This window comes from Nomascus leucogenys, chromosome 14 (genome assembly GCF_006542625.1).
Source record: "Nomascus leucogenys isolate Asia chromosome 14, Asia_NLE_v1, whole genome shotgun sequence".
Taxonomy (NCBI): Eukaryota; Metazoa; Chordata; class Mammalia; order Primates; family Hylobatidae; genus Nomascus; species Nomascus leucogenys.
Window position 1 is genome coordinate 42,492,983 of NC_044394.1, and position 72,089 is coordinate 42,565,071.

General features: G+C 41.2%; 1 pseudogene; it reads left to right on the top strand.

The window, feature by feature from the left end:
- The first annotated feature begins 2,284 nt into the window (after window positions 1–2,284).
- LOC100602385 lies at window positions 2,285–21,411 on the top strand (annotated as a pseudogene).
- The last annotated feature ends 50,678 nt before the right edge of the window (window positions 21,412–72,089 follow it).

Here is a 72,089-nt window from a genome sequence, read left to right on the forward strand (position 1 = left end):
AGTTTACATATATAAAATACATTTTAAAAGATAGGCTTGTATTTTTTTATTCCTTAAATAAAAGGAATGGATATTTAAATCCCATACCTTTCATTTTAAAATTTAGGAAATGCTTACAGCTTCCTGCACTGAAATCTATACTAACACAGCTAATCTAATCAGTGGATAACAAAATCAAAACAAACGGAATTCTCTTGACCGATCTATTTTCTTGATTTTTGAAAGTCTAAATGTATACTCAAAGAAAGAAAACTATTAATAATTGATTCTATTATTTGAAAATATTTACTGATCATTTATCTTACACTAAGTGATCTCCAGCTCATGAAGATAGATTAGTGGAAAAGTATGTAAAGTTACCCAGGTTTGTTAAGCTTAAATTCTAATGAGGGAGGAAAGAAGTAATCGAGCAGGTACTTTAAAACAGGAGTGTTGGCCGGGCACGGTGGCTCATGCCTGTAATCCCAGCACTTTTGGGAGGCTGAGGCAGGTGAATCACCTGAAGTTGGGAGTTCAAGGCCAGTCTGGCCAACATGGAGAAACCCCGTCTCTACTAAAAATACAAAAAATTAGCCGGGTGTGGTGGCGCATGCCTATAATCCAGCCACTCGTGAGGCCGAGGCAGGAGAATTGCTTGAACCCGGGATGCGGAGGTTGTGGTGAGCCAAGATTGCGCCACTGCACTCCAGCCTGGGTAACAAGAACCAAACTCCGTCTCAAAAAATAAAAATAAAATAAAAGTGTGTTATGATATGGCTTGGAATTCTAAAAAATTGCATACTGTGGTTGCTATGTAGAGACTGGAATGAAAAAAAGGGCAATGATAAAAGCTTAAATTCATATAAGATATGGCTAGCCTGTAATTTTGAGGGTCCCTCAAATAAGAATGTATAATAGTTCTCATTATTTCCCCCAAGAAATCGCTGCAGTAGAGCCCTGACTGCGTGAGGGAAGCAGTGTAGTTACCAAGTGGTGAGGGTGGGAAAGTGAAATTTGAAAACACCATTTGGAGTTACTGCACTTTAAAGGCAAAGCTGGCAGGTTTTCCATACACGACAGATCTGAAAATGTGTGTGTGTGTGTGTGTGTGTGGGAGATGGAGAGATAGAGAGAGAAAGAGAATGAGAACCAGACAGATACAGAGAGAACTAAAAGGGGACATCAAGAATATTGAGCTGAGAAACTATAAAATGGGAGTTGCCATTAAACAGATAGGGGAAGAGCAAGTCTGCGGAGTATCACAGGCTCCATGTGGACCTTCATTTTGAGATTCCTGACTGACAGCCAAGTGAAGAAGTCAGACACCTGGGTGTAGTCTAGTGTTGAGGTGTAATATGAAATATCAGGAAATTAATGACACAAAAATTTGTAAGAAAGCAAAGAAAAGAAAGATAAGTCCAGGTCCTGAGCCTAGTGCTTCTCTAACATTTAAAAAGTAGTAAAGGTGAGAAAAAAACAGCAAAAAAAGACTAGGGATAATTATCAAAAATGTCGGCGGGAAAGTGGGTTAAGTGTTCTGGAATTCTATCAAAGAAAGTTTTGCAAAAAGGAGAGATCGCCTGTGTCAAATGCTGCTGATACATAAATTAAGCCAAAGGCTGAGGAATTATGCTTTAATTCATAATTTAATAATATGGCTATCGTTTATGCTTTGAGAAGAGCAATTTTGTTGGAGTGAGTAGGTGAGAAACCATATTGGAGTCCTTGCTAAAAGGAATGTCTGACCTCTGGATTCTCTTTTTGTTTTGTTTTGAGACAGAGTCTTGCTCTGTCACGCAGGCTGGAGTGCAGTGGCTCCATCTCAGCTCACTGCAACCTCTGCCTCCTGAGCTCAAGCAATTCTCCAGCCTCCTGCTTCTACTCATAGAAGCAGAGAGTAGAATGCAGGTTACCAGGGGTGGGAGGCAGGGGTTTGGGGAGACGGTGAAATCATTCAAAAGTGTAGTTAGACCAGAGGAATAAGTTTAAGAGATACATTGCACAACATGGTGACTGCAGTTAATGTATTGTATTCTTGAAAATCAAGAAGTTCTCACCACAAAAAGTAAGTATGTATATGTTCCTGGGCGCAATGTAATGATTCCACCATCTACCTATTTCTAAACAGGTTTTACACAACACATATACAATTTTATTTGTCATTTAAGAAACGAATGAATTGTAAAAAGAATTAAGTACTGGAAAATTGTCACAGTTTAGGACAACTCTCTTTGTAAAATTAGTGGTTCCTTGGGAGTCGAAATGCTTCCCGGTGCTGGGAGTGAGCGATGAGCTGGAGGCCGTGCCCTGCCGCCGTGGCTCTCGCGGGATGTTCTATGCCTTGAGGAGGGGCCGCAAGACCGGGGTCTTTCTGACCTGGAATGAGTGCAAAGCACAGGTGCACCGGTTTCCTGCTGCCAGATTTAAGAAGTTTGCCACAGAGGATGAGGCCTGGGCCTTTGTCAGGAAATTTGCAAGCCCGGAAGTTTCAGAAGGGCAGGAAAATCAACATGGACAAGAATCGGAGACGAAAGCCAGCCAAGCGACTCCGTGAGCCACTGGATGGAGATGGAGATGAAAGCGCAGAGCCGTATGCAAAGCACATGAAGCCGAGCGTGGAGCCAACGCCTCCAGTTAGCAGAGAAACGTATTCCTACATGAGAGACTTCGTCGTCGTCTACACTGATGGCTGCTGCTCCAGTAATGGGCGTAGAAGGCCACGAGCAGGAATCGGCGTTTACTGGGGGCCGGGCCGTCCTTTAAATGTAGGCATTAGATTTCCTGGGCGGCAGACAAACCAAAGAGTGGAAATTCATGCAGCCTGCAAAGCCATTGAACAAGCAAAGCCTCAGAACATCAATAAACTGGTTCTGTATACAGACAGTATGTTTATGATAAATGGTATAACTAACTGCGTTCAAGGTTGGAAGAAAAATGGGTGGAAGACAAGTGCAGGGAAAGAGGTGATCAACAAAGAGGACTTCGTGGCACTGGAGAGGCTGACCCAGGGGATGGACATTCAGTGGGCGAGTATCTTAAATGTTCATGTCCTATGACTATTATGACCAAATAAGCTAAGTTTACTAGAGATTAATGGTTTATGTAAGTGGTTTAATGACATAACAATTTCCATGAAGTTAATATCATAATGTATATTAAAACATATTTGAGGCTGGGCGCGGTGGCTCAGGCCTGTAGTCCCAGCACTTTGGGAGGCTGAGATGGGTGGATCACTGGGTCAGGAGTTCAAGACCAGCCTGGCCAGTATGGTGAAACCCCATCTCTATTAAAGAGTACAAAAATTAGCCAGGCATGGTGTTGTGCGCCTGTGGTCCCAGCTACTCAGGAGGCTGAGGCAGGAGAATCACTTGACCCGGGAGGTGGAAGTTGCAGTGAACTGAGATCGCGCCACTGCACTCCAGCCTGAGCAACCATATGAGACTCCCAAGACTCCGTCTCAAAAAAAAAAAAAAAAAAACCATTTGAGCCTGGGCTCAGTGGTTCACATCTGTAACCCAGCACTTTAGGAGGCCCAAATGTGCTGACTGCTTGAGCTGAGAAGTTTGAGACCAGCCTGGATAACATGGTGAGACTCTGTTTCTAGAAAAAATAAAAAATTAGCCAGGTGTAGTGGCACATGCCTGTAGTCTAGTTACTCAGGACGCTGAGGTGGGAGGGTAACTTGAGCTGGGGAGGTCGAGGTTGCAATGAGCCAAGATTGTACCACTGCACTCTAGCCTGGGTGACAGAGCGAGACCCTGTCACAAAAAAACAAAACAAACCCACCCATGTACACACATTTGATTCTTTTCCTTATCATACAAGTAATACAGTTTTTTGGTTTGGTTTGGTTTGATTTTTGAGACAGGTCTCACTCTGTCACCCCAGGCTATCGCGTGATCTCATTGCAACCTCTGCCTTCTGGGTTCAAGTGATTCTCGTGCCTCAGCCTCCCAAGTATCTGGGATTGTGGGCATATGCCACCACGCCTGGCTGGTTTTTGTGTTTTTGGTAGCGATGGGGTTTTGTCATGTTACCCAGGCTGGTCTTGAACTCTTGACCTCAAACAATCCACCTGCCTTGGCCTCTCAAAGTGCTGGGATTACATTTGTTTTGTGTCACTTCCTATATGTTTTTGTTTTATGATAAAAAGGTTTAAAACTAAATAAATAATCATGTCAAATTTTATTTATTGTTTTGAGACAGAGTCTTGCCCTGTTGCCCAGGCTGGAGTGCAGTGGCACAATCTTAGCTCACTGCAACCACAAGTAATACAATTTTAGTGAGAGTTATCACTAGGCATAGAATACACAGGCAGTGTGGTTTGAGGGATGTTCTGCAATCCTTATATTTTGTTAAGAACACAAAGTAACACCCAACCTGGGCGTATGACATTACTATGACAGCTGTATGTCACCCTGTTCATTTCTTTGGAGTGCATCATAATGTTAAATAAAACAATCAGTGTAAAAAAAAATTAGTGGTTCCTTTCTTAACCAAGCTGTTGGTCTATATTAGTTAATGAAATGAGACTTGGTTTATACTCTAAATCTGAACACAAAATTGTAGTCATCTTCTACGTATTAAGTGATCTGAAAGTAACAGCAGAATCAGAATGAAAGCAAGCCATCTTAAAAGAAAGTTATCCCAAATGAAACATTTTATTAGCTTTGATTTATCTCTTTTACTTAGAAATAAAATGAATACGTATTATTTTAATAGACCCAATTGCTTCAGGCTATAAACTTGATTACTCAATTTCAACTTCAATTTTTTTTTTTTTTTTTTTTGAGACAGGGTCTCTCTCTGTCGCCCAGTCTGGAGTGCAGTGGCACGATCTCGGCTCACTGCAAGCTCCGCCTCCCGGGTTCACGCCATTCTCCTGCCTCAGCCTCTCCGAGTAGCTGGGACTACAGGCGCCCGCCACCACGCCCGGCTAATTTTTTTTGTATTTTTAGTAGAGACGGGGTTTCACCGTGGTCTGGATCTCCTGACCTCGTGATCCGCCTGCCTCGGTCTCCCAAAGTGCTGGGATTACAAGCGTGAGCCACCGCGCCCGGCCATCAACTTCAATTTTTATAGCCTGAGAGACATGCTTTTGAAAATATTCTTGGCTGGGTGTGGTGGCTCGGCACCTATAATCCCACCTACTCAGGACGCTGAGGCATGAGGATCTTTTGAACCTAGGAGGTGAACGTTGCAGTGAGCCAAATCATGCCACTGCACTCCAGCCTGGGCAACAGAGGGAGATTCTGTTTCAAAAAAAAAAAAAAAAAAGTCATTTTTGAATAAAAACACAACGCCTTTAATTCCATGCTATTGTCCTTTATATATTAACTTGTAGAAAAAGAAAAAAGTTATATGATGAAATTTATTATGTTCCCCTTTATTATTATTATGTTTATTGTTATGTTTCTCTTTATATCATGCAGTTTACTTCATCAACTCCATAATCAACTGCATATTTCTTTACAGATATGAAATTTGAAGCAATTGTCTTTTAAGATATCTTTTTGTCAGTTTCACTTACTGATGGCAACTTTATACTTTGAGTAACATGATTCATCTCTGCTGTCAGGCATTGGGGTCGCTGAGGGAGGAAGTTGTGTGTGTGTGTGTGTGTGTCTGTGTTTGTTTTGTTGACTGACTGCATCTGTCCTACTGGCTGGGAGAAGAACACACACCGACATCTGTCCTGGCAGTGAAGGAGGGAGCAGCCCTCTGGGCACAGAGAGAAACCATCACTGCACCCAGACCGCACCTGCTCTAGTCAGGAACAAGTCTGAGAGCTTGCACACTAGTGAGGTGATCAGTTCGTCACTCTGCTCACACTAAGGACAAGGCTGTGACTATCAGCTGGGGCAGAGAGTACACAGCTCAACAGCAGGTTTTTAAAAAGAGAGCAAAGTCTTCTTCCTTCCATGTTAAAAACAATTATACTATGGTTCAGCTGACCACCAAGGACTGGGTTATATCCCGCTATTCTCTGAAACTCAATACTGTCTTTGAACTTTTTGGAATCTCATAGCCTTTTCTATCTAAATGTATACTGCTATCTCATGGCTAAAAGTTGCAGGGAGCAGTCTCTTCCATTTGTGTTTCCAGTTGTTTCTGCTTTCCTATACTATGACACTGTTTTAAACAGAATTTAAAAATCTTTCAGTCAGGCTGCACTCTCTGGTACACATTGGTTTTTAGTGCACTAAAATTCATAGCATTTCCTGTTTGAAAAATAAGTCACAATTTTATTAATCATCATCTGTTTGAAAGCTATGCTAGTTTTAATAGTTACTGTGCTTCTCAACATATTTTAAATGCCCATTCATGTGTCTTCTCTAATATTCCCAGGTTTGTGCTCTTATACACAGGGGTAAAAGAAATGACCAGGGCCAGGCGCGGTGGCTCACACTTGTAATCCCAGCACTTTGGGAGGCCGAGGCGGGCGGATCAGGAGGCCAGGAGATCGAGACCACGATGAAACCCCGTCTCTACGAAAAATACAAAAAATTAGCTGGGCATGGTGGCGGGCGCCTGTAGTCCCAGCTACTCGGAGAGGCTGAGGCAGGAGAATGGCGTGAACCCGGGAGGCAGAGCTTGTAGTGGGCCGAGATTGCGCCACTGCACTCCAGCCTGGGCGACAGAGCGAAACTCCGTCTCAAAAAAAAAAAAAAAAAAAAAAAAAGGGCCAGGTGCGGTGGCTCACGCTTGTAATCCTAGCACTTTGGGAGGCCGAGGCGGGCGGATCACGAGGTCAGGAGATCGAGACCACGGTGAAACCCCGTCTCTACTAAAAATACAAAAAAATTAGCCGGGCGTGGTGGCGGGCGCCTGTAGTCCCAGCTACTGGGAGAGGCTGAGGTAGGAGAATGGCGTGAACCCAGGAGGCGGAGCTTGCAGTGAGCCGAGATCGCGCCACTGCACTCCAGCCTAGGTGACAGAGCAAGACTCCGTCTCAAAAAAAAAAAAAAAAAAAAAAAAAAAAAGAAATGACCGGGAGAATCAACGTACAAATGGCTGAAAAAAACAATAAAGATCCCAGCAGTTGTTTAGAACAAAACAGCTGGGTGAGTCTCAAGTACCAAAGCAGGAATCACAAACATGTCACAAGGAGATTTGCTCCAAATGATATTTAAATATTTAAAAATGTGCAATTTATATATGAGCGAAAAGAGAAGAATTAACTATTTTTTTGAGACAGGGTCTCACTCTGTCGCCCAGGCTGGAGTGCAGTGATGCAATCATGGCTCACTGCAGCCTCGAACTCTCAGGCTCAATGGATCCTCCCACCTCAGCCTCCTGAATAGCTGGGACTGTCTGAATGCACACCTGAAAAGAAGGTGAAAACTTATTTATATTTCAACGTAATTCTTTGTGAAGAAGAAAACATAATAAAGGCGTTAGGAATGTAATGCCTAAATAGTAAAGTATGTTTTTATGGAAAATGACCGGCAGCCGGAAAGAATGTCCGTCTGCAGAATATTTAGGTCCTGTTTTGCAAGAGTAGCAGGGAGCACTGGACACACCTCACTTCAACCCACAGGCAAGGCAGGACCCAAGCCATAGCCTTAAATGTATTCGTTTGCTAAAAGAAAATGAACAGTTCTTTCTCTTCTTCCCATAAACTTAAATCTAGTTTTATCATTAAATAATTCCTGGCTGGGCACGGTGACTCAAGCTTGTAATCCCAGCACTTTGGGAGGCTGAGGCAGGCAGGTCACAAGGTCAGGAGTTTGAGACCAGCCTGACCAGCATGGTGAAACCCCGTCTTGACTAAAAATACAAAAATTAGCCAGGTATGGTGGCAGGAGCCTGTAATCCCAGCTACTCCAGAAGCTGAGGCAGGAGAATTGCTTGAACCCAGGAGGGGGAGGTTGCAGTGAGTGGAAATCACACCATTGCACTCCAGCCTGAGTGACAGAGCTCAAATAATAATTTCCATATTTGAGCCCTGATTAATATGTCATTTGTGAAGTTGATGTCTGCTTTGATTTCAGCTTTCCTGAATTTTTAGAAAAATGCCAAGTTTGTTACATTACGCCTGATTGCCAAGTGAGGGAGTCAGGGTGGAAGCATCTTTCGTGGAAGGTCCTGCTGGTCTCACACGTAGCATTTAGGATGACATGTGTGCTCAGACAGCAGCAGTTTCTACCTTGTCTCTCACTGGGAAATTATGAATATGACGAGGAGCTTCTTTCAGCATAGCCAATGCTTCCTGCATTTGCAATACAGGGCCTTGGATCCATGTCAGGGGGGAAACACTCTTTCTTCTGCTTTCCTAAAATTGTCTCCAACATGAGATTCGACAGCATTGAATCACTGAATTTTGTTTCTGATGAAAGAGAATCCTGTCTCCTTGTATTCTGGTTAACCTATTAAGTGTTCCTACAAGAAGCAAATGTTGAAATGGTAAAATGGTGAGCGGGTTCTTTTTTTCCAGGGGGACAGGGTCTTGCTCTGTCGCCCAGGCTGGAGTGTGGTGGCAGGATCATAGCTCATTGCAACCTCAGCCTCCTGAGTAGGCGGGACGACAGGCATGTGCCACCACACCCAGCTAATTTTTCAAAACTTTTTTGTAGAGATGGGGACTTACTATGTTGCTTAGGCTGGTCTCAAACTCCTGGCCTCAAGTAATCCTGTCACCTTGGCCTCTCAAAGTGCTGGGATTATAGGCATAAGCCACCGTGCCAGGCCAGTAAGCAATTTTGATAATAGAAGGGGAATCAAATTTGATAACAGAAAAGGAAATTCAAGAAAAATGATAAAAATAAGCCATATAGCATTAGTGCTATCACAAAGGTTAAAGAAACTAACTTCAAACAATAAATGATTTAGAAAGGGAAAACTGTTATATAAAGAATTTCTCCAATACCTCAAATTCCACCCCACCCCACTGTCTATCCCTTTTTCCTCTATGTTTATTCACATTTTAAGTGTCTATAATTGGTATAATCCACAAAGACACATATTTTAAACCTCAAAGCTTTTCTTATATCAACAGGAAATCTGTAATGCAAGCAGAAAGATGTACGATATATACAGATTCAACATATAACAGTGATTATTCAAAACCAAGTGACAATGCATAATTTAAATACTCTGGTGCTATTTATTTATTTATTTATTTTTGAGACAAAGTTTCACTCTTGTGGCCCAGGCTGGAGTGCAAAGGTGTAATCTCAGCTCACTGCAACCTCAGCCTCGCAGGTTCAAGTGATTCTTCTGCCTCAGCCTCCCAAGTAGCCAGGATTATAGGTGTCCACCACCACGTCTGGCTAATTTTTGTATTTTTAGTAGAGACGGGGTTTCACCTTGTTGGTCAGGCTGGTCTTGAACTCCTGACCTCAAGTCATCCACCTGCCTCAGCCTTCCAAAGTGCTGGGATTATAGGCATGAGCTACTGCACCTGGCCTGTGGTGGCTTTTAAATATGTATTCCTATTTAAGCCAAATGTTGATTTTTCCTCCACCTTAATTTGCTGTAGCATTTGTACTTTTGGACCTAACGGGAATGCTTTCCCACTGGCACATCTCAAGTAGTCACTATGATAAATCAGACATTTCCCTGCCAGGTAAAGGAAAACCAGTGAGGAGAGCTTGGTATTTTAAATGGTCAAATATCAATGATAAATTGGCAATCTCATTGCTAAATATTGTTAAACAAAACAAAACACCTTGACTATACGTTATGTCCTAGTAAGATCTATGGAGGAACAGTGCTGAATGTGTATCTCTTCTCTTTAGGATTTACTACAAATTTTTGCTCTACGTCTTACATTCCTGGAGTAACAATTTTAATTAGCCAAAACAGAATTTTATAAAAATTCTCATTGGCATATCCCCATCATCACTATGATAAACTAGACAACATTTGGCTGCCAAGTAAAGTAAAACCAATGAAGTACTAAACTGTGAATGCAGGCTCTAAAGCCCATTTTAATTTATTTAATAACATTTGAATCTATTAAGCATTTACTTGGGTGCACCAATATTTACTTTTCCTGAAATAATGATCATTTATGGCTACTCCAGGACCAAATTTTAAATCCAATTCTAATTATTTCAAAAGTCAAGACCAAATAGGTTATAATATTTTTTCCAAGTTCCCCCATTTTCAGCTGTGTGTGCTGGTGCATCCCTGTAGTCCCAGCTACTCAGGAGGCTGAGGCAAGAGGATTCCTTGAGCCAAGGAGTTGGAGGTGGCAGTGAGCTGTGACTGCACCACTGTACTCCAGCCTGGGTGACAGAGTGAGAACCTAACTCTTAAAAAACACCAACAATCAAGTCCTCCCATTTTCATTCAATAAAGGAAAAGGTTGAAGTTAAGCATATGAAAACTGAGTGAGGCTCTTAGTTATTATTGTGGTATTTATATTATTAAATGGCAAAACCTTAGGCAATACTGCATTACCATTCAGTTTTTATAAGCATTTAACTTCTGTTTTTAAAAAAATATTGGCTGGGTGCAGTGGCTCATGCCTGTAATCTCAGCACTTTGGGAGGCCAAGGTGAGTGGATCACAAGGTCAGGAGATTGAGACAATCCTGGCTAACACAGTGAAACCCCATCTCTACTAAAAATACAAAAAATTAGCTGGGCGTGGTGGTGGGTGCCTGTAGTCCCAGCTACTGGGGAGGCTGAAGCAGGAGAATTGCTTGAACCCAGGAGGTAGAGGTTGCAGTGAGCTGAGATCGCGCCACTGCACTCCAGCCTGGGTGACAGAGCGAGACTCCATCTCAAAACAAACAAACAAAAAATGTTAATAGTAGCTTTAGTCACAACTGTCAAAAGGTGGAAACAATCCAGTAGATGACTGGATTTAAAAACTGTAGTATAGGCTGGGCGCGGTGGCTCACGCCTGTAATCCCAGCACTTTGGGAGGCCAAGACAGGCAGATCACGAGGTCAGGAGATCGAGACCATCCTGGCTAACACGGTGAAACCCCGTCTCTACTAAAAATACAAAAAAAATTAGCCGGGAGTGGTGGGGGGCGCCTGTAGTCCCAGCTACTCGGGAGGCTGAGGCAGAAGAATGGTGTGAACCCAGGAGGTGGAGCTTGCAGTGAGCCGAGATTGTGCCACTGCACTCCAGCCTGCGTGACACAGCGAGACTCCATCTCAAAAAAAAAAAAATGTAGTATATACATACAATAAAATATAATTTAGGCATAAAAAGGAGTGAAGTTCTGATACCCCTTACAACATGGATGAACCTTGAAAACATTTTTTATAACTTCTTTTAATGTGACTTATTTTAATGCATTTTAATGTGTTACTGATATTTGCATAATTTGATTTTCTTTGCACAACCAGGATTTCTTTTCTAATGTTTCTGCCAAAATCAAGGAACAAGGAAAAGACAGAAATAAGTGGTTTACTACAATATCTAAACCCTTTACCCACACAATAGTCTCCTTCACAGTTAGACTCTCTACCTTACAACTCTCTTGATGCCTATGCCAGATCTTATTAGAGTGTGGAGGTCCTTCCAGAAGTTTCTCCTCTTGTGTGCCATGAGGCAAGGTTGAAGGCTGGTTTTGCTCTACAATGTGCACGCCTGAAAAAGCCCTGGTGGGGTACAGGCGGGGTAGCTCCTGCTCCACTTCTCTGTTTCATGCAGTGATGACACGAGCGACTTCCCAGCTACCGATGGATGAAGAGCAACTGCGAGTATCTATGCACGTGGATATCAGCTTTTATATGGGTTAAGTGCTACTTTGTTTAGGAGGAGGAAATAATTTCCATAGATAAGATAGTATCTCTTATTTCAAAGTAAATTGATTAAAAATTTATTCATATAGAGAAGGAAAGGCCACCAGACAAGAAGAAGCAGAGTTTCACATCAAATAAATAAAAATGATCAAAATCTTATGGAAGAAAGGTATCTTAATTTTAATCACCAAAATTTAACTTTTTTGATAAATATTTAGGGCTATAATGAAAAATAAACCAATGCTAATAAAATGACAGTTGCAGGGAATGTTGCTGAGTTTCTTGTTTGTGGCTTGAACACTGAAAGGCCCCACCTTGTTATGGTCGTAATATTTGGCCTCACTCTTTTCTTATGCTGAGGACACTCACCATTTAGGGTGAGAACAACTGAAAGGTATTCCTCATGGAAGGAGCTCTTGTATAGCAGTAAGCTGGGGGATGGTGGTTCGGAAGCTCAGTGTGGCTGTCTGTCTGGTCAGCATGACCTCTTTAGGAAATAAAGCTGCAGAGAAGCTGGAGTTCTTACTGAAGGTGTAAGTGTACTGTTATTGAAAACTGTAGATCACCAAGGTGCCCACTCCAAAGTATGTCAAAATCTCTGGAATGACACAGTTTTGCTATGTTAGGAATATGTATGTGCCAGACTTGCTTTATGTATATTTTTAAAGTGTCTCTAATACTTAAATCTCTCAAGAGAAAATAATCATGGCATGTTTGATGCTTTTTTAAACTTTTAAATTTTAAAGATTTTTAAAGAGGAATATAAAATATAGATAACTAAGCTCTCTCATATTCCCAGGACCCAGAATTGATTAACAATTAACATCCTATTATTGCCCCCAAAACGCTTCATCTTCGATTTGGATGAAGGTGAATCTCCAGTAGAACTGTGTAATTTCTATGCTACTGCTTTCCTCAGGGTGTTGCACAGATGATCCTCTGAGAAATCCGGAAAGGACTGTCACCAGATCCAACAGAAGCAGCCACAGGCATCTCAAGAATGGAATCCTATCTCCTCCTAAAGTAAATGGGTTTGGGACGGAAACAATTCTATTTTAAATAATCAGACAGAATTGCCTTATACTTTCCTAAGAGTGCCAAATACCAGAATGATCTCTGTAGTCTGTGATCTCCCACAGTTTCTCTGTGACTTGCTCCATGGGCACACCCACCTTGTGTGTAGACAGCCCATCATATGTGGCTGCTGCTGCTGTGTCCTGCACACCCTGGCTCTGCTCCTGGCATGGCTGTGGCTCCTTCTTCCAGCTTCTGGGAAGTGATGACAGAGAAGTCCTGGATAGAGCATATTCACAAGAGACAAGATCAAAGCTAGAATACATGTGTTTCATTTTGCCTGTTTTGGGGGAGCTGGGGTCATGGAGGTTTCCATGTGAACATGCAGAGTTACCAGAGGCACTAATAAGCCAACAGGCCTGATGGCTCTGTCCTTGTGTTTTCTCATTCGCTGATCAATTTTAATGATCTTAGCTTTCTGTAAAGTAGGTATAGATAAAACTCTTGCTAACAAGTGATATAATATTTCAGATGATTCTTTACAGCTGTGGTCTTATTTAAACACCATATCAAAGGGACATAACTCAGAGGTAATATAATTTTTATCACTTTTTCCCAATTATAAGATACATTTCTTTTTCAAGTTAATTATTCTTAATGAAATATAGATTCCCAGGGCAGACAATGTTGTTTTTAACCCATGCAGCTTTCCCATAAAACACGGACATATATTGTTAGTGGGCCAAGACAGTTCCTCTTGCCACTACTTACTGTCCCTTTGGCAGAGCAGAGGTCCTAGCAGGTAAGCCACTTCAGAACACGGCCGGTGTGCATCCGTCCTCGCAACCCGAGTGGTCAGCAGGAGCTCCTTATGGGAAAGAACTTCTGTGTCACTGGCCTTAGGAAGCAAATACAACTACCTTAATGTTATTCTGAACAACGTACAGTAAATAATAGCCTTTCATTGCAGTTCAAGAGGTATTGAGTTACATTTGTAAATACATAATGTAAACCAAAAATACAATTCTAAGCCCACTGGCCATCTGAATGGACCCCTCCTCTGGGCAAGGGCATTCCAAGGCTAACCTGAGGGACTGGTTCAGGTCATGATGGCGGGCAGGGGGTGCCTCATTACACCCTCCTTCCTTTTGGAATTCCCAACGGAACAAACTAAGTCTGCTAAGAAACATTTTCAGTCTCCTCTCTGAAGCCTGCTACCTGGACGCTTCACCTGCATGATAAACTTTGGTCTCCACAACCCCTTATCATCATAACCCAGACATTCCTTTCTACCAATTCCAAGTCTTCCAGTTAATAACTTAACTCTTTCAACCAACTGGAAATCAGAAAATTGTTCCATCTACCCATAATCTGGAAGCCTCCCCTTCCCCGCTTAGTGCTGCCTTTCCAGACTGAACTGATGTACACCTTACATGTACCTGACCTCGTCTCATGTCTCCCTAAAATGTATAAACTAGGATGTGCCCCAATAACCTTGGGCACATGCTCCCAGGATCTCCTGAGGGCTGTGTCATGGGCCATTGGTCACTCATATTTGGCTCAGAATAAATCTCCTCAGATATTTTACAGAATTTGACTCTTTTCATCATCCATAATAGCAGGGAAATCAAGCTGCTCATGTGAACACGTACAAACATAGTAATGTATTTAGTGAGGTCATCTGAGGGCCAGTGTTCACTGTTCATGAACCTGACCACAGAAAAGGAAGTGGTCATGGGTGCAGGCGTGAGATTACATTCTCCATGCAATTAAGCAGGTCACTGCTCTTTCCAATGTAGCCACTGCATAAAACTTAAATGCAGTTACCATGCAAGGAATAGCAATCTGCCTTCACCAAAAAAAAACCTGACTGAGAAGATTTAGGATTTGGCCGGGCTTGGTGGCTCACGCCTGTAATCCCAGCACTTTGGGAGGTGGAGGTGGGCGGATCACAAGGTCGGGAGACCGAGACCATCCTGGCTAACACAGTGAAACCCCGTCTCTACTAAAAATACACACACACAAAAAAAATTAGCCGGGTGTGGTGGCGGGCGCCTGTAGTCCCAGCTACTCAGGAGGCTGAGGCAGGAAAATCGCGTGAACCTGGGAGGCGGAGCTTGCAGTGAGCCGAGATCACGCCACCGCACTGCAGTCTGGGCAAGGGCAAGACTCTCTTTCTCAAAAAAATAGAAGATTTAGGATTTCAGTTATCAGAACTTTATTGCTAAAGTCTTGAGAGATTCCTATTATGATTATTAGGCATTTCCTTACTCATTGATGTTACAAATTTAAAAACAAAAAAATACTGATTCAAGAGCAAGATGAAGGTATGATACGATGCACTCTTTTTTTTTTTTTCTTTTTGAGACGGAGACTTGCTCTGTCGCCCACACTGCAGTGCAGTGGCGTGATCTCGGCTCACTGCAAGCTCCGCCTCCTGGGTTCATGTCATTCTCCTGTCTCAGCCTCCTGAGTAGCTGGGACTACAGGCACCTGTCACTACGCCCGGCTAATTTTTTGTATTTTTAGTGGAGATGGGGTTTCACCTTTTTAGGCCCTTTCTTTTGTACCCTTGTATTTCCGTTTTGTGCTTTTATGGAAAAGCAATTTTTGTACCTCGTGTTTAGGGCCTAAAAAGTGCAGCATGCACACAATGATAACATCTAAAGAAAAAAGAGAAAGAAACAGAAAAAAGAATTGAAGCAATAAGGACTGATAATTTTCCCCAAATTAATGAGACACCCAAGCACATATCCAGGAATCTCAGAGCTTGCCAAGCAACATAAATACCCCAAAATTCACACCTGAGCATATTATATTCAAACCAGAAAAAAAATTAGACAAGGAAAAAGCCTTGAAAGGAGTTATAGGAGGAGAAGATCAACACCTAATTATAGAGAAACATTTATATACCTGAAGGCTTCTTCTGCAAATAAGCACTTTGGTCTCCAAAATACTTTATCTTAACCCACATATTTCCTTTCTATTGATCCAGATCTTTAGATAAACTCAACCAATTGTCAACCAGAACAAATTTAAATCTACCTATAGCCTGGAAGCCCCACTTCCAGTTGTCCCACTTGGGACAACTTCAACTAAACCGATGTATTTTTTCATTTCTAAAGCTTTATTATTTTATGTTTTTAAGTTCATACAGTCATACATCACTTGATGGGAATTCATCTGAGAAATGCATCATTAGTAGATTTCTTTATATGGGAACATCTTAGAGTATTTACACAAACCTAGACGGAATAGCCTACCTACCTAGGCTATATGGTATGGCCTATTGCTCCTAGGCTACAACTTTGCACAGCATGCTACTGTACCACATACTGTATGCTACTGTACCACAAAAGTACAATGATATTTGTACACCTAAATGTATCTAAACACAGAAAAGGTACAGTAAAAATACAATGTTATAATCTTACAGTTCTGTAGTCCTATGTGCAGCCTTCATTGACTGAAATGTCATTATGTAGTACATGACTGTACTTAAATTATTTGGCCCCCAAAATGAGAGGGTAAATATTTCCTGCCTGGCCTGTTTTAATGCAAGGTTGTCTCATCTCAGGCTCAGGTATTCCAAAAGACAAGTTTGAATCAATGTACTCCTATTATAAACTCTTCAAATACCATTAGAGTGACCTGAAAAAGAGTTTCATTCACTTTCTGAAGCAATAACTTGGGCACTGACCAATCTCATTTACAAAGTGCAATAAGTTACTACTAGCTACTGAGCCTCCTGCTAATCTGGAACTCACCCTGCACTTCATTTCACCTATAAAGATGCTGCTGATGTGGACCTGGGGTTGCTGAAGATATGGAAGTTTTCACTTTTGAGGGCAGTTGTTAACAGAAGTACAGGTAACCTGGATTTAACAATTCCATTTTGATCCATGCTCTCAATTTAAGTCAACACTTTGAAAAGTTTCTCTTAGCTCCTATCAGTCATAGGTAGAACAAAGTCCCTATTTCCTATTCTTGCAGACATAGCTGTCCAGTCATTCCTCAAAACCTTTCCCAAAGATGGCTTTCCCATGAAGCTAATGAAACTTAAATTCACAGCTTATCACTTGTCCTCACAGGACCCTTCCAAGGCCTGGGAGGGGCCCCCGCAATGTGTTCACCTCATCATTTTATCTTTTCCTTAAAGAGGACCTGTCAAATCACATAAGCACCAAGTCCACCAGAACTGAATCCTCCCCTGCCATTTTCCTCCCCCACTAGTCGCCACCAGGCACTGCCCAAGCAGAAGGTTGGGATGATCTTGTGGGTAATGGTGGTTCTGCTACCCACAGTTCTGGTATTATAAATCAGCCACACTAGAAGATTCAGGTTTTTGCTTCAAAAGGTGAACTTAATATAAAACCCAAATTAGGATATGAGGTCTGAAAAAGGATGTTTATTCTGATTTATAAAATTATTTATATGAAATGTTCTATGATGTTTTTTTTTCTTTTTTTTTTTTTTTTTTTTTGAGACGGAGTCTCACTCTGTCGCCCAGGCTGGAGTGCAGTGGCGCAATCTCGGCTCACTGCAAGCTCTGCCTCCCGGGTTCACGCCATTCTCCTGCCTCAGCCTCTCCAAGTAGCTGGGACTACAGGCGCCCGCCACCGCGCCCGGCTAATTTTTTTGTATTTTTAGTAGAGAGACGGGGTTTCACCGTGGTCTCGATCTCCTGACCTCATGATCCGCCCGCCTCAGCCTCCCAAAGTGCTGGGATTACAAGCGTGAGCCACCGCGCCCGGCCGAAATGTTCTATCATGTTAATTACACATTTATTCCTCTTCATTGAAAAGAATAGAGTTACACTAGATAAAGTCTCTCTTATATGGCATGATACATAATAATCAATATCCCTTAGAACAGTGGTTCTTAACTAGAGGTGATTTTGTTTCCCAGGGGATACTTGGCAATGGCCACACACATTTTCGGCTGTCACGACTTGGGGAGTGGCGTAGTGTGTGGTCCTTCTGGCATCTTGGGGGTGGAGGCCAGGGATGCTGATTAGCATCCTACAATGCACAGGATGGCAGCCCATAATAAAAAATTATCTGGCCCAAAACATCAGTAGTGCCCAGGTTGAGAATCGCTCCTTAAAATAATGGACACGTATAGATAAAGAGGCAAGGATTCTCTCTGCAAACGATAAAGCTTTAAACTTTGGAGTAAAGTGTATGACGGCCAAGCTGACAGGTGGCTTACAGAGAGCCACTGTCTGACTTCAACCACCACATCATGATAAAAAGCAATGAAGCCGGCCGGGCGTGGTGGCTCACGCTTGTAATCCCAGCACTTTGGGAGGCCGAGGCGGGTGGATCACGAGGTCAGGAGATCGAGACCGCGGTGAAACCTCGTCTCTACTAAAAAATACAAAAAAATTAGCCGGGCGTGGTGGCGAGCGCCTGTAGTCCCAGCTACTTGGAGAGGCTGAGGCAGGAGAATGGCGTGATCCCGGGAGGCGGAGCTTGCAGTGAGCCGAGATTGCGCCACTGCACTCCAGCCTGGGCGACAGAGCGAGACTCCGTCTCAAGAAAAAAAAAAAAAAAAAGAGCAATGAAGCCTCTAGACTTTCATGAATCATGGGACTCTAAGGACCCTTGCCAGGACTGGCTAAGTGAGAAGGTGCCGGTTTCAGGAGCACCACTGAAAGCACTTTGCCTCCCCACTTGTCTGTGTCTGATATCCTCTCACGGTGAGCACATCCTTTCATTCCATAATGAGGCTTAAAGTGCAAAGACCCCCAGAAGAGAGGACACAGTGACCTACATTCATATTCAAGAGAAGGTGACTCATGACGGACTGGTTTTCTCGAGACCAGTTTTCATACAGCAAAAGACTCTGAACAGCTGAAAATAATGGAGAGGAAGAGAGGGCAGCAGGCCCTGATGAGGCCAGGAAGGAGTGAAGAAATGGGCAATAGAGGTCACTGAAATAAGTGTCACCTATTCTGCCAAGTCTTTCTCCCTGAGCCTGCAAGGAGGGAAGGATGCAGAGAAAAAAGTCACATTCTTGGCCATGAAGATTATAGTCAAGTTCAGCTCAGGTGAAAATCACCAGAAATGCCTGGAAGAATGGCAGAGACATATTCAGTGCTACCCCATGGCCAGGGCAGGGGACAAGGGCCCTTGCCAGCTGTGGGATCCTGCTAAACCTCAATCGGTTCTGGTGACACCCCCCACCTGACACCTAGCATAGTCCTGGACACACAGTAAAATGTTCAGGCAGTGCTTGTGTGTTGAGTGAATGAAAACTACTCCAGAAGAAGATCTATCAAATCCCTAAAGTGCTCTAAAGACGGTTTGTTTTCCTTGACACCTTTGCTAACACTATTGCCCTCAATCTGGGAGGAAAGTCTTTGTTAGTTTCTTTGCCCATCTGAATCCTATTTCGTCTTGCAAAGCCAGTTTGTTTTCTCTGTAAATTCTAAATGTTGGCCTCCAATGTTTTTTCCCCCTTTTCTTATAAGCACATTCATGTAGTACTTACCATATTTTCTGTGTATCTTTCATAATGGTGTGAACCCAGAAAATCCGAGACAGATCTCAGTTAATTTAGAAAGCTTTTTTTGCCAAGATTGAGGACATGCATCCATGACACAGCCTCAGGAAGTCCTGATGACATGTGCCCAAAGTGGTAGGGGGACAGCTTGGTTTTATACATTTTAGGGAGACATGAGACATCAATGAATGTTTGACTACTGACAATGTTATATAGGCTTTTACCAGGGAAATGTAGCCTATTGTTGTGGGAATCAGGAGACTGGAGAGACCAATCAATCTCTTAGCAGGAAAACCATTTGATTCCACCCCTAGGTCCCCAGCCATGGGCAATGATGGGATTTAAAGACTAACTCCAACGCCACTGGTACCTGTTTGGAGTGAGGGGCTGGAGGGTCAGGCTGGCCCTATCTTCATGCTTCCCCCTCCCTTTCCCTATTGGTTCCTTCCTTGTTTAGGTGATTGTCTTTTTTGTCTTTCTGTCACCAGCAGAGATTCTCTGTCCCTTTGGGCATTAAGGCTTTGCCTTATTGCCCCTTGGTTCCCTGTGATAATTCCATGGTGCTTTGTACAAAGAAATAGACTTTTCTAATGTAAGGAAACTGAATTGGAAAGAGGTTCCAGAGCAGATCTTTTCATCGTCCACCTTGCTCCTGTCTGACAAACCCTCAAGCATAGAAGTGTACCCTCAAGTGTAGACGACCAGCCCTTCCTACACCACACAAGTGGTCCAGAAAGCTTAAAATTCAGGTCAACAAAGGAGCTGGAGACTCAAGAGTCAGAAGATCATTTTCTCTCCCTTGTTTCCACATGTACCCCAAAAGTACCCTGGGCAACACTTCAGCAAAAAAGCCTTTTATACTTAGTAGGTGCTCAGTAAATAACTAAAATAAGATCAAAGCATAGCTGCCTTGAACATAGTAGGTACTCTATAAATAACTGTTAAATTGAGAAAGTCATGGCACATCATCTTTGTATACAATAGGTGTTCAATACATATCTACTCAATATAAAATTTTGTAGTAGATCTGCTTTGCATACAGTAGGTGCTCAATAAATATATTCTACATTAAGGTGATTGTAAGATAGGTGCCTTGCATACAATAAGCTCCCAAGAAATGGCTATTGAATGGAATAGTCGCGGACATTTTCTCTTTAGAGAACCCAGGCAGAGGTGACATTAATCAGCGCAGGCACAGATCCATGAAAGGAAATGCACAACTCCAGGTGGCGCTTTGGAGTGTGCTGGGGAGGTGCGCGACAGTACGTGGCGAGCACCGCGCTCATTCAGGACGCTGCCGACCCACTGCTGGCTCCTAGGTATTGATTAGCAATTGGAATCCATTCTCCATCAGGGGAGGAAAACAGCCACCGCCTCTAGTTGTCACTTTGGGGACTCACTTGGAACTCCCGCCACAGCCCCCTCCCAGGGCATCCGCTCACCTGGGCTTCTCCAATTCTGGAGAGTAGGTGGCAGAACAAAAGCAAAAGCCGGTCGGTTTCCGATTGCTTTCCTGAGCAACAACAACCCGGAGGAGGCTGGGGAGCCGGCCAGGGACCCCGCTGTGCTGTCTTTCACAGTCTGCCCTCCCCACCTGGCTAGGGCTCCCGATTGCAGAGCTGGGGAAAGCAGGGAGACCCCCCACTCCCCGCTCCCCTGGAGCCCCAGACCAGCAGAGTGGGCTCTTCACTGGGTGGGGTGGGGTGAGGGTGCTGTATTAACCCTTGAAGGAGGGAAGCAGGATGGAGGGAAGGATAATAGGGGACCCCACAACCCAGATCTGAATCAAACTCGCAGTGTGAACCACCCCTGGGTGACCCCAAGAGCGGCAGGACTGTCCCGGGGTGGGGTCCCTTGGCGGGGCCCTGCCCATCCGTCCCCCTCCCCTAAACATGGCCGTGGGGGAGGAGGCCACCCATGGTGGTGGGCAGGGCCGTGGGAGACCCCGCCACTCCGACACGCACTATGTTGGCAGTGGCTTGGCCTTGGGGGTTTACTGTTAAGGTGAGGCAAGGCGGCACAGCGAATGAGGAAGTCTCATCTCTTCCTTCCTCTCCGCTTCTTCAGAGTCCGCAGGCCTCCTAGTGCAGCAGGAGAGGAAGCTGGCTGGAGAACCGCTGACTCAGGCGGGGCCCCAGAGCGCCTTCGTCTGCAGCCACGGCCCAGCCAGCGAGCTCCTCAATATATTTCTCCAATGTATTTGATGTCTCGTGTCTCCCTAAAATGTCCAGGCTGCACCTGACCACCTTGGACATATGTTCTCAGGACCTCCTGAGGGCCATGTCATGGGCCATGGTCCCTCATATTTGGCTCCAAATAAATCTCTTCAAATATTTTACAATGTGACTCTTTTCATCAATACAAAGAAGAAAAACGTTGAACATTAGACAAAAGAAAAAAAAGAATGAAGGTAAAATAAAACAGATTTAAATAGGAGAAAGACATTGATCCACTAATATAGTTGGAGATTTCACTACCTCTCTTTATTGGTATAAGGAGAGCCAGCAGGCAGAAAAGCAGGAAGTACATAATGAATTGAACAGCACCATTGAACAACTGGACTTAATTCAAAAACAGAAAATTCAGTCAGCAACTGCAGAATAGACATTTTTCTCAGGTTCACATGGAACATTCACCAAGATGGCCCATATTCTGGAATTTAAATACATTTTAACAAATTTGAAAGAACAGAACTAATACAAAATATGCTCTCAGACTAACATGGCACCAATTCAGAAATCATTAATGGAAAGATAGCTTGAAAACCCACAAACACTTGGAGGTTAAGCAACACGCCTCTATCAAATGTAAGGATCCAAGTTGTTTCAAGATATGTTAAAATTATTTCTAATTAAGTAAAAATATAACATCAAAATTTGTGGAATGCAGCAAAAGACTAAAAGAAAATTTATACTACTGAGTACATATAATACAAAAAATATATATATTCTGTGTCTAAACCTTAGAAAACTAAAAGCTGAAGAGGAAACTGAACCCAAAGAAAGCACAGGACAATAAATAACAAGAGGAGCAATAAATGAAATTATGGTAAACCGATAGAGAAAAATCAACAAAAGCAAAAGCTGGTCTTGTCAAATGAACAATAAAATTGACAAATGTCTACTCAAGGTAACTGAGAAAAAAAGAGAAGACAAAAATTATTAATATGACAAATAAAAGGGGGGAAATGAAAATTAAAAAGCATTTGACCAAATCCAACATCCATTTATGACAGCAAACTAAAAATAGAAGAAACTTCTCTCTTTGAGAAACAACACCTACAAGAAACCTGCAGTTACCATGATGTTGGAAATAAATGCTCGGTGCTGCAAAGTGAAACTAGCACCCAGGCAAAAGTTTTCTCAGCTAGGCAAATTTACTTTTGCAGCAGAAGCGTGCTGCTCGTGTCAATCACAATCACAAGAGCACACTGAACAAAGGAGGAAAACGGTTTTTATTCCTAATGTAGCCCCCACCTCTGTGTCATTCCCCCATGGGCTGGGCTCAGACTGGACATTCTAAGTTGACTCTATTGGCTATTTGTGAATACTTTCCCAAATAAGAAAGGGAAGGTGGATGTGAGTTACAGTGGTGGGACATGAGGTTTTGAAGGGAGGAATGGGTGCAGAGCGGGTAACCAAGGGAACGGATGTGAGTTATTGATTAGAGTTGATGGGAAAATTGTTTACAGTAACTGGAGCAAGGAGGCATAGAGAACAAGAAAGTTGAGTTTGAGAACAAAGAACAAGGAAGTTAACAGGCTAAACCTTTGAAGAGGAATTTATCATATCCTAGAATCACATTGTTGGTGAGAATCACATTGTTTCCTGGGAACACGACAAAGAAGGTGAGGAAGTCGCCTCTCACCAAACAAGGTGAGGAAGTTAACATTGCAGTAGAAGTCCTAGCTAATGCAATAAGACAAGGAAAGGAAACAAATGCTATACAGATTGGGAATGTCTTTGTTGCACATACCATTGTCTATGGAGAAAATCTAAAAACAGGCCAGGCGTGGTGGTTCATGCATGTGATCCCAGCACTTTGGGAGGCCGAGGTGGGCAAATCACGAGGCCAGGGGTTTGAGACCAGCCTGGCCAACATGGTGAAACCCCATCTCTACTAAAAATAGAAAAAATTAGTTGGGCGTGGTGGTGGACACCTGTAATCCCAGCTACTTGGGAGTCTGAGGCAGGAGAATCGCTTGAACCTGGGAGGCAGAGGTTGCAGTGAGCTGAGATTGCGCCACCGCATTCCAGCCTGGGCAACAGTGCGAGACTCCATCTCAAAAAAAATTTTTTTAGAAAAAAAATCTAAAAGCATCCACAACAACAAAGAAAACTCCCAGAACTACTAAGAGTGTAACAAAGTTGAAGTAAAAGGTTAATATAAAAAAGTCAACTGCTTTCCTATACAGTCACACAAATTGTAAACTGGTCTTTGGTAAAAAACAAAAACAGAAACAAAAACAAAACCACAGGGAATCCAATGATTAAAAGATGTCAACAAACGGTGTGATAACTATATGAAAATAGTATATAACCACATGAAAAACAATTAATCTAGACACACATCTAATACTTTTCACAAAAATCGACACGAAACAGGTCATACGTATAATCATAAGATGCAAAACTCTATAACTTTTAGAGGATAACATAGGAAAACGTCTAGATGACCCAGGATTTTATGATAAATTTTAAAATAATTATAAGTTTGACTTCATTAAAATAAAAAAACTCTTCTTCTGGAAAAAATGGTGATAAGTGAATGAAAAGACAAGCTGCAAACTGGGAGAAATTCTTTGCAAAACACTTATCTGACAAATAACTGGCATCCAAAAATTAAAAAAAATTAAAACTTAACAATAATAATATAAACAACAAAACTAGAAATGGTCAAAAGATAGGCACATACACATCACCAAAGATTTAGAGATGGAAAATAAAAAGATGCTCAACACTGGCATTAGGTAATTAAAATACAACTGAAAGAGATGTCAGTACACGCTTATTGGATTGCTACATTTCACAACACAGAAAACACTGAATGATAATGAAGATGGTGAACAACAAATTCTCATGGTGATGGAAATGGAAAATTGTACACCTACTTTGGAAGATAGTGTCTTATAAAACAAAACAGGCACTTGCAGATGTGTGGTTCTGATGTCGACACGGATGGTGGGTGGCACATATGTCAAGAGAGTAGGAAAAGGCTCATGCTCACATGATTGAGGGCTCAGGGAGAGCAAAGCAGGCCTCTCCAGCAGGTGTGAAATGACCGGAGGCAGCAAGGGGAAAAGCTCAACCTGGGTGTTCATTGTGGTTATCGGGTGAGGTCAGAGCAATAGGGCAGGGTCTTGTGTGTTTTGAATCTCCCGCTTGCTCTAGAAGGAGCCCACCATCATGCTTTCTCATCTGCTGGTCCAGGTGTGGGGTGCTCTAGGAAAAGAGCTGTCATCAGCCAGAGATAAAAAAATGTGCAGTGTGACTACTCATTGTAAGACCAAATATGGCTAAGAAAAACAGGTGTTCACAATTGCTTGTTCTTATATAAAGGAGCACAGTAAGGATGCTCAAGTAACCTACACTGGTTATTTTGGGGTGGCTGAATTGAGAGCACTGGAGTGGACAATGATATGCTGGCAGTTGAGTCTTCTTAAGCTAGAACTGCCTAGCTTATAATAAATTTAAAAACTATTACAAGCATTAGTTTTATTAAATAGAAAGAAATTTCTTTCACAGGGGGTGCTCTGAAACAAATGAAAAAGAAAGTTAAAAAACCATATAAACCACATGTTACTTTCAATAGTCTTTACCTGTTTAAAAAATTTTAACTTTTCTTACAGTCCATTCTAGGACTTACCTTTTAAACACTAACAGTTATGGAACTGCAAATCACAAAATATGAAAATTTCAAACTTCTTTCTAACTAAGATCACAAGGGGCATCACAGTTTGGTGATGACTATTTAGGTACAACACCAAATGCACAATCCATTAAAGAAAAAATTGTTAAACTGGTCTTCATTAAAATTAAATCTTTCTGCTCCACAAAAGATATTGTGAAAAGAAGAAAAAGAGAAGCCACAGACTGAAAGAAAATATTTGCAAAAGACATCTAATAGATGACTATTGTCCAAAACATATAAATATCTCTTAAAACTCAACAAAAAGGAAACAGCTTGACTCAAAAAAATGGGCCAAATACCTTAAGACACCTCACTAAAGAAGATATACAGATAAAAATAAGCATATCAAAAGATGTTTCATACCATATTTTATCAGAGAAATGCAAGTTAAAGCAACAACAGATATCAATTCTTACCTATTATTGAACAGGTATAGGTATAAACTCAATTTAAACCTATTATTTGGCCATGATTGAATGGCCAAAATCCATAATACTGAAAACAGCAAATGCTGGTGAAATCACAGAGAAACAGAAACTCTCATTTATGGTGAGTAAGGATGCAAAATTATGCAGCCACTTTGAAAGAAGGTTTGCAGTTTCTTACAAAACTAAAAACCCCCTTCCAATAATATCCAGTAATCCTGATTCTTGGTATTTGCTCAAAGGAGTTGAAAAATTATGTTCACACCAAAGCTTGTACATGGATGTTTATAAATCTTTATTTATAACTGCTAAAACTTGAAAGCAGCCAAGATGTCCTTCAGTGAATGAAAGGATAAATTACGGTACATCCACAAAATTGAATATTATTAATGTTTTTTTAAATTTTGAGATGGAGTCTCACTCTGTCACCCAGGTTGGAGTGCAGTGGCGCTATCTCGGCTCACTGAAACCTCCACCTCCAGGGTTCAAGTGATTCTTCTGCCTCAGCCTCCCAAGTAGCTGAGTCTACAGGTGCGTGCCACCATTCCCGGCCAATTTTTTGTGTTTTTAGTAGAGACAGGGTTTCACTGTGTTAGCCAGGATGGTCTCAATTTCCTGACCTCGTGATCCACCTGCCTCAGCTCCCAAAGTGCTGGGATTACAGGACTGAGCCACCGTGCCTGGCCCACATGCATATTTCATGAATTCTTTTGTTCTAAACCTTATCACAAGTTACACATTTATGACATGCTTAGACTTTCTGCCTTGCCCTATACTTCCTCTTTCGTAGATAATAATTTTACTGTAGTACAAAAAATTACCACAAAATATTCTTTCTCATATGAAATTATTCTCTTTTCTTTTTAAACTTTCTTGCTAGAAATGCATCTTCGTATCCGTAACTTTCTTTACATCTCTCCTATTTACTGGTTTCTATCTTGTGATTTTTTTTCCCTAATTCCGTATTTGCAACAGCCTTTCAATAATCTTTAAGTTTGACAAAATTATTCTTTATCTCAACAAAGAATACATATTTATATCTTTCAGAATGAGACCCTAGCTCTACAAAAAAATTAAAAAAATTAGGCTGGGCACGGTGGCTCACGCCTGTAATCCTAGCACTTTGGGAGGCTGAGGCGGGCGGATCACGAGGTCAGGAGATCGAGACCATGGTGAAACCCCGTCTCTACTAAAAATACAAAAAATTAGCTGGGCGTGGTGGCGGGCACCTGTAGTCCCAGCTACTTGGAGAGGCTGAGGCAGGAGAATGGCGTGAACCCAGGAGGCGGAGCTTGCAGAGAGCCGAGATCGCGCCACTGCCCTCCAGCCTGGGTGACAGAGCGAGACTCCGTCTCAAAAAAAAAAAAAAAAAAAATTAGCTGGGTGTGGTGGCATGTGCCTGTTAGTCCCAGCTACTTAAGAGGCTTAGGTGGGAGGACTTCTTGAGCCTGGGAGGTCAAGGCTGCAGTGAGCTGAGATTGAGCCAGTGCACTCCAGCCCAGGCAACAAAATGAGACCTTGTCTCTCACACACAGAAATATATATATTTTTGGCACATTTTATATACAGAATTATATACATATAAATCAAAAATTTTAAATTTCAACCACATGCAGTGGCTCATGCCTGTGATCCCATGATTTGGGAGGCTGAGGTGGAAGGATTGCTTGAACAAAGGAGTCTGAGGCCAGCCTGGGCAACATAGTGAGACTCTGTCTCTACAAAAATATTTTTAAAAAATTAGCCAGGCTTGGTAATACACACATGTAGTCCCAGCTACCCGGGAGACTGAGGTGGGAGAACTGCTTGAACCCAAGAGTTTGAGACTGCAGTGAGCTGTGATCACACTACTGTACTCCTGGGTGCCACAGCAAGACCCTGTCTCTCCAAAAAAAACCCTTAAAATTAAAAAAAATTAAAAATAAATGTTTGTCACATTAAATTTTATTAAAAACCTAGGAAGCGAGAAATATTGAATTGTCTGTCACATATCTGTTTTATAAATGAGAAATATTTTATAACTTTTAGAAATATGTTCTCATATTTGTATGTATATTAATAGTCCCCCAAATATTTAGTCTTTCTATAAAATTTAAGAAGTCAAAAACAAACCTATGTTCAGCAATTTATTTTTTATATTATTTGGAAATGACCCACACATTTATTGAGTATCAATTGTTAAATTTAACATGAATTTAAAAGCTTAAATTACATGAAAAGTTTATACATTTTTACCTCATTTATATTTATCTAGAATACTAGAATATTAACAGTTTACCTAGAATACTCCTGATAGCTGAGATATTAGACAGAGCTAGTTAGCATTTCAAGTTATTTCCTTGGTAATCATTTTTATATCCTGTTGTTATCAGGTGTTCATCTATGTAAGAAACTTACAGTAAAAAATATAGGGGTATTTCACCAATAACTCAGAAGATTACACCTATTTTCATTACACTAACAATCCTAAATTAGTCTTACTTATCAAAAAGTTATGTAAACAAAAACCATTCTGTTTTAGGTTGTGTTTATAGTTTTCTACTCCTTCTTGTCAAAGCCTGACACTTTAAAACACTTATCAGAGACAAATATTAAGCCGTTTGGCCAGTAAACCCTGGCCAAAAGCATGCTGACAATTTTTAATTAAGTCATATTAATTTTTATTTATTAGTAATTTTTTTTTTTTTTTTTTTTTGAGACGGAGTCTCGCTCCGTCGCCCAGGCTGGAGTGCAGTGGCGCAATCTCAGCTCACTGCAAGCTCTGCCTCCCGGGTTCCCGCCATTCTCCTGCCTCAGCCTCTCCGAGTAGCTGGGACTACAGGTGCCCGCCACCACACCCGGCTAATTTTTTTTTGTATTTTTAGTAGAGACGGGGTTTCACCGTGGTTTTGATCTCCTGACCTCATGATCCGCCTGCCTCGGCCTCCCAAAGTGCTGGGATTACAAGCGTGAGCCACCGCGCCCGGCCCTACTTATTAGTAATTTTTAAATCAACTTCTTTGTCAAAGATTTACTTGTCATGTGACCTAAAAGGCATCTGGGTGCCTCTATATATTTTATATGAGTGGCCATTTATCCTCAAAAAGTTTCCGGCTAACTATACCAGATTTTACCATGTAGACATAACATAAAAACATAATATGTATGACAGAGGCAGGAGGCAGAGAAATTCTAGGCAGATAAGGGCGGGTCCCTGGTGAAACCCCACCTTTGAGCCAAAAAGCCTGAAACCCACAACCCGAAGTGAGAACTTCTATCCCTGTTTGCCTACTGTCTCCTAACTGGTTCTTGCTGAATAATGTCTTTTTACCAATCAAATGTCACCTTTTCCAAAACTACCCACCGGCCCCCCACTCCACCCCCATCCTGTTCCTATCAAGACCCCAGACACAGTTGGTAGAGAGGAGAGAAGTGGCTTGACTAGAGAGAGGTGACTTGATTTCAGAGGGACAGCTGGACTTCGGAGGAGAGGCAGCTTGACTTCAGAGAAGAGCCTGCTGGAGACGGCTGGACTTCAGAGGGAAGATTACCTGCCTGTTGCGTCCCTTCTCCAGTTCCTCTCTCTGCTGAGAGCCACTTCTATTGCTAAATAAAATTCTCCTCCACCATCCTTCAAGTGTCCGCACAGCCGTACTCTTCTTAGATGCCGGACAACAGCTCGGAACCCACCGAGTGCAGGTACCCAAAAAAGACTGTCACAGCTGGTCCTTTGCCCTTGCTGGTAGAGGGCAGCCGCCCCACTGGATGGGGCAAGGGGCCCACTGGGGTGACAACACACAGCTGTCCATGGATGGCAGAGCTAAGAGAGCATTGTAACACGCCCTCGGGGGCTTTGGGGGTTGCAGGCATCCCGAGCTGGGTGCCACAGTGGGGTCCGCATGGAGCTTGCTCCTACCAGCACCCAAAGTGGTTGGCTGGACCCTGCACTTGTTCATCCATGCCTGGTCTAACTGAGGGGCCTACACGAAGCTTGCTCCTGCCGGTGCCCAGAGTGGCTGACCGGACCCAGTACTCGCTTGCTCACATGCTCCCTCCCTTCAAGGGGTCAAGTGTGGCAGGCTAAGAAAATGGGGCACCCCGTTCACAATTCAGATGAAGAGGTCGAGAAAAATCCTGCATTATATACACAGGTAAATAAACAGACATACAAAGATCTTATAGCTTCAATTTGAGAATTTGAGTCATGAAATAGTGATGCAAACTCACCAGTTAGAGTTAGATCAAAATTAAATTTTTCATTGATACATAATCTCTGTACATATTTATGGAGGTATATGTATTATTTTGTTACATGCATAGGATGTGCAATGATCAGCTCAGGGCATTTAATATATTTCACGCCATGATCATTTATCATTTCTGTGTAATGAGATCATTTCAAGTCCTCACTAAGTAGGTAAAATGCTCAAAAGAAACTGCTCCTTCCAAACAGCAAGTAAAAAGCTGAACAAAATTTTAAAAATCAACAAATCTAATATTTCTTAGATCTTCAAGGAGAGAGACCATAGGGAAAGATCATAGGGAGAGATCTTCAAGGGGAGAGATCACAGGACCAACCACTGCTCCCAAAATTGGAGACACAAAGGAAGATAAAGAAAATTAGATCTTACAGGAGCAGAAACCTCCATGGGAACAGGTTCTGGGATAGAAAAACCGAACTGTAATTGACGAATTGCTGAAGGCTCAGTGTGGACAAGTCTGAGAGTAAAAGCTTCAGGGGAACTTGATAATCTGGGCCCCTGCCACACTTCTGTGTGTTTTATCTTCTGGAGCTCCACCAGGCTTTCAGAGAGAATTTCAGAGAAAATCACCTGTATGCTTTTGGAGGGGGTGGGAAAAGAAACAATTGTGAAATACAACAGAGCATTGGGTTCTTCACAGCATATTCTGCTCCCAAGAGAAACTATGTTACCAGAGCCTAACTTGCTGGGGTTTTATCAGAGTCAGCTGGTCTAGATAAAGGAAAAAATCTAGCATCCTAGGTGACACAATGAAAATACTTAACTCCAGCCCCCTCAACCCATCCTATTTCACCTAACACCTAACAAAAGGGCATGAATAATGGAAAGCACTCTTGAACTTCACACTGCAGAGGCACAGGTTCACCAAAATAATGAAATCTAATCATAGGACTATAGAACAATTCCTGCCCCCAACACCTTATAACCACATTACCAAAGCCCTATTTACAGCAGTTTGTTATACACAGTGCATCATGAAAAAATTGCAAGGCATACTAAAAGGCAAAAATCAATCAATCAAATAGTCAATCAATCAATAAATCGGTTTGAAGAGTCAGAACATGCATAACAACCAGGGTGGGAATTTAATACAACTGCAATTAATGTGCTATAAATTTTAATGGACAAAACTGACAGCATGCAGCATGCAGAGACATAGGGTGGAATTTTAAGGGTTTTCCAGGTATACAGTCATATCATCAGCAAAGAGAGATAGTTTGACTTCTCTTTTCCTATTTGGATGCCTTTTATTTCTTTCTCTTGCCTGATTGCTCTGGCTAGGACTTCCTGTACTATGTTGAATGAGTAATGAGAGTGAGCATTCTTTTCTTGTTCTGGCTCTCAAGGGAAATGTTTTCAGCCTTTGCCCGTTCATTATGATGTTTGCTCTGAGAAATTGAAACAAATTTCATTTGCTCTGAGTTTGACATAGATGGCTCTCCTTATTTTGACGTGTGTGTTTTTTTTAATCCCTAGTCTGTTGAGGGTTTTTATCATGAAGGAAAGTTGGATTTTACCAAAGGCTTTTTCCCATGTCTATTGATATGATCATGTGGGTTTTTCTTTTAAATCTGTTTATGTGGTGAATCACATTCATGATTCCACATATATTGATTAGTGTATGTAGAATGAGCCTTGTATCCCAGGAATAAAGCCTACTTGATTGTGGTGAATTAGCTTTTTGATGAGCTGCTGGATTCAGCTTGCTAGTATTTTCTTGAAGATTTCTGCATCTATATTCATCAGGGATATTGGCTGGAGGCTTTCTTTCCTCACTGTGTCTCTGTCAGATTTTGATATCAGGCTGATGCTGGCTTCATAGGATATGTTAGGGAGGAGCTTCCCTGGAACTATTTTGGCAATGGTTTCACTAGGATTGGTACCAGTGTTTTTTTGTATGTATGGTTTTATTTGGCTGTAAGCCCATCTAGTCCAGGGCTTGTTTTGACTGCTAGTCTTATTACTGACTCAATTTCAAAACTTGTTATTGCACTTTTCAGGCTTTTAGTTGATAAACATCTGTAGTAGTTTCAGTATATAAAAATCAATGTATAAAAATGAGCAGAATATCTATATACCAATAATACTAAAGCTGAAAGTAAAATAAAGAATACTATCCCATTTATAACAGCTACACAAAATTGAAATATATAGGTACATAGAAAACTGAAGGGTCCTGGGCCTCTTTCTCGATGTCCCCTTCTCTTTCTCATGTACTATGTGCACCTGGTGGGGGTGGAGGGGTGAAAAGGGGACCTATGAAGGGCCTGGACTACCCAGCTTGCCCAAGGCAGGTGCATGCCGAGAGCCCAGACAAAGTCCCAGTCGGGAAGGGGCCCTCACCTCCATGACAAAGTGTTCCCCAGGGAGGCTGTGCTCCGAGCCCTTATCTAGCAAGTTGGACCAGTGCAGGTGCAACTGTGTAGGCTGGTACCGGGCAGGCAGTCCTCCTCCAGAAATGCTGGCCTTGTTCTCCAGCAACATCATCACCGGGGGCAGAAGGGGCAGAGTTCTCGAACCACTCTCCCTCAGCCTCCTCCAGCCCCTCATCCCAGCTTCACCCAGACGAGACATTGTCTCCTGCCTCCCACCCTTCATGGGCTCTGGTCCTGGCCTGCAGGGGTGGGGCAGGGCGGGACAGTCCTGGACCTTTCCCTGGTCTCCTCCTTGGCCTCCCTGCCTGCCTCCCCCTCTCCTGCACCCTCCACTGCCCCAAACTGCAGCTCTGCCCTGGTGTCTCCTCTGCGTCCACCTCCTCTGTGGTGCCCTGGTGTCCTCGGGGTAATGTCCAAACTCCTCTGGCCTGGGTGATCTGCCCATGGGCCTTGCTTGGGCTCCGCCTGGCTTCACTCTCTGTCCTTCATCCACACAGAGCTCCTGGCAGTTCTCTGGACGCGCCGAGCTGTTCCATGCCTCCGCGCCTTTGCACATGTCCTTCTTCCTGCAACGTTTCCTTCCCCCCATCCCAGACTGGTCTGATGAAAGTACCGAAAACACACTAGAGTGTTCCCTCCTCCTGGAAGCTGTCCTCCCCCATGGGATTTTCAGCCCCCTCGCAGCACAGATGGGCCTGGGCCTGGCACACCCTCCTGGGAGAAGCCCCATCCTCTCAGTCCTCGGGGAGCTCGGGTGCCCAGGCATGCCTGGGGCCTCCTTGCAGCCCACCTGAGTGCCTGTTATTTTGGATGGTCCATGTTTGCTTCTTATCGTAGCCAGAGAACAAGAAGTGTCCCAGTTTTTTTATCCACCTTTGCCTTGGTGGTGACGATGTTGATGGGGGACTGGCCGTCCTTCTGGCAGCTTCCACCCCACTTGACTGGCACTGAGCAGGGACAGAGGGTGGGCTGAGAGTCAGGGGCACCTGGCACCAAGGGGTAGCCCCCACCGCCCCACTGAAGTCAGGCCCACCCACTCAGTTCCCACACGGCAATGCTTTGGGGTGGCCTGAAGGCTGTGTTGGAGGGATGCTCAGCTCAGAACTCCGCCCTCACCCTCCCTGGGCCCTCCTCCTCCTCCACAGACACACACATGCAAGGCTGGGGAGTCTAGCCCCAGTGTGGGACAGGGTGGGAACAGGGTTGCCACCTGTTGACTGTGAGCTCCGGGGTGGGGACAACTTCATGAGGCGGGGCACACGGCCTCTCCAAGTCCTGGGTTTCCCAAATGTAAAGTGGGAACTGCAGAGATAATCCGCTTCCCTGGGATGTCAGAGAGTTTAAAGGAGGCGGATGGAGAGGGCTTTGGAAGCAGTAGAGTGGGACCCCCTGGGGGGCTGCTGATGAAGGACGCTGAGCATCATCTGAGGAATGGGAGGGAGAGGAGTAACCCTGGAGGAGCTGGTTCCCCAAACCCTGGTGACCCCAACACCAGGTGGGCCAGAGTCAGGAGCGGGCAGCACTGCTCAGTCACCAAAACACAGCAGACTGCAGGGTTTGCATTCAAATTTGTCAGCATTCGAATAAAAGCATAAAGGACCATCACTCAGGCCCCCTGCAAGGGGTGTCACTGGGATAGAAACAACTCCCCGTTCTGTTATGGGAAACAGCAAGGCACCTTTCTTCCTTTAATGCTGCTGCCGATTCATTCCACAGGGAACATGCCCTCTCGGTGACAGCAGGTGCCAGTGAAGACTCAGGTCGCTCTACACTCCCTGGTCCCTGAGCACCAGGACAGGAGAGTGTGAGTGTGTGTTTGTGAGAATGTGTTTGTGTGCATGTGTGTGTGTGTGTGCTTGTGTGTGTTGTGTGAGTGTGAGTGTGGGTGTTTGTATATCTGTGTGTGTGTGTATATGTGTGTGTGTGTATGCTGGGAACTGATATCTGCCTGGGAGGCCACCATCACCCCTCGCCTTCCCACCCTTCCGGGGTCTCCATTTCGGCCTGTGTGGTGCCCACCATGCAGAAAGAGCAGTCCCCTGGACTGGCTGTACTCACCCAAGCAGGTGTAGTTGGAGGACTCGGCTTGAACCTTGTAGCACCAGTGTGACTCTGGAGCAGAGAGGAAGGGTGTGAAGTGTGCGTGCGTGTGTCTTGTTGCTCACACACACAGGAGGATCAGAGCCTGGGCTTACCCCTGGGGTTGGAACCCCTCTTGGGCTGGGATGGAGTGTTCCTGGCAGTAGGATTGAGGGCCCAGGGGAAGAGACTCAATCGAAAACTAAGCAGGGGCTGATCAACAGGTCAGCTGGCGTAGGGCTCTGTTCCCCAGGCAGGGCCAGGCCAAGCAGCCACCGGCCCTCCAGGGAACCCCTCTTAGGCCCCTCATCTCTAACGTGGGGCTGGCCTGGATACTCCATTCCTTGGTCACCAGCTGCCTCCTCCCCACTTACCTCCCCCACCCCAAACCTGGAAGGGAGACTCTGGTGAGAGGGGAAGAGGAGGACTCGGCCCAGCCTCCGATCCTGGGACAATAGAGTCAGGTTCAGCCGGACAGCCTTCCCAGATCCCAGATGAGGGAGGAGATTAGGCGGCCCCTCCCCAGAATGCCTTGCGCTGTGTTACTAAGATCCCTTCTTGGCTAGTGTCTCACAGCACCCGCTGCGGGGAAAGCAGCCAGGCTTTCTCCCCTGCCCCTCAACCGCACAGTCCTGGTCTTTGGGGCCAGGCTGAGAGCTCTGCCTCAGGGCAGTAGAACCCAGCATCTCTGAAAAAAAAGGCTGCACCTCAAATGTCCCACATGGATGCAAGATGTTAATAAGAAGGGAAAGTGCATGCAGGGCAGAAATTGCATTTTATGAAGTATTTTAAGTAATCTGATTTAAAGCATATGGATGTGCATAGATTATATGCAAATACCGCATCATTGTATATAAGGGACCTGAGCATCCATGGATTTTGGTGTCCACATGGGGTCCTGGAAACAATTCCCAGAGATACTAAGGGATGACAGTATCCGCTCTCTTCTCAGATGAGGAAACGGTGACTGAGCATTTATTATTCTCTAAGTCTGTACTTGTGCCTATGTGGGTGACTATGTAGGTGTCCCCGTTTTCACAGCAGTATCTGAAGCTGTAAGATTCATTAGGAAGTAGCAGCTTGCCTGTAAAGAAAGCCTACAGAAGTGGGGAAATCAGTAGAATATGAAAGTTTAGGGAAGAAAGATTCCAGGAGGTGGGAACAACCTATAGTGTAGAATGCTGCAAAAATGTCAAGCAGGATGAGGTTTAAAAAGTGTCCATTCATTCGTTTATTCCATAAGTATTTATTGGCCACTTAATATATGCCAAAAACTGTATTAGGCATTAGGTACAGTAATAAACAAAGCCAGGCCGGGCACAGCAGCTCATGCCTGTAATCCTAGCACTTTGGGAGACTGAGGTGGGCAGATCACCTGACATTAGGAGTTGAGACCAGCCTGACCAACATAGCAAAAGCCCGTCTCTACCAAAAATACAAAACTTAGCCAGGAGTGGTGGCACATGCCCGTAATCCCAACTACTTGGGAAGCTGAGACAGGAGAATCGCCGGAACCCAGGAGGCAGAGGTTGCAGTGAGCCAAAATCATACCACTGCCCTCCAGCTTGGGTGACAAAGTGAGACTCCATCTCAAAAATATAAAAATAAAAGTAAAGCCGGGCTTGGCTTGGTGGCTCGTGTCTGTAATCCCAGCACTTTGGGAGGCCGAGGCGGGTGGATCACTTGAGGCCGGGTGTTTGAGACCAGCCTGGCCAATGTGGAGAAACCTCATCTCTAATAAAAATACAAAAATTAGCTGGGCATGGTGGCACACACCTGTAACCCCAGCTATTTGGGAGGCTGAAGCAGGAGAATCACTTGAACCAAGGAGGCGGAGGTTGCAGTGAGCCGAGATCATGCCACTGCACTCCAGCCGAGGTGACAGGGTGAGACACCGTCATGCAATACAATACAATACAATGCAATGCAATGCAATACAATACAACACAACAAAATAAAATAAAATAAACAAAATCAAAATTGTCCCTGCTGACATTCAGTATAGTGAAAGAGACATACATTTAATCACTCATTTAAGAAATAAGCTGGATGTGGTGGCTCACACCTGTAATCCTAACATTTTGGGAGGCCAAGATGAGGGGATAGCTTGAGGCCAGGAGTTCAAGAGCAGCCTGGGCAACAAAGCAAGACCCCATCTCTATAAAAAATAAATTAGTGAGTGGCATGGTGGCCCACGCCTGTAATCTCAGCACTTTGGGAGACTGAGGCTGGTGGATCACTTGAGGTCAGGAGTTCGACACCAGCCTAGCCAACGTGGCGAAATCCCATCTCTACTAAAAATACAAAAATTAACCAGATACGGTGGCATGCCCCTGTAATCTCAGCTACTCAGGGGGCTGAGGCATGAGTAACTGCTTGAACCTGGAAGGCAGAGGCTGCAGTGGGCCGAGACAGGGCCACTGCACTCCAGCCTGGGTGACAGGGCAAGACTGTCTAAAAAACAAAAAATAGGCCGGGCGCGGTGGCTCATGCCTGTAATCCCAGCACTTTGGGAGGCCGAGGTGGGCAGATCACAAGGTCAGGAGATCGAGACCATCCTGGCTAACACAGTGAAACCCCATCTCTACTAAAATACAAAAAATTAGCTGGGCGTGGTGGTGGGCGCCTGTGGTCCCAGCTCCTCAGGAGGCTGAGGCAGGAGAATGGCGTGAACCCGGGAGGTGGAGACTGCAGTGAGCTGAGATCACGCCACTGCACTTCAGCCTGGGCAACAAAGCGAGACCCCCTCTCAAAAAAAAAAAAAAAAAGGAAGTAAACTTGGTATGTGCCTTCAGAGGTGTTGTACGTTTTCAGCATTATAAACGAAGAGAGATGAGTGGCAATAGTTACTTTGGTCCTTAGATTTTTGGTATCTTAACTAGTTTTGGATCTCTTCCACTAAAGGAACTGCCTGTTGAACGTTGTTAGGAATGTAAGGACTGAAGGCAAACTGCCTGGGTTTGAATTTTGTTCTGTCCCTTGCACCCTGCCTGGGTTCAAATCCTAGCTCTGCTTATTAAGTTCTTTTAAGGGGATCATCTTTGAGTAAATGTCTTAGCTCCTGTTTTCCCAAGTAAATGGACACAATAGTTGCTACCTTGTGAAAGATTCATGTAATTGACCAGCATTTACCAAGTAGCATCAGTGTTCAGTTTCAGTCATTGGTGATTCTGCAGCTGGACTGTGAGGGGATGTTGGGGTGGGGGTGGTGTGTGTGTGTAGCACTTAATTGCACGCAGAAGGGAAAAGATACTTTTTATAACCGAGAGGCAGCTTTTCTCTGCTTTTGTGTCAAAAGGGAAGAAGGGAGTTTGGAGAGGGAAACCAATTCTGTTCAATACTAAGCTCTCTTCCTCAAAATCAGAGGTACACAGAATGTGTAATAATTTACAGAATTTCTACACTTCAACAATCTGAATTTTTTTAAATGTATTTTTATTTTTTCAGGTTGAGACTGAGCTACAGTTAATCTGTGGCGACGTGCTGGATGCACTGGACAAACACCTCATTCCAGCAGCTAACACTGGCAAGTCCAAGGTTTTCTATTATGAAGTGTAGGTTCTATACTAAAAATTAACAAATGTACTTCAATAATTTTAAACATGCTCAGGAATAATTGGCTTTGTTTTTTTCCTAGATATTTCCTATTATTTTCCCTATTAAATATAACCAAAAATCCTACAGAAATTAACTGAGGAGCCTCTAAATAGCAACAAAATTATCACTTGATAGACTAGAATTAAACAAGCAAGTGGTTCCAAGAAATGGCACAAGTGTATTAATCGTAAAATTAAATTTCTACATGAAACATTCAGCCAGCACTGTGAAATGTGTGGCCGTTTAGGGGAGTGGAATGAGATAGGTCCCATGAAAGCAAAAGAATATAAATAAGTAAAGCAAAAGCTAATGCATTTTTATAATAGCCTGACAATCTTTTTATTCAAACATTGACTATCCTTCTAATATTAAACAATTATTTTTAAATAAAAGTTGGAAACCTACATAGAAGGAAGTCATGATTCTAAAAAGGCCAACTTTTAATCTTACATTTTCCTTTCTAGTATAGAACCTACATTTCATAATAGAAAACCTTGGACTTGCCAGTGTTAGCTGCTGGAATGAGGTGTTTGTCCAGTGCATCCAGCACGTCGCCACAGATTAACTGTAGCTCAGTCTCAACCTGAAAAAATAAAAATACATTTAAAAAAATTCAGATTGTTGAAGTGTAGAAATTCTGTAAATTATTACACATTCTGTGTACCTCTGATTTTGAGGAAGAGAGCTTAGTATTGAACAGAATTGGTTTCCCTCTCCAAACTCCCTTCTTCCCTTTTGACACAAAAGCAGAGAAAAGCTGCCTCTCGGTTATAAAAAGTATCTTTTCCCTTCTGCGTGCAATTAAGTGCTACACACACACACCACCCCCACCCCAACATCCCCTCACAGTCCAGCTGCAGAATCACCAATGACTGAAACTGAACACTGATGCTACTTGGTAAATGCTGGTCAATTACATGAATCTTTCACAAGGTAGCAACTATTGTGTCCATTTACTTGGGAAAACAGGAGCTAAGACATTTACTCAAAGATGATCCCCTTAAAAGAACTTAATAAGCAGAGCTAGGATTTGAACCCAGGCAGGGTGCAAGGGACAGAACAAAATTCAAACCCAGGCAGTTTGCCTTCAGTCCTTACATTCCTAACAACGTTCAACAGGCAGTTCCTTTAGTGGAAGAGATCCAAAACTAGTTAAGATACCAAAAATCTAAGGACCAAAGTAACTATTGCCACTCATCTCTCTTCGTTTATAATGCTGAAAACGTACAACACCTCTGAAGGCACATACCAAGTTTACTTCCTTTTTTTTTTTTTTTTTGGGAGGGGGTCTCGCTTTGTTGCCCAGGCTGAAGTGCAGTGGCGTGATCTCAGCTCACTGCAGTCTCCACCTCCCGGGTTCACGCCATTCTCCTGCCTCAGCCTCCTGAGGAGCTGGGACCACAGGCGCCCACCACCACGCCCAGCTAATTTTTTGTATTTTTAGTAGAGATGGGGTTTCACTGTGTTAGCCAGGATGGTCTCGATCTCCTGACCTTGTGATCTGCCCACCTCGGCCTCCCAAAGTGCTGGGATTACAGGCATGAGCCACCGCGCCCGGCCTATTTTTTGTTTTTTAGACAGTCTTGCCCTGTCACCCAGGCTGGAGTGCAGTGGCCCTGTCTCGGCCCACTGCAGCCTCTGCCTTCCAGGTTCAAGCAGTTACTCATGCCTCAGCCCCCTGAGTAGCTGAGATTACAGGGGCATGCCACCGTATCTGGTTAATTTTTGTATTTTTAGTAGAGATGGGATTTCGCCACGTTGGCTAGGCTGGTGTCGAACTCCTGACCTCAAGTGATCCACCAGCCTCAGTCTCCCAAAGTGCTGAGATTACAGGCGTGGGCCACCATGCCGCTCACTAATTTATTTTTTATAGAGATGGGGTCTTGCTTTGTTGCCCAGGCTGCTCTTGAACTCCTGGCCTCAAGCTATCCCCTCATCTTGGCCTCCCAAAATGTTAGGATTACAGGTGTGAGCCACCACATCCAGCTTATTTCTTAAATGAGTGATTAAATGTATGTCTCTTTCACTATACTGAATGTCAGCAGGGACAATTTTGATTTTGTTTATTTTATTTTATTTTGTTGTGTTGTATTGTATTGCATTGCACTGCATTGTATTGTATTGTATTGCATGACGGTGTCTCACCCTGTCACCTCGGCTGGAGTGCAGTGGCATGATCTTGGCTCACTGCAACCTCCGCCTCCTTGGTTCAAGTGATTCTCCTGCCTCAGCCTCCTGAGTAGCTGTGATTACAGGTGTGTGCCACCATGCCCGGCTAATTTTTGTATTTTTAGTAGAGACGGGATTTCACCATATTGGCCAGGCTGGTCTCGAATTCCTGACCTCAAGTGATCCGCCCACCTTGGCCTCCCAAAGTGAGCCACCATGCCCAGCCTGCCCCTAAATATTTTCAGTCCTTGGTTGGCTGAATCCACAGATACAGAAACCACAGATGTGGAACCCATGGATACAAAGGGCTATTTGTGGCCAGGTGCAGTGGCTCACACCTGTAAGCCCAACACTTTGGGAGGCCACGGTGGGAGGATCGGTTGAGCTTAGAAGTTTGACAGTAGTCTGGGCAACATGGTAAAAGCCCGTTTCTATTAAAAATACAAAAATTAGCTGGGCATGGCGGCACGCACCTGTGGTGCCAGCTAATCAGGAGGCTGAGGCATGAGAATCACATGAATCCAGGAGGCGGAGGTTGCAGTGAGCCGAGATTGCATCACTGCACTCCAGCCTGCACAACAGAGTGAAACCCTGTCTCAAACAAAACAAAACACCAACAGGCTGAGCTCGGGGGCTCACACCTGCAATCCCAACACTTTGGGAGGCCAAGGCAGGTGAACCACTTGAGCCTAGGAGTTTCAGACCAGCCTGGCCAACATGTTGAAACCCCATCTCTACTAAAAAAAAAAAAATACCAAAATTAGCCAGGTATGGTGGCAAGTGCCTGTAATCCCAGTTACTCAGGAGGCTGAGGCAGGAGAATCGCTTGAACCAGGGAGGCGGAGGTTGCAGTGAGCCAAGGTCGTGCCACTGCACTCCAGCCTGGGCAACAGAGCAAGACTCTGTCTCAAAAAAAAAAAAAAAAACCAAACCACCAATGGGCTATTTGTTAACTGTATGGTGGCTCTCTTTTTTGTTCTCCTGTTGCCTGTTATTACTGAATCTAAAGTCTTCTAGGTCCTCTTTTTACCTGCTTCTTAGCTAATCATTATATTCCTACACAAATTCTTGTTAAGATAAAATTTTCATAAGTTAAAAACTTGTCTCTTATGCAAATATAAACAGAAAATAAGTCAGGCCAGGTGCAATGACTCACATCTGTAATCCCAGCACTTTGGGAGCTCAAGGTCACAGGATCTGTTGAGTCCAGGAGTTTGAGACCACCCTGGCCAACATGGTTAAACTCCTGTCTCTACAAAAAATACAAAAATTAGCCGGGCGTGGTGGTGCACGCCTGTAATCCCAGCTACTTGGGAAGCTGAAGCAGGAGGATCACTTGAACTGGGGAGGTGGAGGTTGCAGTGAGCTAAGATCGCACCACTGCACTTCAGCCTGGGTGACACAGCGAGACTCCCTCTCAAAAAAAAAAAAAAAAAAGGAAAATCAAATAACGATATGCACACCTACATAATCAGATAATTCCCAGAGGGTCTAAACAGCATACTGCCTTCCATGGAAAAGACTCAGTCATCTCTTCTGCTCATTTCCAAATTTTTGGATATTATTTTCTTCATATTATTTTTAACTTTTATTATTATTATTATCGTTTTGAGACAGGGTCTCACTCTGTTGCCCAGGCTGGAGTGCAGTGGCATGATCGTGGCTCACTGCAGACTCAACCCCCAGGGCTCAAGTGATCCTCCCACCTTAGCCTCCCAAGTAGCTGGGACCACAGGCGTGCACCACCATGCCTTGCTAATTTTTTGATTTTTTTGTAGCTCAGGGACTCCCTGTGTTGGCCAGGCTGGTCTCAAATTCCTGGGCTCAAGTGATCCTCCTGCTTCAGCCTCCCAAAGTTCTAGGACTACAGGCGGGAGCCACAGCACCTGGCCAGTTTTCATAATATGCTTCACCCAGATAGAAAAATTTTACTTTCTCTTTTTCTTTGTACTGGTGTCTCTTTCGTCATAGAATGTTTTATCCTCTCTTCCTGCCCCGGTATGTCCCTTACTTTCTTTACATCTGGCCCCAGCTTGCTTCCTTTTAACACAGATTTCTGTTTCCTTCCTCTTTGATCCTTACATGAAACAGCTGATGGCCCAGGTATTCATTCTTGAAACATTCGAGGAGTAATTTCGAGTGTTAATTTTTATTTTCTTTTTCTTTTCTTTTTTTTTTTTTTTTTGAGATGGAGTCTTGCTCTGTTGCCCAGGCTGGAGTGCAGTGGCATGATCTCTGCTCACTGCAACCTCTGCCTCCCGGATTCAAGCGATTCTCCTGCCTCAGCCTCCCAAGCAGCTGGGATTACAGGCACCTGGCACTATGGCTGGCTAATTTTTGTATTTTTGGTAGAGATGGGGTTGCATCATGTTGGCCAGCCTGGTCTTCAACTCCTGACCTCGTGATCCACCCATCTGGGCCTCCCAAAGTGCTGGGATTACAGGCGTGTGCCACCGCACCCGGCCTGGAGTCTTAATTTTTCATTTAGGGGATAATAAAATGGTATTATTTTTATTAAAAATGGCCTTCATTAGTTTGGATATTTTTCCCACCAGTTCTCATTTGGTTTAAATGGTTTGGCATACTTGTGTTATATTCCCAGTTTCATTCTAACTTCCATGAGGGGAGAAAATAAATTTTTGTTTTTTTTAGATGGAGTTTTCACTTTTGTCGCCCAGGCTGGAGTGCAGTGATGCAATCCTGGCTCACTGCAACCTCAGCTTTCCGGGTTCAATCAATTCTCCCGGCCCCAGCCTCCTGTGTAGCTGGGATTACAGGCACCTGCCATCACACTTGGCTAATTTTTGTATTTTTTGTAGAGACGAGGTTTCACCATGTTGGCCAGGTTGGTCTCAAACTCCTGACCTCAAGTGATCTGCCTACCTCAGCCTCTTAAAGTGCTGGGATAACAGGCGTGAGCCACCTTGCCCGGCCGAAAATACAATTACTCCTTTTTTTTTTGTTTTTTATAGAAAGTGTATCCTCTAATTCAGCCATGGTATATAGCACTTATGCTACCACTGTGCTTACCCATAGCTATGGTAGATACAATTGATACCAGAGTCACTTTGGATCATCCTGGACTCAGCCTCATATTCCTTCTCAACACAGAATTCCATCCACTCTCAGTCAATTAAAGTTGGCACAAGATGGACATGTTTTATTAAAAACTGAGTGTTTTAAAGAAATACATCACTCAGGTGCGGTGGCTCACACCTGTAATTCCAGCACTTTGGAGGCTGAGGCAGGAGAATCGCTTGAGCCCAGGAGTTCAAGACCAGCCTGGGCAACATGGCAAAATCCTGTCTCTACAAGAAATTTTACAGTTAGCCAGGCATGGTGGCATGTGCCTGTATTCCAGCTACTCGGGAGGCTGAGGTGGGAGGATCACCTGAGCCCAGGAGGTTGAGGCTGCAGTGAGTTGAGATCGTACCACTGCACTCCAGCCTGAGTGACAGAGATCCTGTCTCAAGAAAAAATAAATAAATAAAAATTATAAAAAAGAAAGTGGTGCTTAAGTAAGATCAATCAGAAATTATTGTATGGGTTCATTCATGTATATGTGAGTATAGGGAAACAATTGTGGTCTCTCTCCCAAGATAAAAATGTCTTTTGGGAATTGTTCTAAAATAATTTGTTGTATGGGGTTGATTATAATCTCACAAAGTATGTTTCCTTTGCTTTTTTTTTGAGACAGGGTCTTCCTGCATTTGCAGGCTGGAGTGTAGTGGCATAATCATGGTTCACTGCAACTTCTGCCTCTTGGGTCCAAGCAGTCTCCCATCTCAGCCTTCCTAGTAGCTGGGTCCACAGGCACACACCACCACGCCTGGCTAACTTTAAAATTTTTTGTAGAGACAGAGTCAGCCTAGGCTTATTGGTAGACAGCCCAGGTTGGTCTTGAACACCTGGGCTCAAGTGATCTTCCCACCTAAGCCTCTCAAAGTGATGGGATTAGAGGAGTTAACCATGGAGTCCAGTCTCTTTTTTTTTTTTTCTTTTTTTTTCCCCCAAATCCAAGCAAATTATTAAGGTAGATACATTTCTTATATAAAAATTAATTTACATCATGTGGCCCAGTGGTTAGCCTTCTGGAAAATAAAGACCCATTTTCAGTACATTGTTTTGAATGTATCCACATTTGATCCTAAAGTAATGTACTTTATTTTTTTAAAATTATTATTATTATTATTTTTAAAAAGACATTTATGGCTCAGTGTGGTGGCTCACACCTGTAATCCCAGCACTTTGGGAGGCCGAGGCAGGCGGATCACTAGGTCAGGAGTTCGAGAGCAGCCTGGCCAATATGGTGAAACACCGTCTCTACTAAAAATACAAAAATTGGCTGGGCATGGTGGTGTGCCCCTGTAGTCCCAGCTACTCGGTAGGCTGAGGCAGAAGAATCACTTGAACCCAGGAGGTGGAGGTTGCAGTGAGCCGAGATTGCAGCACTGTACTCAAGCCTAGCAACAGAGCAAGACTCCATCTGAAAACAAACAAACAAAAATCTCTTAGGTGATGTTCTTCAGTGTCTTCTTTAGTACCACCAACAAATATCTTTTTCACAGTTAAGCGGGCACCTGGTCTTCAAGAATCTTCTCTTGAGACAGCTCTCTTTGTTTCTACAACTCTTCCATCCACCTTGTGTGGCCTTGCATTCATGGCTGCATTCACCTCCTCCACAGTAGCATATGTGACAAACCCACAGCCCCTGGAGCACTTGGTGTTTGGATGTCTCATGACCACACAGTCCGTGAGCATTCCCATTGCTCAAAGTGGCTCCTCAGGCTCTCATCAGTTGTTTCAAAGGTCAACCGTCTAATGAAGAGCTTCCTCCATGGTTCGGGCTCTTTAGGAGGCTCTGACTTATACATGACGGCGGGGAGAAGAGAGACTTTAATGATGCTTCCTCGGCAGTGTCCACGGGCAGAAAGCTATTTTTTTATTTTTTTGAGATGGAGTCTCAGACTGTTATCCAGGCTGGAGTGTAGTGGCACCATCTCAACTCACTGCAACCTCCGCCTCCTGGGTTCAAGCGATTCTCCTGCCTTAGCCTCCTGAGTAGCTGGGACTACAGGCATGCGCCACCACGCCCAGCTAATGTTTGCATTTTTAGTAGAGACGGTGTTTCACCATATTGGCCAGGCTGGTCTCAAATTCCTGACCTCAGGTGATCCACCCATCTCAGCATCCCAAAGTGCTGGGATTACAGGCGTGAGCCACCGCACCCAACCAGTAATGTGCTTTAGATTGACAAATTGTTTGGAATATCAGAATCAGTCATTAAATCTAGAGAGTTTTGTCACAGATCAAAGAGGGTGCCAAAATAAATTAGTCACCCCTTTTCTTGCAGAAGTAGTTTATAATAAGCTTTAGATGTACCTTATGTCCAAAGGAAGCACTTGGTGTTTACACAGTGTAGTATCAAAACACGGATAAGGAGACAGAATTTATTGGCTTAATGTTCTCTTCAGAACTCTTGATATTCAGGTAGCATAATTATTAAAAACATGGACTCAGCCCGGCACGGTGGCTCATGCTTGTAATCCCAGCACTTTGGGAGGCTGAGGCGGGCGGATCACGAGGTCAGGAGATCGAGACCACGATGAAACCCCGTCTCTACTAAAAATACAAAAAATTAGCCGGGTGTGGTGGCGGGCGCCTGTAGTCCCAGCTACTCGGAGAGGCTGAGGCAGGAGAATGGCGTGAACCCGGGAGGCGGAGCTTGCAGTGAGCCGAGATTGCACCACTGCACTCCAGCCTGGGCGACAGAGCAAGACTCCATCTCAAAACAAAAACAAAAACAAAGACAAACATGGACTCCAATGCCAAACATCCTTGAGTTTAGCTTGGAGAGACTATTTAACCTTGCTCTGTCTCGGTGTCCTCATCTTAATGGCGTTGTGGTGAAGACCTTTTATTTATTTATATAACTGTGAGGAATATACACATTCATATGCACATACATGTATTTATGTATGTACATATGAAACTGACCCCATACTCCCATAGAAGTTTTTTGGGATAAACATAAAAATTGACCTTTCTTGTGCTGGCTTAGTCAGCACATACACTAAAATTGGAACAACAACAGAAAAAGAAACTGACAGGGTCTTAAATTTGAAACTTACATTTGTTTTATTTTATTTATCTATTTAACATTTTTGAGATGGAGTCTCATCTGTCACCCAGGCTGGAGTACAGTGGTGTCACCTTGGCTGACTGCAACCTCTGGCTCCCAGGTTCAAGGGATTCTCCTGCCTCAGCCTCCTGAATAGCTGGGACTACAGGTGTGCATCACCACGCCCGGCTAATTTTTTTTTGTATTTTTTTTTTTTTTTAGTAGTGACAGGGTTTCACTATGTTGGCCAGGCTGGTATCGAACTTCTGACCTCAGGTGATCCACCTGCCTCAGCCTCCCAAAATGTTGGGATTACAGGTGTGAGCAACCGCGCCTGGCCACAGTTGTTTTATCTGAGTTCTTTCCTCAAAAAACTACCTTTAGGTCTCTCAAAAAAATTATCAAAGAACTGAAACTCACCAGGTCACCACATCCAGACAATGAGATTCGGGGACCCCCTCATTCATCATGATTGCTGCCTTGCTCCTCCCTAGTTCCTATTCTCTTTTTTTTTTTTTTTTTTGAGCTGGAGTCTGAAAAAACTCTTGTTGCTCAGGCTAGGGTGCAATGGTGCGATCTCAGCTCACTGCAACCTCCACCTCCCAGGTTCAAGCAATTCTCCTGCCTCAGCTTCCCGAGTAGCTGGGATTACAGGCATTATCATACCCAGCTAATTTTTGTATTTTTAGTAAAGACAGGGTTTCACTATGTTGGCCAGGCTAGTCTTGAACTCCTGACCTCAGGTGATGTGCCTGCTTTGGCCTCCCAAAGTGCTGGGATTACAGGCATGAGCCAAGGTGCCCAGCCTCTAGTTTTCTTATACATTGTTACATTTCTTTTCTGCTACATAAACTCCTAGTTACAGTCATTCAGGGAGCTGGATTTGAGACTGAGCTCCCAGTTCCTCTGCTGCAGCACCCAATTAAAGCCTTCTTCCTTGGCAGTAATCGTGGTTTCATTGATTGGCTTTCTGTGCAGAGAGCAGCAGGACCTAGACTGAACCCCTGGTGTTTTGGTAACACATACACTGTCATTCAGAGCACTTATCCCCTTGAGCAGGTGTCGGCAAACTGCAACCCAAAGCTCAAATTCAGCCTGCTGTCTGTTTTTGTATATAAAGCTTTATTGGAACACTGCCACACCTAGTTGTTCTTGTATTGTCTGTGACTCCTTTGATGCTACAACAGCAGAGTTGAGTACCTCAGTGACCTTACGGCCTCTAAAACATTTACTATTTGACCTTTTACAGAAAAAGTTTGCAAATCTCTGCCCTGTGATCATCTGCATGTTCAAAGCTGGATCAAAGTCTCAACAAGACAGCCTCGAGAGGCAGAAGTTACACACTTCACTTTTTTTTTTCATTCTACTTGTTTCTGTATTCATTCAACCAAATATTTGAACACCAATTTGTGCTGACCACAGTTCTAGTTACTTGGAACACATTCCATTAGTAAAAATTTAGTCACATGACAGCCTCCAGCCACCAGAGGGTTTAGAATAAAATGAAGCCTCCACGCAAGACTATGTGGCCAGCTTAAGCTCATTATAATTAGCTTTCCACTTTGCAACTGTAAATTGTTACCTGGCAATAGGATTATGTGATTAAGAAAAAAATAGGGAACAGATAGCCCTGGAAAAGAACCAGGATGAAAAGTAAGACATCAAAACATTTTCATATGAGTAAGATTTTGTAATTGAAGACTGGATTTCTCAACTAATAGATGTTTATCAAGCTTCTTCTATAAGCCAGACTTAGAGAATACAGTGGTGAAAAAACCATGTGATCTCCATGAATTTACTACTTCATAATCTAAGAAATTAGTGTGAAACATCCGTGTCCTTTCTAAGATGCTTACTTCATACAGGGAGGAACACTCTATTTCTCAACGCAGCAATCATTCTTCTATTGAATAAGAAATTAGTTTTGTAAAAAACAAATCTATATTAGCTTTCATCAGCTTTATTTCTTCAAAGTCTTGTCTGCACATTTATTCTTTCAGAGGCAACAAACAAAATTCCATACTCAGGTATTAGTCCACATATGATGCTCCGAGAAGCACTAATTAATGTTTTAGAAAAGGTATAAAGGATATGCTACATCAGGGAGTTCTGGAATGAAAGAGAACCATTCCACTGAATTTATAATCTTGCAGGTACATGGTAGCTATCGTTGTAGTTACAATAGTTACAAAATACCTAAACAACAGCCTAATTGACAAGCATCCTGACTGTTTGCATTTACAAGTCAATTTCATTAAAAAATTATCTCATTTGATCCTCACAGAAACCACAGGATATAGATATGACTTAAGAGATTAAGGAGCTAGGAAATAAATCTGGGACTCTGAAAACAGGTCTAATTCTGATGCTGAGAAGCATCCAGGTTGTTTGAGAAATGGTTGTTTGAGAAACCAATAAGAATGAAAGCCAAAGAGAAAAATGTGTGTGTAAACTGACTATAATAGAATGCTACTGTTTGCATAGAAGTTTATAAGAAGAAAATAAGAAGAGAATGAGAAGATCCAGGACTATGAATTCAGTATTGTGCTTGTTTAATATCCAGATTCCACTCCTACTGAATCATAATATCTGGAAATGAGTCCTCAGAAACTGAGTATTTAATGAGCTGCCTATGTGATTTTGATGAATAGTCAAAGTAGAGGGCTACAGTCTAAAGAGTGTTCCTGTATCCTGGGATGAAGCAAAAAGAATCAGGACACAGAAGCTCGCAGTGGCAATAGAAAAGAGAAAGGTTAGAGGACATGTGTCCACTTATTTATCTATGAATATTTGTTAACCATGTATAATATTCCAAGCTCTGTGCTGGGTGCTAGGAGACAATGGTGAGTAAAAGAGGGAAGGCTTTTCTACTCATGAAGTTTACACTCAAGATAAAAACTCCTAAAAAAGAAAAGAGACCTACTATTTGATAGCACAACATGGTGTCTATAGTCAAGAATAACTTAATTCTACATTAAAAAAAACTTGAGTGTAACTGGATTGTTTATAACTCAAAGGATAAATGCTTAAAAGGATGGATACCCTATTCTCCATGATATGCTTATTTCACCTTTCATGCCTGTATCAAAACATCTCATGTACCCCATAAATAGATATACCTACTATGCAAACACAAAATTTAAAAATAAAAAAGGCAAAGAGAACCCATGATGCCAGACTGAAATAAAAACAGTAAAGCAGAGGATATTTTTTAATTGCTCTAAGATTTCTAACATAAAATAGTAGGAAAAGTGTGGCTTCATTTAAATGAAGGAATTGGGAAATAATAATATTATGATAAGAAATACATCCCCCCCAGTTTGGGTAAGATAGGGTTTCAGCTGATGTGAGGGCATGTTGAATTTGGGATACCTCTGAAAAAAATAGAAATGGGAGAAAAGTTAGTCTGGGGACAGGCCTAGGAAAGCAGATATTTGTGTAATCTGCTGTTTATTGGAAGCCATGAGCATCAATGAACGCATCCAGAAAGTGAGACTATGAACAAGACAGATCTGATGGTAACATTTTTAGCATTAAGACTCACAGATAAGAAGCCAGGCAAAGAGAGAAAGTGATCATATTCAATGAATACAGAAGGAGTGATGAGAGCAGAAAAATCCAACTAGGAAACCACACAGTTGGAAACCAAGGAAGAATTTTGAGGATGACGTTGAGGTCATGAAGAGGTCAATGAGAACAAGGATTGAAGAGAGCCACGTGAGTAAATGAAATTTAACACTTTGAAGAGCAGATTTAGGAAGACAATGAGAAATAAAGGAGAGATTTTAGAGTGCTTGACAGCAAGTAGGCAGATACAACTTAGGGACAGCGGATATAAGTCAGTAATGAAGAATAAAAGTTTAAAAAGTAGCTCGAAGACAATCTGAGCATTACTGAGAATAGGAACAACAAAAAAAAACCATGTAAAGGAAGTAATTGAAAATTACAGAAAAAGAGTGGAAAATTCTATAAATGAGGAAGAAATGGTTCCAGGGGAGTTTTAATAACTAGAAATAACAGACAACCTTTTGAGTCATTTTATTCTAGAAAAAGATTACCTGTATCCATTTAAACACAATTGTTAACTGTGTTTTCTTTCATTTAATTGTTTTAGGTTCTGAACATGGAAGAGGTCTGTTTTCCTATCATTCGACTCTGAAATGACGTTTCCAGGATAAAATTCTCCAGTTCATGTTGAGTGTGCTTATCCATGTTTTCCCCAGGTGACCATCTAACCCCCTCAATATTTTTTTCCACCAGGTGGCAATGCCCCCTTACTATTGAAGAGCTGAAAGCTCAACATGATGAAAACAGTGAATAACCTGGATTTCTGAAAGAACATCCTGACAACTGTCTTTGTTTAGAAAGTTGACATTTTCATCAGAGTTGCCTCCTGGAAAATCCATTACAGATTCCCAAACTGCTGATTATACACAACCTGAGAAGAAATCTAAGGGAAGGTGACTGGCTGCTTTAAATCAAAAGAAGGTCACCTAGTATCTTAAACTCAAAGTGAGTTTTTTTTTTTAGAAAGAAGGAGAAAAGGCATTTGATAATCTGAAATTTTGGCAGCATAGGGCAGATAATAGAACGTCTGATCTACTCTCCAGAAAGAAAGGATGGATAAAATAATTGATTAAGAAAAAAACAAAAAGAGAGTGAGGGAAAATTTTAGGAATTGATTTATATATATTTTAAATTAGTAATCAACAAATACTTGATGACTGACTGAAAGGACAGAAAAGAGAGTCTCTGATGAAATGCAATATTCTATGATCTAGTACTCCAGAAATTATTGAAAGAAAAGGAAACATTTTGAGAAACATCAAGTTTAGAGTATAGACTGGAACAGGGGTCAGCAAACTGTGATCCATGAGACCATTCTGGCTTAACATTTGTTCTTGCAAATAAAGTTTTATTGGAACAACCACATTCATTTATTCACAAATCAACTATGGCTGCCTCCATGTGCTGTAACTGCAGAACTATGTGTTTTCCACAGAACACCAGGCCCACAAATCCTAAAAGACTCACTAACTGGCCCTTACCATGAAAAGTGTGATGATTTCTGGAGTAGCATTTAAGGGCATGGGTTTTAGAACCAGATAAATTAAACTTCAGTCTCAGTTCTAACACTTAATAGCTGTTTGACCTTGACTAAATTGTAAGGGTTAATGTAGGCCTTGCTTTTAAAACACTTAGCACGCTGCTGGTACACAGAAATCATATTACTCATCAGTATCTCTCTTGCGTAAACTCAATGAGAAACAGATAATTTCCTCAACTCCCATTAATCCTCAAAAACGAAAATATTTTGTAATTATAGACAAATGGCTGAGAATAAATTACCTCCTTTTAATTCTGGCAAACCTGCTTTCTCCAAATACTTCCTCTCTGTTTGCTTCTTTCAGTGGAGTCAAACTCTTGATGATGGTATTTAGCAGTTGGTAAATGCCTAGTGTGCTGAGTCTGTGCAGATCTGATACTCTTCACAGTCCCTGACCAAAGCCCCGGATCCTGAATCTTACAAAATGCAATGGAATCTTGAAAAATAGAAAAGACATGGGGTAAGTATTCAAAACTTACCCTAAGTGCTTCCAACCCCTAATAGCTAAGGTTCAAAATTGGCTTACAGAACATGCAATGATGATTTTGATGGTTTTTCGTTCTAGTTTCTAAGTAATTCAGTGTTTGGCTACCAGTTAGGGCCTTTGGCAAACACCTATAGGAGAAGTGTCTAAAATGTAAAGTGAATCACTGGAAATGGGAACTCTGTCAAAATAAGGGAATTAAGTTCATTAAAGGTGTGGTAGCTTAATTTACTGTGCCAGTTCATACCGATCAGGGTTGGCACTGAACACTCAGCTAGTGCAAACCCACCCAAACTTGGCAGAATAAATGACCCCAACCAATCCAGCCTCTTGGCTTTCTCTCCAGGTTAAATGTGCTTAAATTAGTAAAAATTGGGTTTGGACTATGGGCCTTTCTTGTCTTCTAGATTGGGGCTGTGTTGTATCAACTGCATGAAACAAACAGCAAAGACAACTTTGCTCATGGGGTAGAATGGTTGACATCTCCAGGTGAGAAAAATGGCCTCACAAATCCCAGTCTTGAGAACTGCATCAAACAACCAAGGAATTTATGTCCAAACTCTGTAAACACATATTTCCAAGACGGCATTTAGGTAGATGGCCTCTTGGTAGAAAACTAAGTAGGTCTCTGGAGAGCAAGACGTGAGAGCCAGGTGAGGCTGCTTCTGGGATCACTATAACCACATTGGACATGATACAAAGTCAGGAGGTAGTGTGTGGGATGTGATAGGGGTCCACCTGCTGACACACAAACCTTAAAACCTAGATGAGGTTCATGTGGGCATGGGGTACCACGTCAAAACACGGTGTGCCAACTACTTCTATGAGGAGCACAGATTTGCCTCACCGTAGAAGAGGAGAGCTGTAGGTGTTTCAATTGACACTTTCACAGATCAGTTCAATATATGGGAATCCTATTTTGCAAGTGATTTACATAGCTGAATTTATTCAAAGGAGATTTATGTTGTAATTTGCTAAGTACTCTGAATAGAAAATTAAAGTGACCATCCCTGCCCTCATAGAGCTGGTGTTCTGGTAGAGGAGACAGGCTTTTACACGAATAGCTATAATAGTATTTGAATAACAGCAAACAACAGGCAAGGGCAGGGTGCTAAACAGAGAAAGGAATTAAAGAAATTAAGTAATGCTTTGTCAAATGGTGATGCTGGACCCGCACCATGAGGGATATGGAGATAGTGTCATTCCCTGGCCCTCCACCCTTCATTATGTTTTCTAAAAAGGGAACGGAAGGTTTACTTAAAAAGCAGCCATAACTATAAATGCATAGTCTTCTCTCCTTTTCCTCAGCTCCACATTTTACTAGAACTGTTGGATTTCCCTAGGACCCCAGTGAAACAACCAGAAGTTTGGATAAGGACATTTAAGAAAAATAATGTATCTCTGTTTCATTACATGTGGATTGTTTATTTGATGTTTCTTTCTGTCAGTCAGAAATGGACAGGTGAAAACATTATGTAAACCCTCAATATCAGTCATCTTTGTAGTTACACTAGTATTCCAGCCATTCTTTTCATTAAAACAAACAAAAAAAACTTGGGAAGAGACTACCACATTTAGTTAGAAAACAGTATAGTCAGCTTATTTTTTTCTTTTTTAATGTGTTTTTATGGTTTGCTTGTGTGCTTTTCATCAAAAAATTCTTACTGTCAAATTAATTGAGAAACTTACAGTAATTGATGGCCATTCTGGGATGTCTCAACAATACTGCTGCCCTAAATAATATTTCCTAATGATTATTAAGCCAGAATAAATGAGTTTTTAAAGGTTATTTGTCAGTGTAGGCTATTTCATAAATATTTATTAAGCACTGTATTAGCCTGTTTTGCAGATAAGGGAATACTGGATGTGGGGTAATTTATAAATTAAAAAAGGCTTATTTGGCTCACAGTTATGCAGGTTGTGCAAGAAGGATGGTGCTGGCATGTACTTGGCTTCTGGTGAGGCCTCAGGAAGCTTACAATCATGGTAGAAGGTGAAGGGGGAGCAGGTGTGTCACATGGTGAGAGAGGGAGCAAGAGAGAGAAGGAGGTGCCAGGCTCCTTTAAACAACCAGCTCTCAAATGAACTACTAGAGCAAGAACTCACTCATTACCATGGGGATGGCACCAAGTCATTCATAAAACATCCATCCCCATGACCAAAACACCTCCCACTAGGCTCACCTGCAACATCGAAGGTTACACTTCAACATGAGATTTGCATCCAAACTATATCAAGCATCTATAATGTGCCATGTGCTAGGCAATGGGCATAGCAGAAACAATTATGAGCAAGACAGACACAAACCCTTGCTCTCTTCATCTAATATAAGATACCAATATTATCACAGTGATGATTTTAGAAAAAGAGAACGCCCAAAAGATTTCCAACTAGGATGTTAAAGAAGAAGAAAACGACAATTACATGGAAAGTAGGAATGTGGCTGAGAATAGAAAAGGCAGCAAGGATACCTAATTTATAGAAAATTGACTTAAATTTTATTGGCAGGAAGAATCATTTATGACCTTTTACTATAGCCCTAGGGTTTAGGTTGACCAAAGGATTCACACAAATGTCGTGGCATTTTATAAAGAAAAAAATTGTAACGAAAAAGAGTAAATGTGAGAAATGCCATGAGAAGGCTAAAAAAAAGCTTTATCATAAAAATGAGCAAGAAAAATATGACTTTTTAAAAAAATACTGAAACAGAAAAGTTTAAAAATATCTTCTATAAGGGTTATCCTTGCTGCAGAGATTCTAACCTTGGCTAATGAGAATCTGCTTTTCTTAACCACTGATCACTTTTCTATCACTTATTGCACTCCCAGTATTCTGCATCGCACTCTCGTTTGCTGCATACAGCAGAAAATGGTCACTATTTCTACTTTTTGCAGTGCTAATGCATTTTCTCTGACAATATTCATAGAGAAATTCTAAGAAGGAAAAAAAATCATCGCTCAAAATATGAAAGCAATTTCTTAGTAGGTTTACTGGTACATATTTGTGGTTATATAAGGGAAAAAACTGTGCTCCTTTCCAACTTTTTATAGGGTAAGATACCAGGCATTGCAGATATGGGAATATAGTGAAAAAGTCTCACATAGGCTACAATCCTTAGGAAGGTGGTAGGTTTGCTATAAAATAGCATTTAGAAAACATTTTTAATAAGTGTGCTATATTAATCAGAGTTCTCCAGAGAAACAGAACCAATAAGGGGAGAGGAGAGACAGACAGACAGAGAGAGAGACAGAGAGAGATTGAGAAAGATTATTATGAAGAATTGGTTCCCATGATGATGGAGGCAGAGCAGTTCCACAATCTGCCATCTGCAAGCCAGAAACCTAGGAAAGCTGGTGGTGTAATTCAGCTGAAGTCCAAAGGCAGGAGCTCATGGTAAGAATCCCAGTCTGAGGGCAGAAGAAGGTGAGACGAGATGTGCTAGCTCAAGCAGTAAGGCAGAAAAGAAACAAAAAAACAACAACAAAAAAAGTGTCTTCCTCCTTCCTCTGCCTTTTGCTCTGTCCAGATCCCCAATGGATTGGATGAAGCCCACTTGCATTGAAGAGAGCAATCTTATTTTACTGAGTCTACTGATTCAGAAGCTGATCTCATCTGAAAATATCCTCATAGACACACCTGGAGATGTTTAATCTGGGCATCTCTTGGCCCAAGTCATTTTGACACAAAAAGTTAGCCATGGCATGTACTAAAACTGAAATCATACTAAGAGTGTATTATTCAGTACTCCATGGATGTCTTCCTTCAAAGTTCAGCTATTTAAGATTTATGTCATTATATAAACAATAGAGAATTACTCTGTTTCTGTTGATTGTTTTTTTTCTTTCAGTGTTATCACCAGGCCAACTTTATGGGAATTTGAAATACTAATAACATCAAAAAATAACAATACATGGTTGGTATCTCTTTAATAGTTATCAACTGGGAAAATCAAAGTATTTACAAAATGTATGCAGGAAACCACTAAAACCTTCAGTGAGAGGAATATCAGATACTCTTATCCAGTACAGGTTAAAGAATTGCATTCATTGGGCCGGGCGCGGTGGCTCACGCTTGTAATCCCAGCACTTTGGGAGGCCGAGGCGGGCGGATCACGAGGTCAGGAGATCGAGACCACGGTGAAACTCCATCTCTACTAAAAATACAAAAAATTAGCCGGGCGTGGTGGCGGGCGCCTGTAGTCCCAGCTACTCGGAGATGCTGAGGCAGGAGAATGGTGTGAACCCGGGAGGTGGAGCTTGCAGTGAGCCGAGATCGCGCCACTGCACTCCAGCCTGGGCGACAGAGCAAGACTCCGTCTCAAAAAAAAAAAAAAAAAAAAAAATTAGTTGAGCATGGTGGCACAAATGTGTAGTCCCATCTACTTGGAAGGCTGAGGTAGGAGGATCACTTGAGCCCAGGAGGTCAAGGCTGCAGTGAGCTACCATTGTGCCACTGCACTTCAGCCTAGGTGATGGAGTGAGATCCTCTCTCAAAACAAAACTTTATTTACAAAAAAAGATTGGCCAGGTACGGTGGCTCACACCTGTAATCCCAGCAGTTTGGGAGGCCAAGGCTGGTGTATCACCTGAGGTAGAGAGTTCAAGATCAGCCTGACCAACATGGAGAAATCCCCTCTCTAGATTCCTGAGGACAGTCATGAAGAAGGATGACAACTGACAAATATCACATACAGGAGCTATTAATTATCAGGCCTTCTCTAAAGAGAAATTAACAAGAGAAAAATTGCTTGAACTAACATATAAAGAATTTACGGGCTGGGCGCGGTGGCTCACACCTGTAATCCCAGCACTTTGGGAGGCCGAGGCGGGCGGATCATGAGATCAGGAGATCGAGACCGTCCTGGCTAACACGGTGAAGCCCCGTCTCTACTAAAAATAAAAAAAAATTAGCCAGGCGTGATGGTGGGCACCTGTAGTCCCAGCTACTTGGGAGGCAGAGGCAGGAGAATGGCGTGAACCCAGGAGGTGAAGCTTGCAGTGAGCTGAGATCATGCCACTGCACTCCAGCCTGGGCGACAGAGTGAGACTCCGTCTCAAAAATAAATAAACAAATAAAAGAATTTACGTAAGCTTCAGGATTAGGTAGTAGTGGGAGAAGGTTAGTTATCATTTTTGTAGATATATTTAAATATTGAATAGATTCACAATGTCTGACGATGGTTTCTCTAAAACTTCTCTAAATCAGCTATCCTATTCAAGGTTCTTCCAGCCCCACACATGACTTGATGAGTCACTGTTCTTTATTTTTCCCTGTATTAGAGTAATTTTACATTGAAATAAAAGTTGGGCATCACTGGTTTGAGGTTATCAGAAAAATGTAGGCATATACAGTATCATTAGTAATTGATGCCTGTTCTATCTCATGCAAATGTAATGCTTGGGGAAATACAGTTATATGTACATACTCATATTTTTAATTTGGCCCAAAACATACTGTATGTGTTCTGCAGTGTTACTCATATGAAAATGGAAAGCATCCTATAAATGCATATGTTAATAATTTTCTGAGATAATAAAATTGAAAACTCTCCCAGATATTTTTTTGCCACTCTTTTTCATATAATTTTTTGGTCATTTTCCATATCTGTAAAGAGACAAGTGTGACTTTAGAATATCCAAAGAAAATAAGCCAGCTGATGTGCACTGCTAAACAGGGAATGAATCAGGGCTCCAGGCACAAATCTCTGTTGTGTCAAGGCTTTGGCATGACATTTGGCAGGGACTAAATCAAACATAGCACAATGCAAATAATCTCAGTTTCCCATGGATGTGCAGCTTCAACCTCGAGCCTGCTGTTAGTCATTATTACTCTTTTCTCCTGATATTCCGGAGAATGATATTTCTGGTAACGAACTGAAAACTAGAACATTTCCTAGGTGTTACTACACTGTGAGGCAGTTGGGGGGATCGTGACTTTGAAATTGGACCTTCCTGGGTTTGAAGTGTGAGTCTGTCTCTTACTATCTGTAGAATCCTGGAGAAACTACCCAAGATATAAAATGAATTTATTAAGAATTATCACAGGGGTTGTGGAGGCATTAAAATGATACAATTAGCCTAAAGCATTTCTTATATCTGTTATGTAATAGGCATTTAATAAATATGATTTTACTTTTTTCCATTTCTGTAATCAGTTGGATTTTGTTTTAAACTTCTTAATAATCATCTCAATCATCCTGTTAATAGAAGAGGAATGATTCTAATATACATTTGTAAGCTTTGAGTTATGTAAGCACATGTGATAATATTTGTCTTTATCTTTTTAGGTGGGCACTCTTTTCTTTGAAGTGGGCCAATGGTTTTTGCGAACTTCTTATTTTTCAAAATTTCATTTATTTTTTAAAGAATTGTATGTCATACATAAAAGGGTCTTCATGTTACACAAGCATATTTTGAATGCATTTGATTTAATTTTAGGTTTTCTTAGTATGATAAAAGATGGAACACATTATAAAATGTAGATAGATTAGAAAAAATTATACTCCATAGCATGCCCATAATATTTTAGTTCAAATGTTTGTTTCAACTCTCATTAATAAATTATGTGTCATGGCATTAGGTGCTAAGGGTACAAAGAAGAAACAGATATATTATTTGCCTTCATAGGAATTATAATCTTAGATGGGAAGAGACATGTAAATATATTATTTTTAACACAATATGATAATATGCTACAATGGAGAGGTGCTCATGGAATGGGGGTTGTGCAAATATAAAACAAATTTTAATCAATCTGGCTTCTTGGAGGGGTTGACACCTCATATATTTTAAAAAATGATGAAGAATTGGCTAGATATCAGTCATATATAGAGGCATGAGGGTGAGAGGTTGTCAAGAATGCATAATATTTAAATGTGATTGTGTCTATTTAAAAACATATAATTTTCAATTCATTCTGTGACATGACAAAAAGGAATTAAAGTACTTAGGGGTTAATAAACTTTTTAGTGCAAATTACCAAAAAAGAAGAAGGACAGTGAAATAAAGAATGTGTTATCTGAAGTCAAACAATGATAGTAGCAGTAAGTGTAAGCACAGATTGGAAAGTGGGGAGCTGAACCCTCCTACTTTGTTCTTGAAGGTAGATGTAGATTAGTTAGGTTATTTTTACAGAGCTAAGATTTATGAATGATGTGTTTATCATATTGTTATTTATAACATGATAATGGGAAACAAAATAATAAGGAAGCTTTTATAAATTTTGACAAAATGTGGGATATTTTACTGTTACTAAAATTATAATTTTGAAGATTTTTTAAAGAAGACTGTGTTCTTAAAAACAGAACAAATTATGAAATAATATTATAATACCATACCTGTTTAATACATATATATTATGTATGTAAAACAGATACATATGGATGGGTACTCAGTTACATATTTGATGTGCTTTTATTAGGGGACAAGGTTCCAGGAAAATACTTAGAAAAAGACTGAAAAGAAACACACCCATAATTATTAACAGTGATTATCTCTATGTCATGGGTATACATATGTGTGATTTCTATTTTTTCTTGAAACTTTGATGTGTTTTACATTTTGTATGATGAATCCATTGAATAACTTCTAACACAGCTCCCATAAAGACAGGGTTTTGAAGAGGTAATTAAGGTTAAGTGAGGTCATAAAGGTGGGGTCCTAATTTGATAGAATTGGTGGCTGTATAAGAAGAGGCAGAGATCTCTCTCTCTTTCTCTCTCTGCGTACACACAAAGGAGAGATCATGTGAACACACAGCAAGATGGCAACCACCAACAAGCCAAGAGAAGAGCTTCAGAATAAAATCTACCTTGTTGTCACCTTGGTATTGAACTTCTCAGCCTCCAGAAGTGTGAGAAAGAAATTTCATTTGTTTAAGCCACTTGGTCTATGGTATCTTGTTATGGCAACCCAGTTGATTAAGACAAACTTTGGCATCAAGAAATAGGGTGCTGCTATGAATAATACCTAAAGAATGTGGAAGTGTCTTCGCAGCTTGATAATAAAAGCTAGAAGAGTTCTGAGGTGCATGAAAGAAATACATGCGGTTCTGATGAAGTCTTATATAGAAATGAGGATCGTGTCAGTGTAAACTGGAAGAGAATCAATCCTTCTTATAAGGCAGCAAAGAACTTGGCTGAATTGTGTTCTAGTGTTTTGTGGAACTCATGAGCAATAAAATTAGATGTTTAGCTGAGGAGGTTTCTAAGCAAAGTGTTGAAAGAGTGGCTCAGTCCCTCTTGATTGCTACAGTAAAATGTCAGAGGAGAGAGAGGAATTGAAGAACAAACTGTTAAGCAAAAATAAAAGGAACCAAACCTAAAGATTTGGAAAATATTCAGTCTGTTTATATTGCAAAAGAGAAAGCGTACTCTGAAGAGAACACCAAGAGTGAGGCTAGACTGTCACTTCAAGAAGAGCTTTTGGGATTATACCACCTGAAATCCTGCCAGTTTTTACTGAAGGGACAAAGATGGGACAAAGTGAAGAAAGGCTGTTGGACTTCTTGGACTTGACAGGAGAATAGGGCTTTTTGGCTGAAAACACTCACTATTCTTCCAAGAGGGAAGTTATCAGAGCTACTGCCTCAGTTCCAACAGGTCAGACAACCTCTATTCAGAGCCTTGAGGGCAGGACTGTCCTGGAGTGATGTAAGGGTGGGGTTTCCTATAGCCTTGGGATTCGGACCCTGGCCTACAGTTATGGAGGTGGTGCTGCCACACTTGATCTTGGACTTTCTCTCCTCCAGAATTATGAGAAAATAAATTTATGTTTAAGTCATTCAGTCTTTGGTATTTTGTTAAGCCAGCCCAAGCAGACCAATATCCCAAAGCAATGAATATTGAAATATTATATTTTGCAAACATGAAAGATCAAAATAAAGAAGAAAGAGGTGGATCATGGAATAATTCCCAGATTTTGATGTAGGCAATTGGGAGTAATTCTGCTCATTTTATGTAGAAATACAGAGGGGGGGGGTGGCGAGCCAATTTGCTGGAATGATAATGAATAGTTTTTCTTAAATTTCATTGAAATTTTTATGGAGATAATTTTACATTCACATGCAGCTATAAAACATAAAAGAGTCTGTACGCTTTGCCAAGTTTTCCCTAATGGCAACATTTTGGAAAACTATAGTATAATATCACAACCAGCATATTGAAATTGAGATAAACTCCCAATATTGTTCAGACTTACCCCATGCCCATTGTAATCATTTTTGTCTTTATTATGTTCTATAAAATGCTATCACCTTGTAAGTTTAAGTATCCCACCCCACAATCAAGACACTGTATAGTTCCAACACTACAAGGATTTGACAGTTTGCCTTTTTATAACTACACTCACTTCCCTCCATTTTTCCACCCCAACCCTCTTCCTGAACAATACTTCCTGGCAACACTACTCTGTCTTCCATTTCTAAAATGTTGTCATTTAAAAAATGGTATATAAATGGAATCATACCTTTTGGGATTGGGTTTTTGCTTAGCCTAATTTTTGGAGATTCACCCAAGTTGTTGCATGTATCAATAGTTTGTTTATTTTCATTTTTGAGCGGCATTCCATTGTATGTATGTGCTACAGTTTAACTTTTTCTCTGTTGAAAGACGTGGGCTGATTCCAGTTTTTGTCTGTTACACTAATGTATGAGCATTTGTGTACTTGTTTTTATATGAAGATGTCTTCCTTTATCTGGAATAAATGCCCAAGACTACAGTTGCTAGATTGTATGGCAGTTACATGTTTAGTCTTATAAGAAACTGCCCAACTGTTTTTCAGTGTAGCTGTACCATTTTATATTCCTAGCAGTAATGTATGAGTTAGCTCATTTCTCTGTATCCGTGCCAGCATTTGGTGTTGTTGATGGTTCTTAGTTATGATGAGTAAAATGGTTAAAAGTATATACATATTTTTGGAAGGATGGCTTAACATGTATATCTTATGAATTCATGATGAAGATTTTGTAAGATAGGCATATCCTATCTTATATTTAGATGAGAAACTGAATAATAGAATGCATAATATGTGACAGGCAAACTCAGTTTTAGCTAATCCCAAACCCCATATCCTTTCTATGAAATTCTAGTGGCTAATATATAAAAAAGAGAATAGGAAGATTGGGTTATAAGTTGCTTTGATCAAATAAGAGATAATTATGTTATAATAAATTATTGCTCTGAATTTCCAAGTGTTTTAACTTTTTCTGAAATCGTTGTCTTCCCTACTGAGAAAATAACTGAACAAAAATGATACTGAAAATTTACATTAAACATCCATTTGTTTTTTCAAATACATAAAGTTAGTGTTTTCAGTTGCTTATGAAAGACATTTAAGCCCAGAAGCTGCTGTGTTAAAAATTGCAGATACCAATGTATACTTCCTTAAGTCTTTTGTGTTTTATCATGAAATTTAAATAGCTTTATGTGCACGTCGCAGAGCTTCTATGTGCATGAAACTTAACCGAAGAGTAAATATTAAATGTTTTCAAGCAGACAATAAAAGATAAAATTGATTAGCATCCTTTGCACTTTTACTCTTTCTATTATGAACAACTGCTAAGGAATGGTCATAAGGGGAATCTCGGTAAACTGCCTAATCTTTGTTATAGGGCCTGAATTCCTGTGAACTTTTGCTGTCATACTAAGTAGACCATCTAAGATAAAATAATTCTGTAATAAACATTCTTTTCATGGGTTTGAAGAAAACAGTGATTCTATAAAAGTGTTTTATGAAACACATTCTTGTGGAAACTTTCCAGGTAAAATGAGTTCCACAGAAAAAGTAATTTGAAAATGACTAGCATGTTTTTCAGCACAACAAAGACATTGAAAACCTCTGCAGTAGAAAGTTATTAATGTACAGTCTAGAAAAATACGGAGCTAGCTTAACCAGATGAGAGGCAGTATTTTGTAATCTTTAAGACTGTGGTCTCTGGAATCTGACAGGGTTTAATTGCTTGCTCTACTAATTTTATTATTGAGATAAAATTCATATACCATAAAAATAACCATGCTAAAATGAACAATGCAGTGGCGTTTAGTACATTCACAATGTATTCACAAACTCTATCCAGTTCCAAAACATTTTCATTACCCCAAAGGAAAACTCTGTATCCACTGAACAGTTGTTCCCCATTCCTCCAACCCCCACCCCCAACCTGCTCCACTTGAATAAGTCGTGTGGACCTTCTGCTTACCCTCTTTGAGGCTCAGTTTCCCACTTACTCCTATATAGATAGAAATGGCTTTGACCTTATATGGTGGTTGTAAGAATTCAATAAAGTAACTAATACAATGAATGTAAACCATTGTAAAAACTAAATGTTAAAATGTTAAACTTGTGTAGCTGTCTTTTGACTCCAAAGGAACTAATGTTCTAGAAAGCACTCTCCAGGAAGTGTGGATCAAAGTCATCACAAGAGGCAAATACTGAGAGAGAAACCATAGACTTTGTCTTATTTAGAAGCTAATGAATCTCACATAACCCTCTGCTGCTCCAGAAGACTCAGAGTTAGAATTTATGTTCATCTCTGTCATTCCTCAGAATATTTTTTTCTAAAGTGGCTTGAGGTCGATATTAGAACAGAGAGGTGTTGAAAGAAGGAGGGAGTTTTCCAGATATCCTCAATCTAAAAATAAGAGGAATATAAAGGTTTATGAGAGGGAATGCATTTCTTCAATATAAGAATTGAAGGAGATAAAACAGCTGACAGCAGCTCTAACGTAGGTCTAATTATTTTCTACTTGATAAGATAGGTATTCATGATTATATAATTTTTAAAAGCATCATTGACATGGAAAAGCAAACTATAAAATGTTTTAAAATATAAAATTATATGTTTTATGTTTATATATGTAAAATATGTAAATGTAATTATAGGTATAATTTTATATAAATTGAATAATATTTGACAGTGAGTAGATAGGTCTAAATGAATTTTTACCAAAGTGAGAGCAGTAATTCCTATGCTGTATCAGAACCTCAGGTGTTTTTCATTTGCCTTTGTGTTCTTTTATACAATTGCTTAAATTTCCACGTGTGTATATGCTACCTTACTAACAGAAACAAAGCAACCAAGCTGTATCAAGTAACAGTAGCGATGGATTACAACTGTACTATGTTTGTTATTTTACCCAATTTTTCTTCATAGTTGCTGGAAGCGCAAACCTTTAGAAAAATATAAAACTGATTATGAACCTTAAGCAGATCAGCTTGCCTCCAAAGGTCTGAGGAAGAAAGAATGAGGAAGAGTTTGAAGAGCCTTGCTTTATTCTTCCAAAAATGCAATCTACCTTTACACCCTGGTAACAGACAAAAAACTGAAGCTGTCAATTCTTTTTTCCTGTCTTTTTAGTACAATTTTTTTCCCAATTTTCCCCCTTAATACAATTTCAAATTTCTTCCCAAATTCTACAAAAGGTAGCATACTCACTGATTTTAAAGGGAGATGATCATGTATCACCCCCTGTTACACTGAGAAGTTCAATTTCCTTCTCCTGATCTTCTGCAGTCTGTACTCTTTTCATTTGCGTCCTGAACCAAAAGATGCAAGATCTCACTGGAGTTCTCAAACCTGAGTCATTATAAGAACCATCTGGAGATCTTGTTTAATATGCAGATTCTTGTATATCTCCCCAAAATTTCTTATTCCTTAAATCCAGAATGGGGTCTGTGACTCTGCAGTACAATATTCCAGGTTACATCAAAGCAGCTGATTCACAAATTATCCTTTGATAAACACTGGAAGCTTTCAAGTCCTTAAAGTCTAACGTGCTTTGCAAACCTGTGATTAAAAAAAAATAATTTCCTCCATCATTTTCTTCTAAAAGCATTGGTAATTCTCCTTAGCACCTTTTATTGAAGATGTGTTTGGTGATTCAGGTAGAACATGACAGCTTATCCAGCATACCAATCACATAGACTGTCCCCGCATGCTAAATGCAGAAACAATTGAACAATCTACTTTACATAAACTTTCTTTTTAGAATATAGTCCAACTGCCCATAACAAGTAGAAGAATCAAACCTTCCAATTATACTTTTTGATTAGGTTAATGTAATTTCAACAATATAGTGCCCTTAAAAACAAATTATTTAGTACATAGCATGCAATATCAGTATAATATTATATGTAATATATATACTTTGTTTGTTAGTAAAATGTCTCAAAGATGCTAATGCATTTTTTGCCAAATATTCTTGTGAAGCAGTCAAGAACTGCTCTTATTTATCACCATTTGCAGAGAGATGGAATCACTGAGCTGTTAAATAACTTGAAGAGGGTTACCGAGTCAGTGACTAAGTCAGAATAAACATTTCATCTCCTAGCTCCTTGAACAGTAGTTTTCTCAACAAATCCCACTGCATTTATTTCTTCCTGTAAAAGTTTACAAGTCATCCAGTTTCCTGGGAGGTTTTTCATTATGGGGCATATAAGAATTTGTACCCTCTGGAAGGTTGAAAACTAGAACCAGGAAGTCATATTTAAAGATGGTCCCTGTTTTTCAAAGGGACCTTGTCATTCCTCCAGTTCCCTTGTCATTAATTCTGTTTCACAGAACACATTTCCTTTCATCCATCCATCCTTTCATTCAAGCAACCAGTTTTTACTGAGCATATTTAATATTTAATATGTCCAGCATTCTGCTAGTAAGTAGTTCTTTTCCTCAGATCATCCAGCCTGGAGAAGAAAAAGACACACAGACAAATGGTGTAATATAATAATTGCTACATTGGATCTGGGGGATCTAAGTGAGCTTATGGGAAGAACATCTGAGTCTATTTGAGGAAATGCGAGTTTTCTTAGAAAATAGGAAATTTGAGCTAGGTTCTTAAGGGAAGAATTCGCATGGATTCAATGTAAGGACAGGGGCATGAAAAAGGGAAGACAAAGGTAAACCCTAAACATAATGCAGTCATATTCCATCCAAGATATAAATGGTGACCTCTGAATTTAAAATTTAGAGGCCCAATAATTACATGTAATTTTCAGAGAGCATCTGCGACACATTGGACCTTCATTTTTGAGGCCTTGATAACCTCCAAGATGCACAATGTGGATCACACCAACTCTTGTGAACTTTCATACCCTAAGCTCACCCCATTAAAACCACCATCACTCTGGCAGACTGTTGATTTACAAAACCAAAATTTCTTTATTTTAAAATGTATAACAGGCAAACACAAAAGAGAGCTAGTGTTTTTAAATGGTAAAAAATAAACAAAGGGAACAGTCACTCCCCTGATTCTTTCTGGAATAGATTCTGTACTGGGCCTCTCAATTACAGGAGTGATATCTTTGTGGAAGGACCACATGGAAATGTGCTATAGAAAGTGAAAATATAAAATAATAAACCAAAGTGAAAAAAACTAATGCAATGCAACAAAGTTTGTTGTATTAAAAGTCTAACATTGCTTCTCACGAGGCATACTTAAAAGCAGAGCACACCAGTGGTGAAAAGGGGGCAGCTTGCTTTAATTTAAGTGGGGTTAGTTGTTAAGTAGAGAACAAGTACACTCTGTATTTGCCAAATCATGCAAGGGGCCAAAGTTCAGCCATTCCAGTGAACTTGCCAAGCAGAGTATGCTGTGTGTTTTATAATATAATGCAGATGACCTCAATCTGAGGTAGCAGCATTCCCAAATACCATTTAGGGCTTTAATGACTTGTCCTAGAAAAGTCATGCCAGGCCACATTTAATGGATCTTCTAAACAATGTAAAAAGATTTTTCTAAAATTGTATACAGCTAATAATTTTAGTGTAAAAATAATCGCCCTCCATCCCCACTGCATCTCCTTCCCCAAATGAAACTTTTGAGGTTTCTTTACTGAGAATGTTAATGTCATTTTCTTCTCTCTGGATCTGAGTTCCCTCAACCTTGATCTTAAAGTTCCATGTGCAGAGTTGGGGTTCTGATAATTTAAAAAGCTCCACAGGATTCTGAAAATCAAACTCAGAGTTTTGAAAGACACACTCCGTTTTTACAAGAAACTAGTACACAAGGATTCTAGTGTCAGCTTTTCCACTGTAAACTGTGTAACCTTGAGTTCATTATAACCTCTATGGGTCTCAATTTGTTCATCTCTAAAATGAAGGTCACAGACTATCTCTTATGTACTTTAATGTTGTTCCGTGATACCATTTAAGCCTGCTAATGAATTACTTAAATATCGAAGTCCACATTAAGCCTTATGGAAAAGCATAATAACTGGCAAGATTTTCCTCTCAATTACTTGTGCTAATAGGGGCCAAAATGGCACGGATACTTCAAATTCACAGATAATCCCCAAACTTCAATTTAGCTGAGTGTTCCAACCTCCTCTCATGGCAAACCATTTACAGGGCATTGAAACAATTAGCACACACTGGTATGAAATTTATCTCCTTTATAATTCCTTCATTCTCTCCTGAATTACCACTGGAATATTTTCTTATTTAAATTCCTAAAAATAGAAATGAAGAATAAATCGAATATAGTTGTTGTATAATCTACCAAATGGTTATGTTTCCAAATATCCCACCACTGTTACTATTTTTAATATTAATTTATTAAGAGCTTATCCTGTGTCACGATTTATATATCACTTTATTTAAACCTCACAATCACCTTTTTGAGTAGCGTGTCAGTTTTCTGAGCCTGCTATTGCAAAGTGCTACAAACCGAGCAGCTTAAACAACAGACATTTATTATTTCATAGCTCTGGAGATGAGACATACCCCCTCCTAGCTCTGATGGTGCGCTGGCAATTTTTGGCACTCTTTGACTAGTAGATGCATCATTCCAATCTCTGTCTTCATCTTCACATGACATTTTTACTGTGTGTCTCTTCACGTTATTCTTTTTAAAGGAACACTAGTTATATTGGATAAGTGGCCTATCCTACTTCAACATGACCTCATTTTAATTTGGTTTTCTCTGTTAAAGTTTCTCTTTCCAAAGAAAGTCACATTCTGAGGTACTGGTGATTAGGACTTCAGACACATCTTTTTTGAGGGTGTCATAATTCAATTTATAACAGGTAGTCATTATTCGCATTATTATTCCCATTGTAGAGATGAGTTAACTAAGGTTCTAATGTTGCATTAATTTTTCTGGAGTTCAAAAGCCAGTCAGTGGTGAAGTTGGACTTCACATCTACTTGTTGGGATTAATTCTTAGTGTCTCCAAGCTTTGAGCAGTGATTTAAAAAATAAATGAATAAATAAGCCTGGAACTAAAGTCATCTTGCAGGGGACCTGTAGTAATCCTTGGAAGTCTAATAATGGGGTACTCTTGTAAAAATATATTTTTTAAGTTGAATACTTAGTGGAGATTTAAAAATAGCACCTAGGAGCACTTTTCTGTTTGTTTTATTGTGTGGATATGAGTGTGCATGTTTTGAATCTTCATTCAAGAACCTGTCTGCTGTGGCAGGAGAGGCCCATGAACATTCTGAAGTCATGTAAGTTGCTTTGGAAAATCAAAATTAGAAACCATATTCGATGTTTTTCTCCAGTGATGATTTAATGTACTTTAATGGTTGCTACATGTGAAGCCAACTGGCTGCTCGTTAATCTTGTTCTGCCCTGAGCACCTCCATTTGATGTCCTACACAGAAATGGAATAGGGCAGAACCTTGGGCCTTTGGAGGAAGCATATAGACTTCAGGAATTAGGGAAGGGGAAATAAAATTTAGAGATTAAATAGAAAAGTTCCCATTAAGCCCTGAGTCCCTGGAGTTCATAGTTTTCCTTCTTCAAGGTATCTTGTTAGTGGTTGAAAATGTTTCGCTTATTTAAGATTTCTTACGTTTTGTTAAAGGGTAACCTGCAGAAGAAACTCTGCAAACACACACACACACACACACACACACACACACACGCACACCCCTAGTGCAAACCTCTGTAGGAAGTTAGAGTTTCACATTACAATTTAATGTGAATCTGTTGGGCTCACCCTTTGCTTTAAAGAACTCTTTCTGAGATTGGTTATGGTGAAGTAAGTAGAAGTCTTGATGCAGAACTGGGTTAAACAAAGGGAGGACGAGTTTTGGATCATGTTTTCTCATCAAAGAGAATGTGGGGTAGAGGCATCATGGTTTGCATATGTCTAAGCTGAGGGAGTCTGTAATTTCCCTGTAATTGTGCTATAGATTAGATGTTTAATCTCTATTTTCAGCTCTATTTTTTGGATTGCTTGATAACTAAAGCAAAGACAATTTTTAAAGCCTGTGATTGCCATTCACATTATTTTATTTTTGAGCATTTCAATAATAGTTACATAAAGTATATAATTGCTAGAATAAATTTAAAACATCTAATCATCACCTTTGATTACATTTAGGATATGCACTAGAGACGGGAATAAAGGATTTAGCATATTGGCAAAACCTTTACAATTTGTATTAGTAATTGTGTAATGTTAAGTAAAACTGGTTTACATTAATCATACAAAACTTTATTTTTCATAGTTGTTTTCAATTAAAATACCCATCTTCAAAACCCCAGAGCTGTTATGAAGGCTGTGCAAGTAGTTCCACACCCATTAGTCAACATATGAGATCTTTTATTATTTTATATAGGCAGTGAAAAAATACTGCTGGTTATTTCAAGTGACTTTAGCTAAATCCAACTTCAACTTTATGAAACTTATTTTCTTTCTGCCTCCTCTTTTTAACGGATGAGGGAAGAGACAGGAAGCGTGACTAACCTGAGAGTTGTTCTAATAACTATACTTCTAACTTTTGCCTTGTGAGGTTTCCAAATTAACTGTCAGACTTTTAATATAAATCCCTTCCTGAGGCCTTCCTTCCTTGAAAATATTGGAACACACAAGAAATGATTTATTATTAAAAAGGCATTCCTTTCTTACTGACCCTGTGGTGTGTACATTCTGTGGATTCTATATAGAATATTGTCTTGTTATGGAGTCATGAAAGGAATTAAGACTGTTAAACAATGATTGATCTGATAATAAAAAATATCTGATAATGTCATCCAGTGTTTTATTATAATCACTGCTCTTAGGGTTTAAGGGATCAATAAATGATCCCCTGTTCTTCCCCCTCCTGAGCCTGGAATCAATTCAGAACTAAGACTCAGGAGACAGACAAATGGAGGTCAAATAATTTTATTATAGAGATGATTGGAAAATGTGGTTTTAAAGGCGTGGGCAAAAAGGCTTAATATCCTACCACTGAGTTAAGCTAACTTACCAACCTAATTGTTGGTGCAGCTGAACAACCAAAGGCCTCCCAAATAGGGCTGAGTTGCCCCCTCCCTGATCATCACATGACAGCATAGAAATTGACTGAGATTTGAAACTGACAGGCATGGAGAGAGGCAGGAGTCGAGAGGAGGCTGAATTGGATGTGCTCAGGGTCTTCTGCCAAACTTTAGAATCAGAGGAGTAAAGAGAAGATCAGGTGGATTGTTCTAATGGAGACACTCACAAAAACCAGAGGAAAGAAGAAGGGAGATTATACTCCACATCCTGCAGGTATTTGTTCTGTTAGCCTATTGGGTTTTGCCACACTATTGATTTTTCCCATCTCAAATGATCGCCAGCCATGTTGTCAAATGTAGATTACAGTAGTACACAATAAATGGATATCAGTACGCAGACAATAATATAATGTCACTGATACCAAAAGAACCAAATGTGGACACTATAACTCTTCCATCATTACATTTCCAGAGGTTGACATAAATCTCCAAATGAAATCACTTTGCTGTGTAAAAATCCAGTCAAATCAAAGGCCAAAATTCCTAAGTTAAAGGCCAAAGAAATGAAAGCCTGAAATAATTTTTTTATTTGCTCAGCCAGACAGCTAACTGCTCTGATTCCCAAGTAGTGTGGGTGACTTCAGCAGCTATCAGTCATTGGAATCGGTTGTAGTTCCTTCAGTACCTCAGCAGTATTCCTCCTCATTGAGGTAAACACCATCCACTTTTCTCTGTCGTTATAATTATTTAAGTATGTATCCCTTACAATGTGTTGCTTATTTTTGTTTTCAAAATAAGTTGAATCACAGTTGACAGATCTTTTTTCTTCTTTATTTTGATCTCCTTGGTTTCTGAACTGTCCATGTTAATGCATGTAGCAATAGCTCATTGATAGAATATGGCACAATTTATTAAATACTTCTATGGATCGTTGCCCCTTTTTATTTTTGTTATTAAGAACAATTCTGGTGTGAACATTCATGCAATATGCAAAGATTTTAGTGTAGGATCCCACTATTTAAAAAGTACAGAGAACATAGAAGTAATAAAAAGTAAATAAAAGTAATAGGACATAGAAGATTATTACCATACTATCTTTATATGCACCAAGTTTAGAAAACACAGCAACCCACTATTTTACAGCAGTGAACCAGTGATTCACTGGTGAATGGTGGAAAGAATATATCCCAGGAAAATCTTGCTTGGACCACTCTTGCTGAGATGCCATTCAGTTCATGCCATTTTTCTGGATTCCAAGAGCTGTGATCTCCACATGATCTAATTCTTCTGTCATAAGATTAATCACAACATTGCATGGACCATGACTCAGAGGAAATCCACCTATTTATACATTCTTTTCTCAGAGTGTTTTTGAAACTTTCCGGCCATGTTGCTAAGTTTAGAAATTTGTAAAAAATGTAGACTCAGGCCAGGTGCGGTGGCCCACATCTCTAATCCCAGCACTTTGGGAGGCCAAGGCAGGTGGATCACCTGAGGTTGGGAGTTTGAGACCAGCCCAGCCCAAATGGTGAAACTCCGTTTCTACTAAAAATACACACAAAAAAATTAGCCAGGTGTGGTAGTGGGCACCTGTAATCCAAGCTACTCAGGAGGCTGAACCTGCGAGACGAAGGTTGCAGTGAGCCGAGATGGTGCCATTGAACTCCAGCCTGGGTGAAAAGAGTGAAACTCCATCTCGGGGAGGGAAAAAAAAAAAGCAGATTCAGTCACCAGGTATAATCTGAGGCACCATTTTTTCCCCAAATAGTATATTCAAAGAAATTTAATTTTCAGCCCCAGTTTTGTAACGAATGTGGATTCTGTTGTGGCATGGCTCACACACTCTATTGTGAGCAGATATATAAAGTTCTGTGCTGCACCAGCTGCTGCCATGAGCTCTAGAAATGAAGATGCTGAAACCTGTGAAACACGTTTTCTTGGGAGGGTTCCTCTTTTAGCCCCATATTTATTTCATATCGGAAATCATGAGCCTGGACAGAAGCTGTTGATAGTCCTGAAATGTGCATCCCCAGGTGGTCTGCTAAGCCTAATACCTCTGCCAGTGGCTCCTGCTCACAATGCTTCTTCCCTCTTTTCCAGGCTTTGAAAAACTTGTACTCTTTTAGGGACATCAGAAACTTCTTTATTTCTACAATATATTTCTCTCTAG